The sequence below is a fragment of the Aegilops tauschii genome, chromosome 3, assembly GCF_002575655.3.
Source record: "Aegilops tauschii subsp. strangulata cultivar AL8/78 chromosome 3, Aet v6.0, whole genome shotgun sequence".
Taxonomy (NCBI): Eukaryota; Viridiplantae; Streptophyta; class Magnoliopsida; order Poales; family Poaceae; genus Aegilops; species Aegilops tauschii.
Genome location: NC_053037.3, coordinates 516259079 through 516331167, shown reverse-complemented (window position 1 = coordinate 516331167; position 72089 = coordinate 516259079). Strand labels below are relative to the sequence as shown.

The following is a 72089-nucleotide window of genomic DNA, read 5'->3' as shown; positions in this document are numbered from 1 at the left end:
CGATGACGATCGGTATTATGAGTTTATGTGTTTTGATGTACCGAAGGTAGTTCGGAGTCCCGGATATGATCACAGGCATGACGAGGAGTCTCGAAATGGTCGAGACATGAAGATCGATATATTGGACGACTATATTTGGACATCGGAATGGTTCCGGGTGAGATCGGGAATATACCGGAGCACCGGGAGGTTACCGGAACCCCCCGGGAGGTATATGGGCCTTATTGGGCCTTAGTGGAAAAGAGGGAAAAGGAGCAAAGGAGGGCCCCCCCAGCCCAATCTGAATTGGGAAGGGGGTCGGGCCCCCCTTTCCTTTCTCCCTCCTTCCCTAGGGTGCGCCATAGAGAGGGCCGGCCTCCCCCTCCTCCACTCCTTTATATACAGGGGAGGGGGGCACCCCATAGACACACAAGTTGATCATTGATCTCTCTTAGCCGTGTGCGGTCCCCCCCTCCACCATAATCCACCTCGGTCATATCATAGCGGTGCTTAGGCAAAGCCCTGCGTCGGTAAACTTCATCATCACTGTCATCATGTCGTCGTGCTGACGAAGCTCTCCCTCGAAGCTCTACTGGATCGTGAGTTCGTGGGACATCGCCGAGCTGAACGTGTGCAGTCCGTGGAGGTGCCGTAACTTCGGTGCTGGGATCGGTCGATCGTGAAGACGTAAGACTACATCAACCGCGTTGTCATAACGCTTCCGCTTACGGTCTACGAGGGTACGTAGACGACACTCTCCCCTCTTGTTGCTATGCATCACCATGATCTTGCGTGTGCGTAGGGAATTTTTTGAAATTACTACATTCCCCAACAGTTGGATCTTATGATGTTTCTCCCCCTCTACCTTCTTGTAATGGATTGAGTTTTCCCTTTGAAGTTATCTTGTCGGATTGAGTCTTTAAGGATTTGAGAACACTTGATGTATGTGTTGCATGTGCTTATCTGTGGTGACATTGGGATATTTACGTGATCTACTTGATGTATGTTTTGGTGATCAACTTGCGGGTTCTGTGACCTTGTGAACTTATGCATAGGGGTTGGCACACATTTTCGTCTTGACTCTCCGATAGAAACTTTGGGGCACTCTTTGAAGTTCTTTGTGTTGGTTTGAATAGATGAATCTGAGATTGTGTGATGCATATTGTATAATCAAACCCGCGGATACTTGTGGTGACATTGGAGTATCTAGGTGACATTAGGGTTTTGGTTGATGTGTGTCTTAAGGTGTTATTTTAGTACGAACTCTAGGGATGTTTGTGACACTTATAGGAATAGCCCAATAGATAGATCAGAAAGAATAACTTTGCGGTGGTTTCGTAACCTACAATAATCTCTTCGTTTGTTCTCCGCTACTAGTGACTTTGGAGTGACTCTTTGTTGCACGTTGAGGGATTGTCATATGATCTAATTATGTTATCATTGTTGAGAGAACTTGCACTAGTGAAAGTATGAACCCTAGGCCTTGTTTCGAAGCATTGCAATACCGTTTGCGCTCACTTTTACCACTTGTTACCTTGATGTTTTTATATTTTCAGATTACAAAAACCTATATCTACCATCCATATTGCACTTGTATCACCATCTCTTCACCGAACTAGTGCACCTATACAATTTACCATTGTATTGGGTGTGTTGGGGACACAAGAGACTCTTTGTTATTTGGTTGCAGGGTTGTTTGAGAGATACCATCTTAATCCTACGCCTCCCACGGATTGATAAACCTTAGGTCATCCACTTGAGGGAGATTTGCTACTGTCCGACAAACCTCTGCACTTGGAGGCCCAACGACATCTACAAGAAGAAGGTTGTGTAGTAGACATCAAGCTCTTTTCTGGCGCCGTTACCGGGGAGGTTAGTGCTTGAAGGTATATCTTTAGATCTTGCAATCAAATCCTTTAGTTTCTTGTTTTATCACTAGTTTAGTTTATAAAAGAAAACTACAAAAAATGGAATTTAGGTTGCCTCATATGCTTCATCTTTTTAATATCTTTTGTGAAAATAAGGATTCCGATAATTGTGCTCAATTGCTAGAGGAAGAATGCAATAAAATATTTGACATACAATCTTTGAATGATGAGCATGATTGCAATGTTGTTAGTATGAATTCTTTGAATATCCATAGTACTAATGATGATTGCACTAGTCATGATAAAAAAATTTCTTATAAGCATGTCAATTTTTGTGGAGTGCATAGAGTTTGCCGTTACATACCAAAAAGGGAAGATAGATTTTGCAAGAGGCATAAGCATTTAGAAACTAAATCGTTGCAAGAGAGGCTAGATGTTTGTGCTGAATAGTTTAATATTTTTAGCCATCCTTGTGAACTTTGCAATGAACGTGGTCATTTAAATCTCCAATGCAAATTGTTTCATGATCGAATCGTGTCCAAAAATTGTGATGACTTGATTTCCCTTGCGCATCATAATGAACTTAGTTTGCTTCTGGGATATGAAGAAATGGAATGTATGACTGAGGGTATTCCAGAATATAACCTTGAGAAATTTCTTGATTTTGATCTAGAGGAAATTTATATGTATTGGTAAATTGCATTGAGAATCCTTATATTGCCAATTACTTAAAGACAAGAAAACAAATAGAAGATGAAGAGAATACTAATGAATGGGAAAAGGTTTCCCAATATCCTCCTATTTTCTCTTATGATGAATCGGGTAACAAGAAGGCGCTTTTTATTCAACCAATCTCATTAATAAGGAGCTCCAAAAGGTTGATAAACCCCACACATGACGTGAGGAAGAAAAATAAAAGACGGAGAAGCAAAGGTAAAAAGGTATCCCGCCCAAATGATGTTGCTCCTATTATTGTTATGCCCATTGCTCATTATGATGATTATGATTGGGAAAGTAATGATACTTGTTATAATCTTGAAAATCTTTTTGGCACCAACTTAGAAAGTTGTGATAATAATTGCTATACTATTGGTGCTATCCATATTATTAATGATGAGAATGATTATGCTTGTGATATGCAAAGGCCCAAGCTTGGGGATGCTATGTTTGATGAAAATGACATGTTTGAGAATTTATTTGCTGCAATTAATGTTTGTCCCAAGCTTGGGGATGTTATGTTTAATGAAGATGATATTTTTAGTCCTCCAAGTTTTGATGAGCAAATTTATTATGATGATAGCATGCCTCCTATTTACGATGATTGCAATATTTATGAAAGTGGGTTTGGAAGAGTGTCAACTTTAGGAACTAGTGATCCCACTATTTTGGAGGGTGTTGAATCTTATTTTAATGATAAAAGTGGATTTGGAGAGGTCTTGACTTTATTTAGTAATGATTCCACTATCTTGGAAGTGGTTTCAATCAATTATGATGAGAACAAAGTTGCTACTTATGATGATTATTGTGATGTCACTTATGTTATAAAAAGTAGTGATGATTATATTTATAAAGCTTGTCATAATTATTATTATTACCCTTTTTCTGAACATTATTCTTTTAATATGGAAACAATTTATAGTATTCGAGTTTCGTATGATACTCCCACTATTCATGAGAACAAATTTTCTTATGTGGAGAGTAATAAAATTTCGATGCTTGTGGATCATGAAAATAATGCTTTATGTGATGGTTATAGTGTTGAATTCATTCATGATGCTACTGAAAATTATTATGAGGGAGGAATATATGCTTGTAGGAGTCGCAATAATATCAAGTTTCCTCTCTATGTGTTGAAAATCTTGAGTTGCACTTGTTTTACCTTCATATGCTAGTTGATTCTTGTTCCCATAAGTTATTTGCTCACAAAATCCCTATGCATATGCAGTGGGTTAGGCTTAAATGTGCTTGTCATATGTTTCATGATGCTCTCTTTATGTTTCAATTCTTATCTTTTATGTGAGCATCATTGAAATCATCATGCCTAGCTAGAAAGGCATTAAAGAAAAGCGCTTGTTGGGAGACAAACCAATATTTACCCCTACTGTTTTTGTGTGTTCACATGATTAAGCTCTGTAGTAATCATGTTTTATAGCTTTTATTTCAATAAAGTGCCAAGTAAGACCTTTGGGATGGCTTATGGTGATAGTTGATTTGATCTTGCTGAAAAACAGAAACTTTTGCGCTCACGAAAACAATTCTCATTTCTAGCTGAAGAGTGATTTTTAGTTGATTATTTTTGAAGAATATTAATAGAAAAATTGCTTAGGACTTCCTAATTTCTCAGGATTTTTGGAGTTACAGAAGTATTCAAAATATCCAGATTTCTACAGACTGTTATGTTTTTGACAGATTCTGTTTTTCGCGTGTTGTTTGCTTATTTTGATACATCTATGAGTAGGATCGGAGGGTATGAACCATAGAAAAGTTGGAATACAGTAGATATTACACCAATATAAATAAAGAATGAGTTCACAACAGTACCAAAAGTGGTGATTTATTTTCTTATACTAACGGAGCTTATGAGATTTTCTGTTGAGTTTTGTGTTGTGAAGTTTTCATGTTTTGGGTGAAGTTTCGATGGACTACGGAATAAGGAGTGGCAAGAGCCTAATCTTGGGGATGCCCAAGGCACCCCAAGGTAATATTCAAGGAATACCCAAGCAAGAAAGCTTGGGGATGCCCCAGATGGCATCCCCTCTTTCGTCTTCGTTTATCGGTAACCTTACTTGGAGCTATATTTTTATTCACCACATGAGATGTGTTTTGCTTGGAGGGTCATTTTATTTTTATTTTTTTTGCTTGATGTTTGAATAATATCCCAGGATCTGATATTCTTTAATGTTAGAGAGTCTTCACATAGTTACATAATTATTTAACTACTCATTGATCTTCACTTATATCTTTTGGAGTAGTTTGTCATTTACTCTAGTGCTTCACTTGTATCTTTTTAGAGCACAACGGTAGTTTTATTTCGAAGAAATTGTTGAACTCTCATGCTTCACTTATATCATTTTGAGAGTCTCTAAACAGCATGGTAATTTGCTTTGGTTATGAATTTAGTCCTAATATGATAGGCATCCAAGAGGGATATAATAAAAACTTTCATATAAAGTGCATTGAATACTATGAGAAGTTTGATTCCTTATGATTGTTTTGAGATATGAAGATGGTGATAGTAGAGTCATGCTAGTGAGTAGTTGTGAATTTGAGAAATACTTGTGTTGAGCTTTGTGAGTCCAGTAGCATGCACGTGTGGTGAACCGTTTTAACGAAGTTGGAGCATGAGATATTTTTTATTGTCTTCCTTATGAGTGGCGGTCGGGGACGAGCGATGGTCTTTTCCTACCAATCTATCCCCTAGGAGCATGCGTGTAGTACTTTGTTTTGATGACTAATAGATTTTTGCAATAAGTATGTGAGTTCTTTATGACTAATGTTGAGTCCATGGATTATACGCACGCTCACCCTTCCACCATTGCTAGCCTCTCTTGTGCCGCGCAACTTTCGCCGGTACCATACACCCCCCATATACCTTCCTCAAAACAGCCACCATACCTACCTATTATGGCATTTCCATAGCCATTCCGAGATATATTGCCATGCAACTTTTCATCATTCCGTTTTATTATGACACGCATCATCATTGTCATATTGCTTTTCATGATCATGTAGTTGACATCGTATTTCTGGCAAAGCCACCGTTCATAATTCTTTCATACATGTCACTCTTGATTCATTGCACATCCCGGTACACCGCTGGAGGCATTCATATAGAGTCATAATTTTGTTCTAAGTATCGAGTTGTAGTTCTTGAGTTGTAAGTAAATAAAAGTGTGATGATCATCATTATTAGAGCATTGTCCCGGTGAGGAAAAGATGATGGAGGCTATGATTCCCGACAAGTCGGGATGAGACTCCGGACCAAAAAAAATAGGCCAAAGAAAAAAACAGAAGGCCAAAAAAACCCAAAAAAACAAAAATATGAGAGAGAAAGAGAGAAGGGGCAATGCTACTATCCTTTTACCACACTTGTGCTTCAAAGTAGCACCATGATCTTCATGATAGAGAGTCCCCTATGTTGTCACTTTCATATACTAGTGGGAATTTTTCATTATAGAACTTGGCTTGTATATTCCAATGATGGGCTTCCTCAAATTGCCTAGGTCTTCATGAGCAAGCAGGTTGGATGCACACCCACTTAGTTTTCTTTTAGAGCTTTCATAAACTTATAGCTCTAGTGCATCCGTTGCATGGCAATCCCTACTCACTCACATCGATATCTACTGATGGGCATCTCCATAGCCCATTGGTACGCCTAGTTGATGTGAGACTATCTCCTTCTTTTTGTCTTCTCCACAACCACCGTCTATTCCACCTATAGTGCTATGTCCATGGCTCACACTCATGTATTGCGTGGAAGTTGAAAAGGTTTGAGAACATCAAAAGTACGAAACAATTGCTTGGCTTGTCATTAGGGTTGTGCATGATTTAAATATTTTGTGTGATGAAGATGGAGCATAGCCAGACTATATGATTTTGTAGGGATAAGCTTTCTTTGGCCATGTTATTTTGAGAAGACATAATTATTTTGTTAGTAAGCTTGAAGTATTATATTTTTATGTCAATATTAAACTTTTGTTTTGAATCTTATGGATCTGAACATTCATTCCACAATAAAGAAATTACATGGATAAGTATGATAGGTAGCATTCCACGTCAAAAATTCTGTTTTTATCATTTACCTAATCGAGGACGAGCAGGAATTAAGCTTGGGGATGCTTGATACATCTCCAACGTATCTATAATTTTTTTATTGCTCCATGCTATTATATTATCCATCTTGGATGTTTTATATGCTATTTTATATGATTTTTGGGACTAACCTATTAACCTAGAGCCCAGTGCCAGTTTCTGTTTTTTCCTTGTTTTTGAGTTTCGCAGGAAAGGAATATCAAACGAAGTCCAATTGACCTGAAAGTTTCCGACGATTGTTTTTGGACCAAAAGAAGCCCACGGAGTACCGGAGATGCACCAAAAGGAGTCCCAAGGCCTCCACAAGGGTGGAGGGCGCCCCCACGCCCCTAGGGCGCGCCCTCCGACCTTATGGGCCCCTCGTGGACTCCCCTGACTTGTTCTCGATGCCAACACCTCTTATATATCCCAAAACCTCCAGAACAGAACCTAGATCGGGAGTTCCGCCGCCATAAGCCTCTGTAGCCATGAAAAACTAATCGGGACCCTGTTCCGGCACCCTGCCAGAGGGGGAAACCATCACCGGTGGCCATCTTCATCATCCCGATGCTCTCCATGATGAGGAGGGAGTAGTTCACCCTTGAGGCTGAGGGTATGTACCAGTAGCTATGTGTTTGATTCGCTCTCTTGTGTTCTTGATTTGGCACGATCTTGATGTACCGCGAGCTTTGCTATTATAGTTGGATCTTATGATGTTTCTCCCCCTCTACCTTCTTGTAATGGATTCAGTTTTCCCTTTGAAGTTATCTTATCGGATTGAGTATTTAAGGATTTGAGAACACTTGATGTATGTCTTGCATGTGCTTATCTGTGGTGACAATGGGATATTCACGTGATCTACTTGATGTATGTTTTGGTGATCAACTTGCATGTTCTGTGACCTTGTGAACATATGCATAGGGGTTGTCACACGTTTTCGTCTTGACTCTTCGGTAGAAACTTTGGGGCACTCTTTGAAGTACTTTGTGTTGGTTTGAATAGATGAATCTGAGATTGTGTGATGCATATCGTATAATCAAACCCGCGGATACTTGTGGTGACATTGGAGTATCTAGGTGACATTACGGTTTTGGTTGATGTGTGTCTTAAGGTGTTATTTTAGTACGAACTCTAGGGCTGTTTGTGACACTTATAGGAATAGGCCAATAGATCGATCAAAAAGAATAACTTTGAGGTGGTTTCGTACCCTACAATAATCTCTTTGTTTGTTCTCCGCTATTAGTGACTTTGGAGTGACTCTTTGTTGCACGCTGAGGGATTGTCATATGATCTAATTATGTTATCATTGTTGAGAGAACCTGCACTAGTGAAAGTATGAACCCTAGGCCTTGTTTCGAAGCATTGCAATACCGTTTTCGCTCACTTTTACCACTTGTTACCTTACTATTTTTATATTTTCAGATTACAAAACCTATATCTACCATCCATATTGCACTTGTATCACCATCTCTTTGCCGAACTAGTGCACCTATACAATTTACCATTGTATTGGGTGTGTTGGGGACACAAGAGACTCTTTGTTATTTGGTTGCAGGGTTGTTTGAGAGAGACCATCTTCATCCTACGCCTCCCATGGATTGATAAACCTTAGGTCATCCACTTGAGGGAAATTTGCTACTGTCCTACAAACCTTTGCACTTGGAGGCCCAACAACGTCTACAAGAAGAAGGTTGTGTAGTGGACATCACGTCTCTGCACACGACCTTCTCTTTTGAGGCAACAATCTTCCTAATTAACCATTAGTTTGATTGGGGCCTGCTCGCTACGTGCAAATCGAACCATTATTGTCTATTGTTGTGGAAGATTAGAAGGTTTATTGCCCATTCTTGGTTGGTAGCATTAATCCAGGGAGAAACATGCTCTGACAAGCCAATTGTTGTCCATGACTAATTTGCCACGGTACCTATTTGTCTTGAGTGTTTTTATCACATCGTGTTATTGTTTATGTTTTGCAAGCAAAGACACGAGTACATACATAATTGCATGTTGCAAAATGGCTCAAGAAGATAGGAGGTATAGGGAAAATGGAATACAACGGCAACCAGTGCATTTCAGCCATTTCTTGTCACAAGCTGCATCTTTATCATGAGCGCCAGAACAATCAATCTGTTTTAACCATCAAAGCTCGAGCAACAATGTTAAGCATGATACTGGCCGTATAGTATTGTGCTAATTAATTGTGTTACTAGATCAGTTCATCATTCAACAATTCTGCATTTGAACATGAGTCTTTTAACCACTAATTTAATCGCAAGGTTAATAACATCTCTATGGTTTCATATTGTTCTTCAGCTCAAACACTGACCAAATTCACAACTAAAATATATATGAGAGCAAATCATAAACTGCAAAATCATGAGACAACCATAGCTGGGCGCCGCAGTCCTCATCTACTGTCCCCTCTGCTTCAACTCGCAGGTGGGTATTTGTCGATGCCATCCAGCTTCTCGCATTCTCTATGAAAAGAGAGTGCCACAAAAGCTAAAAGGCAAGTTCTACAGGATGGTAGTTCGACCCGCAATGTTGTATGGCGCTGAGTGTTGGCCGACTAAAAGGTGACATGTTCAGCAGTTAGGTGTGGCGGAGATGCGTATGTTGAGATGGATGTGTAGCCACACGAGGAAGGATCGGGTCCAGAATGATGATATACGAGATAGAGTTGGGGTAGCACCGATTGAAGAGAAACTTGTCCAACATCGTCTCAAATGGTTTGGCATATTCAGCACAGGCCTCCAGAAGCTCCAGTGCATAGCAGACGGCTAAAGCGTGCAGAGAATGTCAAGAGAGGTCAGGGTATTGAATTCATGCTCCAGCCAATTCATCCAAAAGTCCGAACTGATGGAGGGAGGTGGGTAATATATTTCAACACTCCCCCTCACGTCTAGGCTATTTTAGTCCTTAGACATGGGATCGATGTAGGCCGCAGAATCGTTTTATTTAATACTGCATGGCAGGGTCTTGAACTCAAGACCTATTGGCTCTGATACCGTATTGAATTCATGCTCCAGCCAACTCATCCAAAAGTATGAACTGATGGAGGGAGGTGGGCAATATATTTCAACACGGGGTAGACCGAATTTGACATGGGAGGAGTCTGTTAAGAGAGACCTGAAGGATTGGAGTATCACCAAAGAACTAGCTATGGACAGGCATGCGTGGAAGCTTGCTATCCATGTGCCAGAGCTATGAGTTGGTCGCGGGATCTTATGGGTTTCACCTCTAGCCTATCCCAACTTGTTTGGGACTAAAGGCTTTGTTGTTGTTGTTGTTGTTGCTGTTGTTATTGTTGTTGTTGTTGTTGTTGTTGTTGCTGCTGCTGCTGTTGCTGCTGCTGTTGATGTTGTTATTGTTGTTGATGTTGCTGATGTTGTTGCTGCTGTTGTTGTTGTTGTTGTTGTTGTTGTTGTGTTGTTGTTGCTGTTGTTGTTGATGTTGTTGCTGATGTTGTTGTTGTTGTTGTTGTTGTTGTTTTTGTTGTTGTTGTTGTTGTTGTTGTTGCTGCTGCTATTGTATCTGTTGGTGATTGTCTTGCAGTGGTGGTTTGTGATTTCTTCTGAGAAGAAACATAACAGGTGGCTAACTGAATTCTTGGATATCCTTGCTCTTAAGTGCACATAGTTTTACACCGACGAAATATTAGTATCATAGTTGCAGTCTATGCTTGCTTGTGACAAACCAAATCCACAGCTCTAACATTTACATCAGTACTGAGGCACCAGACTAAAGCTCATTGTTGCAAGCACCGGAGGCAACCACAACAATCTCTCTAATTCAAAATTCCCTTAAAAATCACTTATTTACAGGAAACACAATGGTTCCTCAAACTGGTGAGAACATTCATAGGTTATAGCTGAGAAGTTATTATCAAGATTCAGCAAGGATCAGACCTGTACCTTGAAGACTGGCTTGTTGCCCTCCTCCCTTCCCGGATTCTTGTCCTCCTCATCCTCTGACTTCTTGCCCTCCTCCACAGATTCTTGTCCTCCTCCTCTGCTGACTTGTGTGAAATGATATTTCGTATATGGTAAGTAAAATGATATATGAGGAAAATAGTTAGATCGACGCATACCTGCCTTTGCTAGGGCATTTTCTTGATTGTTTGCTATTGCACTCATTTCACCACTGAATTCATAGTACATATTTAGTAACTTGTTCATGGAAAGGTGCAAAATATGTTACCAGACAATGAACTTCCATATAATTGTTTGGGAACAGTATGTTATCGTTGATCAGAGATTATATTGGATTGAGAGAAAGAAACTGCAACCCTTTGATCCTCCTCGAAAAACTAAAGTAGTCTGCAGTTAAAATCATATAATAACTACCCAGAATAAATCTTTCTTGCATACAGATTATTGTTTGACTGAAAGAAGCTGCAACTCTTGGGCTCTCACTAAAAAAGGAAACTAACATTGCAATTGAAATCCTCAAATAACTACCCTGTATGAATCTTTTCTGCATCCAGCCTATAGTTTGAACAACATGAATGCAACATCCAAACTACGGTGCCAATATGTGAATTACCAGCACAGTGGTACAAACACTTGTTTCCTTTTTGAATAGTACAGAAAGCACTTGCAGAGTTGAGGAGAATTGATTTAGAAGGGTTGCGGTGGCGTGTTTTTGATGCAAAGGGCCAGGTCAGAATTCTTCTGTTTGTATCAGTTGTCATTATTTGCCCAGGTCAAAAAATATTTGGTTATGCAATGATTTGCTTTGTCTATGTGATAGGTACTTGGATGGTTGGCATCCCAAATAGTTGTTGTGCTTCAAGGCAACCTATGCACCTCATGTGGAAGCTGGAGAGGTGTGTTGTTCTTAATGCAAAAGATATCTGTGTTATAGGAAGAAAAATGACTGGCAAAATTTACTACTCGCATATTAGGTTTGTAATTCTAGCAAATACTTTTGTATACCTTATTTGGTATTATTATTAATTTCTCTTGTCATGTGCATTTTGCCATTTTTTCCAATAGGTATATTGGCCACCTCAAGGAAAGAAAGCTCAAGGACCATATGGCAAAAGACCCAACTGAAGTGATCCGTAAAGTTGTCATGTGCATGCTTCCTCGCAACAAATTGCGTGATGCAAGTGAAATTTCACGGAAGAAAAGAACAAAATCCAATAACATACCATAAGATCCCCATCCATCTTTTTTTCTCTGTAGTTCCAAGTGTTGATATTCCATGTATACTGAATTACTGATGGGTCATAGTCCATTCTGCCCCCTTCTCGAATTACCATTTAACATGTAGTGCTAGTTTTATGATGGTATTCTCATTAAAATCCCCTACTTTCTCCTCTAGGATAGGGATCGCAAGCTGAGGATCTTTGCTGAAGGTGAGCATACATTTCACGACCGACCTCTCGAACCTTTCGTCATGCCACCACGCAAAGTACGTGAGATGTGCCCCCGGGCAAGATGTGCGATGATAAGGGCACAAAAGAAAGATCAGGACATGGAAGCTAAGAAAGCCGAGGGAGAAGCAGCCAAGAATGGCAAAGCTACGGTCGCTGCATAAGTCACCTTCAAATGTGTGTGGACTATGGAGGCTGATGATTTGCGTCACAGCGAATCTACCCGATGCATTTTCTGAATGATGATCTGTGTATCTTTTTTCTCTTTGACATGTAGTCTATCGTGCTGAATTGAATAGACATGATGCACTGCAATCTTATCAAGCATTGTTAAGGTAGCCATATTGCTGAGAGGCATGTTGAGTTGAGTTGAGGGGGCACTAGAACCTAGAAAAGCTCATACTCATTCTGAATTTTCTTTTCTTAAACCTGTAACTGGGATCTTGTATTGCAAATCAAATTCATCGTATTATGCAGAATATCCATCTTGAATGGAGCAGATAATTCATTAGGCCGAGCTATAACTCACCTTTTTTGTCAAAAAGAAAGGTAATATTTTGTAGAATAAAAAATCGCTCCGATTTTGAATTAAAACCACGGCACTTATTATGGATTGGAGGGAGTACTATTCTGTGAACGAAAATGTTTTTTAAGAAAAGAAAAAACAACACCATTTTCCAGGGTTAACCATTTTCTAAAAGAAAATTTTGAGATTCAACTTTTTTTGAGATTATCTTCAGAATCAACTTTTTTTTACAGGGCATCTTGAAATTCAACTTTTTTTAGAAACATCTTGAAATTCAACTTTTTTTGAGGATTAAGCCAGTTTTATTACTCAAAATCCACAGAAAGTGGGATACAAGCTATGTCATGGGGTTGGCCAAGCCACAGGTGGCGCCCCGGGCCCCTTCTAAGAGAGAATCTGGCTAAACTATGTGCTTCATAATTCACAGCACGACACTCAAAAGAAAAAATACATTGAAAATGAGTAGCTCGAAGATTGATCTCGGTCACAATTGCACCATATTGCCCTCTGCTGCCAGTTATGATATCCGAGACGACTTGCTTGCAATCCGAGGCAACTATAAAATTGTTGATGAGAAGATCCTCTGCCAAACACATTGCCTCCCTGTAGGCTGATCCGTCTCCATCGTATCTACTTTTCCAAACACTTTTGCCCTTGTTTTGGACTCTAACTTGCATGATTTGAATGGAACTAACCCGGACTGACGCTGTTTTTAGCAGACTTTCCATGGTGTTATTTATGTGCAGAAACAAAAGTTCTCGGAATGACCTGAAACTCCATGGAACGTCTATTTGGAAATAATAAAAAATCCTTGCAAAAGATGAAGACCAGGGGGCCCACACCCTAGCCACGAGGGTGGGGGGCGCCCCCCTAGGGCGCGCCCCCTACCTCGTGGGCCCCCTGGAGCTCCTCCGACCTCAACTCCAACTCTATATATTTGCTTTCGAGGAGAAAAAACCAGAGAGAAGGATTCATCGCGTTTTACGATACGGAGCCGTCGCCAAGCCCTAAAACCTCTCGAGAGGGCTGATCTGGAGTCCGTTCGGGGCTCCGGAGAGGGGGATTCGTCGCCGTCGTCATTATCAACCATCCTCCATCACCAATTTCATGATGCTCACCGCCATGCGTGAGTAATTCTATCGTAGGCTTGCTGGACGGTGATGGGTTGGATGAGATCTATCATGTAATCGAGTTAGTTTTGTTAGGATTTGATCCCTAGTATCCACTATGTTCTGAGATTGATGTTGCTATGACTTTGCTATGCTTGATGCTTGTCACTAGGGCCCGAGTGCCATGATTTCAGATCTGAACCTATTATGTTTTCATGAATATATGTGAGTTCTTGATCCTATCTTGCAAGTCTATAGTCACCTACTATGTGTTATGATCCGGCAACCCCGAAGTGACAATAATCGGAACCACTCCGGTGATGACCGTAGTTTGAGGAGTTCATGTATTCACTATGTGCTAATGCTTTCTTCTGGTACTCTATTAAAAGGAGGCCTTAATATCCCTTAGTTTCCATTAGGAACCCGCTGCCACGGGAGGGTAGGACAAAAGATGTCATGCAAGTTCTTTTCCATAAGCACGTATGACTATATTCGGAATACATGCCTACATTTTTTTTGAAGGTTAGACAGTAGGAAAAGCTCCTACTGCAAAATTATATTAATCAAAGGAAACAAGTTTAGATGTTACATGGGGGGAGGAGCGGGGGGACTATACAAGAACATAAGAATTTACAAAACGTGACTCAAAGGGAGACTATGCTATGGAGTCTAGGAAGTCAGCAATCAGATGTTTCTTATGGGCAGGCAGTCTGTGAGCAATGTTGGAGAAATCAGCTATAAATCTGGCCCTCCAAGAAGAGAAGGAGGGTGTCATTTGCCGGAAGAAGTTATTGTTCCTTTCTTTCCAGAGACTCCAGGCGGCCACAAGGAAAACATCCATGAGTATCTTTTGATGATATCTGGCTCTCAAGTGGGTCATCATATCTAAGCGGTTTCCAACAGTCGTCCAGGTTATGTTGAGGTTGCACCAGCATCGTTTACTGAACGTGCAATGGAAGAAAAGGTGCTCAACAGTTTCCTCAATATGTTCCCCACATAGTAAGCAGTCCAGGTTAGTCCCGATGTTATAATGCCTACGCTTCAGCATGTTACGAGTGTTAAGGCGATCAACCAGGAGGAACCACCCAAAAACCTTGATCTTAGGAGTACTTTTGGCTTGCCATAGCCATCCAAAGGCTGCGTGTGCATTTACCCCGCGAAAGAAGAACTTATAATAGTCTGTGGTTTTAAAGAGTTGTGCTCCCCACGTGCAAATCCAAACATCCTTGCCCTCAGAGAGGGTTACGGAGCTGACATCTTGTTGGAGGGCTCGGAGTTCTTCATGAGCTTGAACAGAGAGGGGTAGGTGAAACGCCTCCCGTAAGTTTGAGATCGAGAGCATTTTTTGGACCGAGGCATCTTCTCTGGTGGTGTAGGAAAACGCTCGAGGAAAAGTTTCCTCGAGGACACGTTGGTTCCAATCATCTTTCCAGAACAGGGTTGACCTACCATCATTGATCAAGACTTTCGTTACCCCACGGTAAGTTGGCATGAGTTTCACAAGCTCTCGCCACCAGAAGGAGCCGCATGGGGCCGTTGCGTGCGGGATTGCATCCGAGTAGTATGTGTCCCAGATGAGCTTCACCCAAGGCGTGATGTTTTGGTTGTAGAACTTGTGGAGCATCTTGAGCAGCATTGCATCATTTTGGACTTTAAGATTGAGCACTCCGAGACCTCCATTCTTTTTTGGACGGCACACCATGTCCCAAGCTGCCAGAGAATTACTACATTACATTGATGAATTGGAGCTAGTTCTGTGTCACCCTATGTTATGACTGTTACATGATGAACCGCATCCGGCATAATTCTCCATCACCGATCCAATGCCTACGAGCTTTTCACATATTGTTCTTCGCTTATTTACTTTTCCGTTGCTACTGTTACAATCACTACAAAACACCAAAAATATCACTTTTCTACCGTTACTTTTATTACCGTTACCACTACTATCATATTACTTTGCTACTAAATACCTTGCTGCAGATACTAAGTTATCCAGGTGTGGTTGAATTGACAACTCAACTGCTAATACTTAAGAATATTCTTTGGCTCCCCTTGTGTCGAATCAATAAATTTGGGTTGAATACTCTACCCTCGAAAACTGTTGCGATCCCCTATACTTGTGGGTTATCAAGACTATTTTCTGGCGCCGTTGCCGGGGAGCATAGCTCTATTCTTTGAGTCACTTGGGATTTATATCTGCTGGTCACTATGAAGAACTTGAAAGACACCAAGACAACAATTTATCCCTCAACTACGAGGGGAGGTAAGGAACTGCCATCTAGCTCTGCACTTGATTCACCTTCTGTTTTGAGTAAGCTTGCGACACCTAAACCTGCTTCTGCTATTCGTTCTGATATGTCACATGTTATTGATGATGCCACTTCTGCTATGCATGATACTTATGATGAAACTACTTCTATGCTTGATACTACTATGCCCCTTAGTGAATTTCTTGATGAACAAATTGCTAGGGCTAGAGAGAAAGAAAATATTGAAACTGATTATATTGATGAAAGTGATGATGAAGACTTGCCTGTTATTCGTGAGTGTTATGTTTTTGATAAAGAAGCTTCTTTAGCTATTTTAGCTTGCAAAGATAGATATGAGCTCAAGAGATTATTAGCTAAATGGAAGCAGCAATCTCTTAATGATAGAATGAAATCTGACCCTGCTTTTGCAACTTCACCTATCTGTGTTACCGATAAGAATTATGAATTCTCTATTGATCCTGATATAATTACTTTGGTTGAATCTGATCCTTTTCATGGCTATGAATCTGAAACTGTTGTGGCACATCTTACTAAATTAAATGATATAGCCACCCTGTTCACTAATGATGAGAGATCTCGCTACTTTTATATCCTTAAAATATTTTCGTTCTCATTAAAGGGTGATGCTAAGATATGGTTTAATTCTCTTGATCCTGGTTGTGTGCGTAGTCCCCAGGATATGATTTATTACTTCTCTGCTAAATATTTCCCTGCTCATAAGAAACAAGCTGCTTTGAGGGAAATATACAACTTTGTGCAAATTGAAGGAGAGTCTCCCACAAGCTTGGGGGAGGCTTCTCAAGTTACTTAATGCTTTGCCTGATCATCCTCTCAAGAAAAATGAAATACTTGATATCTTTTATAATGGACTAACCGATGCTTCCAGAGATTACCTGGATAGTTGTGCTGGTTCTGTTTTCAGGGAAAGAACACCGGATGAAGCTGAAATTCTATTGAATAATATGTTGACAAATCAAAATAATTGGACACTTCCTGAGCCAGCTCCTGAGCCAATTCCTAAACCAACTCCGAAGAAGAGAGGTGTTCTATTTCTCAGTCCTGAAGATATGCAAGAGGCAAAGAAATTTATGAAAGAAAAAGGTATAAAAGCTGAAGATGTTAAGAATTTACCTCCTATTGAAGAAATACATGGTCTTAATTTACCGCCTGTTGAAGAAACATATGATCTTAATCCATTACCTATTGAAGAAACTCATGGTCTTGATAACCCGACACAGGTAGTAAAGGTAAATTCTCTCTATAGATATGATAAAGCTGAAATCCCTCCTACTAAAATTGCTAGCCAATGCTTGGATGAGTTTGATAACTTTATGGTTAAGCAAGAAGATTTCAATGCTTATTTTGGTAGACAATTAAAACAAAATGCTTATATGATTGAGCACTTGGGTGATTATATGGCTAATGTTAAAGGTGAACTTAAACTCATTAGTAAACATGCTTCTATGGTTACCACTCAAGTAGAACAAGTACTTAAAGCTCAAAATGATTTGCTCAATGAAATGAATAGTAAGAAAAATGATTATGCTGTTAGAGTGGCTACTAGAACTGGTAGAATGACTCAGGAACCTTTGTATCCTGAAGGCCACCCTAAGAGAATTGAGCAAGATTCTCAGAGAAATAATATTGATGCACCTAGTCCTTCTAAAAAGAAGAAAAAGAAAAATGATAGGACTTTGCATGCTTCTAGTGAACCTATTGCTGAACCACCTAAGAATCCAAATGATATCTCTATTTCTGATGCTGAAACACAATCTGGTAATGAACATGAACCTAGTGAAAATGTTAATGATGATGTTCATGATGATGCTCAACCTAGTAATGATAATGATGTAGAAATTGAACCTGCTGTTGATCTTGATAACCCACAATCAAAGAATCAACGTTATGATAAGAGAGACTTTGTTGCTAGGAAACATGGTAAAGAAAGGGAACCTTGGGTTCAGAAACCCATGCCTTTCCCTCCCAAACCATCCAAGAAAAAGGATGATGAAGATTTTGAGCGCTTTGCTGAAATGATTAGACCTATCTTTTTACGTATGCGATTAACTGATATGCTCAAAATGAATCCTTATGCTAAGTATATGAAAGATATTGTTACAAACAAAAGAAAGATACTGGAAGCTGAGATTTCCACCATGCTTGCTAATTACACTTTTAAGGGTGGAATACCAAAGAAACTTGGAGATCCAGGAGTACCTACTATACCATGCTCCATTAAAAGAAACTGTGTTAAAACTGCTTTATGTGATCTTGGAGCCGGTGTTAGTGTTATGCCTCTCTCTTTATACCGTAGACTTGATTTGAATAAGTTGACACCTACTGAAATATCTTTGCAAATGGCTGATAAATCAACTGCTATACCTGTCGGTATTTGTGAGGATGTGCCTGTTGTGGTTGCAAATGTTACTATTTTAACGGACTTTGTTATTCTTGATATTCCCGAGGACGATAGTATGTCTATTATTCTTGGAAGACCCTTTTTGAATACTGCAGGGGCTGTTATTGATTGCAACAAAGGCAATGTCACTTTTCATGTTAATGGTAATGAGCATACGGTACACTTTCCGAGGAAACAACCTCAAGTTCATAGTATAAATTCTATTGGAAAAATTCCATCGATTATTTTTGGAGGTTTTGAATTTCCTCTTCCTACTGTCAAGAAGAAATATGATATTCTTATTATTGGGGATGTGCATATCCCCGTTGAGGTAACATAGTGTTATTCAAAAAAAATTCGGTTCCATGTTATTCGGAATGAGTTTGTTAACAAGACTTGATCAACCTTGTTAGTGGATTCCTTTCGATGAGCATGAGACGGATGAAACTAGAAGGCACAACCTTCTGTACCCTCTTTCTACTTTCTGTTACTTAGTTGAAATAAAGTAAAATAGTATTTTTCTGTCTATTTCCTGATTTATCCATGCAATATAAAAATACCCTGAAAATAAAAGTTCTCCAAATGCCCCGAAATTGTAACATGATTTTTTCTGGAATATTTGAGAATATCTGGCACTGAGAACACAGCAGGGGAGCAAGCACCTGGCCACGAGGGTCCAGGGCGCGCCCACCCCTACAGGGCGCGCCCCCTGCCTCATGGGCCCATGGTGGCTCCCCTCCACTTATTCCTGCACCCACACACTTCTTCTTCCTCCCAAAAAAATCACTATCCAGCTCAAGCACGAGTTCTAGCTCATTTTGCTGCGATTTTCGATCTCCTTGCTCAAAGCACCTCTCACAAAACTGCTTGGGGAGATTGTTCCTTGGTATGTGACTCCTCCATTGGTCCAATTAGTTTTTGTTCTAGTGTTCTATTCATTGCAAATTTGTGCTGCCTAGGTGACCATGTTCTTGAGCTTGCATGTCAAATTTATATGGTTCCAAGTAGTTCTAATGCATGATATAGTCTCTAGGCACTTGTAGGAGTAGTTGCTATCAATTTTATTGAGCTTGGTTCACTTTTGTTTGAAGTTACTAAAAATTTCAGAAATTTTTTAGAGGAAGAAATATGCTTAGGAAAATGTTCCAAGGTGGTTCTTCAAGGAAGCAAGGACCCAGGCTTGCAATGCGTGATGCTGATGATGAGCCACCAAGGGACGCTCTAGTGTGGCCTTGTGAGTGGCCTTCAGAAAATTTTATGGATCGAGCGGGAATCAAGGAAGAATTTAAGGCATATTTGCGTAACGCTGACCTTGTGAGCTTCGAGGCAGACAAATGCCACCAGTACCACTATCTCACTAGTTCCTTTGTGAGGAGGTTTGAATTTTCATCTTCACGTAATTCTCCAACTGTCCTGTTTGATCTTTATGAAAAATCTTTTACCATGGACTTAGAGGATTTTACTTCTGCTTGCAAATTACCACAATGGGGTTGTATTAGTGAACCCCGTAAATCTGAATTTAGAAACTTTCTTGCTGGTATAACCGTGGGGGAATCTAGAGATATAGCACAAGCTACCATAGGGAGCATTCACTTCCCTGCTATACATTATTTTGCTCTCTTCATAGGTAGGTGCATAAATGGTAAAGATGAAGCATGTCATATGTGTGTTCCTGACCTTAGTATTCTTAGGAGTGCTGTGTTAGGAGACAAATCTTATAATTTGGGAGCCATTGTTGCACGTAGGTTGCATCATAATAGATTTAATGGAGATTTCTTTGGAGGAATTTATGCAACCCGCTTAGCTGATTTTCTTGGTGTGGACGTTCGTGAGGATGATATTGAGTTGCCTCCTACTTATTTAGACTATAATTCTATGGTCTACCACCTGTTTGTCGAGAGGAATGAATCACCTCTCCGATATCGCTTAATCTTTGACAGACGGCATGTTGTCCGTATTACTCTCCATGCTCCTGCCTTCTTTGATTATCATGCAAAAGGAAGACATTTTATTACCAGAGAGGAGGCAGATGAGTATGAGAGGAGGGCGGAGGCAGCTCGCCGCCACGCTGCAGCTCAGGAGGCAATAACCGCTGCATCTCAGTACGACCCCGGCTACAAGTACGGATATCCACCAGGCCATCCTTGGCAATGAACCAACTTAGGCCAAAAGCCTAAGCTTGGGGGAGTACATATTTCCCACCGACATTACATTTATGTTCACACACTCATTGCTAGATGTCGGTGCTCATACTTTTTCACTGTAATATCCATGCTAGTTTATTTTCTTTTTCCTGCTTTCTTCTTGTGTGTTTAATAAACCTTGAGAAAAACAAAAAAAACTTAGTGTAACTTTTAGTTAGTTTACTTTTCTTGCTATAGTAGTAATAATTAAAAAGAAAACCCAAAAATATTTCCCGTTCTTCTTTTGCTTGTTGGGAGCTTTCCCGTGTAAATAGTTTTATTTCTTTTCTTTTCTTTGGGGGTCGATAGGTGAAGACCATGATTAAATTGTCGAAGTGGCTCTTATATGCATTATTGTTAATTTAACCAAGAGCCCATATTGCCTTGTCTTCTCCTGTTTATTGAATGCTCGCAGATTCCAGCTTAGTCCAATGCACGTGCACTCTTATTATTATTCACATCGTTCAGTCGTGCAAGTGAAAGGCAATTATGATGATATATGATGGACTGACTGAGATGAGAAAAGCTGGTATGAACTCGACCTCTCTTGTTTTTGTAAATATGATGAGTTCATCGTTCCTGATTTAGCTTATTATGAATAAACATGTTTGCAATGACAATTAGAGATCATAGTTGCTCGTGCCATGCTTGATTAGCTATGAGTTATAATGGTTTACCTTGCGTGCCAACATGCTATTAAAATGGTTGTGATGTGGTATAGTGGGGTGGTATCCTCCTTTGAATGATTTAAGTGACTTGACTTGGCACATGTTCACACATGTACTTGAAACAAATCAACATAGCCTTCACGATATTTATGTTCATAGTGTATTATATCCTACTCATGCTTGCATCCAGTGTTTATTAATTTTAATGCATGTTCATGACTGTTGTCGCTCTCTAGTTGGTCGCTTCCCAGTCTTTTGCTAGCCTTCACTTGTACTAAGCGGGAATACTGCTTGTGCATCCAATCCCTTAAACCCCAAAGTTATTCCATATGAGTCCACTATACCTTCCTATATGTGGTATCTACCTGCCGTTCCAAGTAAATTTGTATGTGCCAAACTCCAAACCTTCAAATAAACATTCTGTTTTGTATGCTCGAATAGCTCATGTATCAACTAGGGTTGCCCTTATCTTCCATGTTAGGCGGGTTATTCTCAAGAGGAGTGGACTCCACTCCTCACTCACGAGAAAATGGCTGGTCATCGGGATGCTCAGTCCCATGCTTTATACAAACTAAATCAAAATAATTGCAAACAAAACTCCCCCTGGGACTGTTGCTAGTTGGAGACACTCGTTGTTTCGAGCAAGTCATGGATTGATGCTTGTTGGTGGAGGGGGAGTATAAACTTTTCCATTCTATTTGGGAACCGCCTATAATGTGTGTAGCATGGAAGATATCGCCATCTCTTGGTTGTTATGTTGACAATGAAAGTATGCCGCTCAAAATATTATTCATCTCTATTTCAAAACCGAGCTCTAGCACCTCTACAAATCCCTGCTTCCCTCTGCGAAGGGCCTATCTATTTATCTTTATGTTGAGTCATCACCCTCTTATTAAAAAAGCACTGCGCATCTGTCATTTGCATCCATTACTATTAATTTATATTGGGTATGACTATGATTGGATCTCTTTTACCATGAATTACAATGTCTAGTCAATCCTTGATCTTTAAAGGTGCTCTGCATTTATGTTTTGCGGTCTCAGAAAGGGCTAGCGAGATACCATCTTGTTATATCATATTATGATTGTTTTGAGAAAGTGTTGTCATCCGAGATTTATTATTATGGCTCGCTAGTTGATTATGCCATTGATATGAGTAAACATGAGACCTAAGAGTTATTGTGAATGTGGTTAGTCATAATCTTTGCTGAAAACATGAATGTTGGCTTTACATATTTACAACAACAAGAGCGAACAGAGTTTGTAAAAGTTTTTCTTTATCACTTTCAGTTTATCAACTGAATTGCTTGAGGACAAGCAAAGGTTTAAGCTTGGGGGAGTTGATACGTCTCCGTCGTATCTACTTTTCCAAACACTTTTGCCCTTGTTTTGGACTCTAACTTGCATGGTTTGAATGGAACTAACCCGGACTGACGCTGTTTTCAGCAGACTTTCCATGGTGTTATTTATGTGCAGAAACAAAAGTTCTCGGAATGACCTGAAACTCCACGGAACGTCTATTTGGAAATAATAAAAAATCCTTGCAAAAGATGAAGACCAGGGGGCCCACACCCTAGCCACGAGGGTGCCCCCCTAGGGCGCGCCCCCTACCTTGTGGGCCCCCTGGAGCTCCTCCGACCTCAACTCCAACTCTATATATTTGCTTTTGGGGAGAAAAAACCAGAGAGAAGGATTCATCACGTTTTACGATACGGAGCCGCCGCCAAGCCCTAAAACCTCTCGAGAGGGCTGATCTGGAGTCCGTTCGGGGCTCCGGAGAGGGGGATTCGTCGCCGTCGTCATCATCAACCATCCTCCATCACCAATTTCATGATGCTCACCGCCGTGCGTGAGTAATTCCATCGTAGGCTTGCTGGACGGTGATGGGTTGGATGAGATCTATCATGTAATCGAGTTAGTTTTGTTAGGATTGATCCCTAGTATCCACTATGTTCTGAGATTGATGTTGCTATGACTTTGCTATGCTTGATGCTTGTCACTAGGGCCCGAGTGCCATGATTTCAGATCTGAACCTATTATGTTTTCATGAATATATGTGAGTTCTTGATCCTATCTTGCAAGTCTATAGTCACCTACTATGTGTTATGATCCGGCAACCCCGAAGTGACAATAATCGGAAGCACTCCCGGTGATGACCGTAGTTTGAGGAGTTCATGTATTCACTATGTGCTAATGCTTTGTTCCGGTACTCTATTAAAAGGAGGCCTTAATATCCCTTAGTTTCCATTAGGAACCCGCTGCCACGGGAGGGTAGGACAAAAGATGTCATGCAAGTTCTTTTCCATAAGCACGTATGACTATATTCGGAATACATGCCTACATTACATTGATGAATTGGAGCTAGTTCTGTGTCACCCTATGTTATGACTGTTACATGATGAACCGCATCCGGCATAATTCTTCATCACGGATCCAATGCCTACGAGCTTTTCACATATTGTTCTTCGCTTATTTACTTTTCCGTTGCTACTGTTACAATCACTACAAAACACCAAAAATATTACTTTTCTACCGTTACTTTTATTACCGTTACCACTACTATCATATTACTTTGCTACTAAATACCTTGCTGCAGATACTAAGTTATCCAGGTGTGATTGAATTGACAACTCAACTGCTAATATTTAAGAATATTCTTTGGCTCCCCTTGTGTCGAATCAATAAATTTGGGTTGAATACTCTACCCTCGAAAACTGTTGCGATCCCCTATACTTGTGGGTTATCACAAGCCATCGCTTTCAAAGATGCTGGATCATCCACGCCTTCAACCACTAAAGTTGAGCTCCCCAGATAATTGCCGCTTGAGTCACGACATACCGCTGCGGCAGAACCACCCCTCCCTGGCCGGACTGCTGCGTCAACATGTATCTTCGCATAGCCCATCAGAGGTGCCTTAGGTCGCTGCGGCACTACCGGACGAGTAGATGCGACTGCACACACCACATTTGGCCGGATCATGTTAAGATCATCACTGTATCTTCTGATGAAATTCTGAACTACCTAAGGACTCTAAAAAATTCCCTCGTGGATCGCCTTGCGCCTCGCGTACCATATCGACCACAGAGTTATTGATAGGAGGGCAAACTGGTCCTGCGTGAGGGACTCAATTAGTGAAAACAACCATTGCTTTGCTTTTGGTTCTTTAGATGCCAACATTTTATGTGCGAGATCCTCGTCCACCGGCGCCCATACACATCTGAACATTGTGCACTACAAAAGGGAGTGTTTCCACGAGTCCGGCATTCCACATAAGCCGCAGCTGCTGGAAGTCGACATATGGCGGCGGCCCCGCACATCCTCGGTGGGTGTGTTTCGATAGTCTCCACAGAAATATTCGAACTTTGCCAGGTACCTCGGTGTTCCAAAGTTTCTTCCACATCCCTTCCTCTACATTTAAAGTTGACTTTCCTGGTACCCCCTCAAGCTATGCCTCACGACGTTGCTTGGTTTCGACTAGCATTCTGTACACGGACTTTACTAAGAAAGTGCCCTTGTTCTCAAAATTCCAGCACCAAAAGTCATCTATATTGCGTGTGCAAAGAGGAATGCCCAATATAATCTTTGCATCCATTGGCATAAACACCTCGTTCACCCTTTGCTTATTCCAGCTAGCCGAGGTTGAGTCTATCAATTCTAAGATAAGCTGTGGTGGATTTGCACATATGCACCCATAAGGCCGAAGCATTTCCTTCCTTGGGAGCCAATTATCCGTCCATATATTGGTGGTTGCACCGTTTCCAACACGCCTGATCAAACCCTGCTTGAGAACATTGCGGCCTTCGATTATGGATCTCCAAATCTGACTCGGGTGCCCTCCAACTGTGGCGTGCAGAATGTCACTCGTTGGGTAATACATGCTCTTTAGTATTCGGGCACTGAGAGAGTTGGGATCCTGCAATAGGCGCCACGCTTGCTTTGCCAACATGGCCAAGTTGAAAAGATCAAAATCTTTGAAACCAAGACCACACATACCCTTGGGCTGTGTCATGGTCTCCCAAGAGACCCAATGGGGTTTGCTTTTACCTTCCTTTGAGCCCCACCAAAACTTCCGAATTAACATGTTGAGGTGCTCACATAATCCTCTTCGCAATTTGAAACGTGACATGGAAAAAACAGGGACAGATTGGGCAACTGCTTTAACTAGAACCTCCTTGCCCGCCGTAGACATGGAACTTTTGATCCACCCTTGCACCTTGCTCCAGAGTCGATCTTTCAGATACTTAAAAGCCCCATTCTTTGAACTACCAATGTTAGATGGCATACCAAGGTATTTTTCATTCAAAGTCTCGTTTGGCACATTTAGCAACGTCTTTATCTCCAAACGTGTGCTCTCTGGGACACCTTTGCTAAAAAAGATTGAGGATTTATTATAGTTGATTCGCTGACCTGAAGCCTGACAGTAAACATCTAGGACTTGGTTCACCTCGGTAGAACCCACACCGTTTGCCTTGAAAAACAGTAGGCTGTCATCAGCGAATAGAAGATGGTTTACCGGTGGCGCCGACGGTGCTACCTGTAGCCCATGCATGTTGGATGACTCATCTTTGGATTTTAAGAGGCACGAAGGCCCTCTGCTGCTGTCAAGAACAAGTATGGAGATATAGGGTCCCCTTTTCTAATTCCTCGCGATGGCTTAAATTCCTGTAACCTTTTGCCATTCAACATGACTGAAAAAGAGACTGTGCTGACCAGGCCCATGACAATCTCTACCCAGTTATCAGAAAACCCAAGTTTGAGCATAATGGCCCGAAGATATGCCCATTCGACTCTGTCGTAAGCTTTCATCATATCAAGTTTCAGCGCACATGACTGATGCTTCTTGGCCCTGTTTCTCTTCATGAGGTGTAAGCACTCATACGCAGCTATGATATTATCAGTAATCAACCTTCCAGGGACAAAAGCAGACTGCTCCTCAGAAATAATATCAGGTAATACTAACTTCAGACGGTTAGAGATTACCTTTGATGCTATCTGATGGTAGCTAGAACTACGTCGGTATTTCCCCGGAGAGGGAGGGATGATGTAGCACAGCGACGGTAGAGCATTTCCCTTAGTTATGAAACCAAGGTATCGAACCAGTAGGAGAACCAAGCAACACAACATAAACAACACCTGCACACAAATAACAACACCTCGCAACCCGACGTGTTAAAGGGGTTGTCAATCCCTTTCGGGTAACGGCACCAAAAATTGGCAAGTTGACGGGAGAAAGTTGTAATAGATTGAAATAATAGATCGCAAATAAATAAAGTGCAGCAAGGTATTTTTGTATTTTTTGGTTTAATAGATCTGAATAAAACTGCAAAGGAAAGGTAGATCACAAGGCAAATATATGAGAAAGAAGACCCGGGGGCCGTAGGTTTCACTAGTGGCTTCTCTCGAGAAAAATAGCAAATGGTGGGTAAACAAATTACTGTTGGGAAATTGATAGAACTTCAAATAATTATGACAATATCCAAGAAATGATCATTACATAGGCATCACGTCCAAGATTAGTAGACCGACTCCTGCCTGCATCTACTACTATTACTCCACACATCGACCGCTATCCAGCATGCATCTAGTGTATTAAGTTCATGGAAAACAGAGTAATGCAATAAGAATGATGACATGATGTAGACAATATCCGTTTATCTATATGGCGGTAGATATAGATCTCGTCTTTTTATCCTTAGTAGCAACGATACGTACGTGTCGTTTCCCCTTCTGTCACTGGGATCGAGCACCGTAAGATCAAACCCACTACCAGGCACCTCTTCCCATTACAAGATAAATAGATCAAATTGGCCAAACAAAACCCAAATATCGGAGAAGAAATACGAGGCTGTAAGAGATCATGCATATAAGAGATCAAAGAAACTCAAATAACTTCCATGGATATAAAAAGATATGACTGATCATAAACTCAAAGTTCATCAGATCCCAACAAACACACCGCAAAAGAGTTACATCATATGGATCTCCAAAAGACCATTGTATTGAGAATCCAACGAGAGAGAGAGGAAGCCATCTAGCTACTAACTACGGACCCGAAGGTCTACAAAGGACTACTCACGCATCATCGGAGAGGCACCAATGGAAGTGGTGAACCCCTCCGTGATGGTGTCTAGATTGGATCTGGTGGTTATGGACTCTGCGGCGGCTGGATGAATATTTCGACACTTGTTCTAGGGTTTCTGGAATATTGTGGTATTTATAGAGTAAAGAGGCGGTCCGGGGGGCACCCGAGGTGGGCACAACCCACCAGAGTGCGCCTGGGCCTCCTAGCACGCCCTGGTGGGTTGTCCCCTCCTCGGGACTCCCCCCAGGTGCTACCAGGGCCCAACTTCTTCCTTCTGGTCCATAAAAAATCTCCCTAAAGTTTTGTGGCATTTGGACTCCGTTTGATAAGGATTTTCTGCGATGTAAAAAACATGGAAAAAACAGCAACTGGCACTTGGCACTATGTCAATAGGTTAGTACCAAAAAAATGATATAAAATGATTATAAAACATCCAAGATTGATAATAAAACAGCATGGAACAATCAAACATTATAGATATGTTGGAGACGTATCACTATCTTATATAAGACATTGCATAGACTTATAGGGCGAAACTGTGACAAAAGTGTCGGGGTTTTTACCTTTGGAATAAGGACCAGAACAGTTTCATTTATGCTCTCAGCTGATTCAGTCCCCTCCACAATTTTTATAACCACCTTTGTCACGTGTTACCGCACATGTCCCAATGACGCTGAAAAAAGTGGGCCGGAAAACCGTCGGGGCCAGGTGCCTTGACTGGGAACATCTGCAAAAGAGCTCTTTTGACCTCATCAGCATTATACGAAGCGTTAAGGGAATCATTCATTGCTTGCGTCACTTTGGTGGGAACCGTGTCGAGAACTTGCTCCATGTTTAGCACGCCCTCTAATGTGTAGAGGTCTTTATAAAAAGAAGTGGTCAATTCCTCCATCTCAGCTGTGTTATCTGTCATCTGGATGTCCGGTCTCTGTAGCTGTTTTATCTGATTTTTCCTCCTCCTTCTACTAGCTCTCAGGTGGAAAAAATACATGTTTTTGTCCCCATGCATTAGCCACTCCAGTCTAGCCCTTTGTCGCCAGAGAATTTCTTCTTGATGGTACAGTTCAACCAGGCGGTCACAAACCTTGATTTCAGCATGCGTAGGGCTGGCTCTGCTAGGGACCTGGCGGAACTCCCGTAGCAGCTTTTTGAGGCAGGCTATTTCTTGTCGTATGTTGCCAAAGTGCGTCCTTTCCCAGGTGCTCAAATCTCCCGCCACTGTTTGGAGCTTATCATGCAATGATTGCACCGAGCCTGCATTGCCCTTTTCCCAACCTGCTGACAAGACCGTCGCCAGCGATTCCTCTCTCTCCCAAGCTAGCTCATATTTTAATGAGCGTGAAACCTTCCTGCATGCATGACATCGCGAAGTGTGAGCAGGATCGATACGTGATCAGATGATGCAGCTAGCTTGTATTCTAGTATTGCTGATGGGAAAGCGATAATCCAGGCTGGGTTTGCCACTGCCCGGTCCAGACGAACTCTGGTGAATGTGCCGCCAGTCACCTTTTTCTCAAAAGTCCATTCGGTACCTGTGTAACCAATGTCCGACAAGCCACACGTATCAAGGGCATCCTGGAATCCATCCATCTGAGCCTGGCTCCTCATCCCGACTCCGTCGTGTTCATGTCCATGGAGCACTTCGTTAAAATCACCCAGTACCACCCAAGGAAGATTGGTAGATCCAACAATGCCTCATAGTGTGTCCCATGTTTTGTAGCGTTCGCTAACTTGAGCTTCACTGTACACGAAAGTAAATCTAGTTTGTATATCAAAGAGCTCGCCAACCAAGACATCAATATGATACTTCGAATAAACTAAAATTTCAAGCTTTATTTCTTCATTCCAAAATATTCCAAGACCTCCACTCCTCCCGGAGCTACTAACAGCAAAACTTTTATTATATCCTAAAGCTACAACCGTATTCTCCACCCTGGAGCCCTCGATTTGAGTTTCAACAATACATAGGATCGAGGGGGCAAGTTGCCTCGCTAGATCACGAAGCTCTCGGACTATCGTGGGTTTGCCAGCCCCACGGCAGTTCCAACATAAGTAACTCATTGTGCTCGGCGCGACTCCTCTAGGGAGCCCGCCAAACGCGCATCAGAAGAGTTGTTGCTGGCTGTAGACTTCAGATTTCCCTGTTCAAACATCATCACCGTGGCCTTGGTTCTCTTTGGTTCTTGCTTGGAAGTAGGGCTCGGAGGTACCACCGGTGGTGGTAAAGCTAGAAGCTGTTGTCCCTTGTTGTTTGTTGTTGGATTGTCCGGTAAAACAGGTGCTCCCATGTTAACTTGTGCCGCTCCATGTTTCCTGTTACCCTCAACATCTCTCATTAATGCATCATCTACTTTAGGGTTGGGTTCATCCTGCTCCATCCACTCTGGGCCACCTCACTGGCTCTTCCCACATGGGGCTCCTCGGCCAGATCGGCCTCTTCCTCCACCTGACGAACTTCCAGCTCCAGGGCCACGACCGGGGCCTTTGAACCAGTCAGCTTGAAGATTTTTGAACACTAGCGCCGATGGGGAGTGGATCCCATTGACGCACTCTTTGTACAGATGCCCTAGCATGCCACAGACGGCACACCACTCGGGCAACCTCTCATACTTCACCCTGAAAATCTCCCTCTTCCTCTTTACCACCAAAGAAACAACATTCTTAAGAGGTTTTGTAACATCCACTCTGATTCTAACCCTGAAAAAATTACCCTCAAAATCCTGAGACTTGGGTTCAGCAAAGATGAACTCTCCAACAGTAGCAGTCAGGGACTTGATCAGGCTAAAGAAGAATTCTGGGAGATCGTGAATTTAGATCCACATCTCAGTTTTGTTCAAGTCTATCGACGAAGGTCTGGTGATTCCATCATACGGCTCTATGACGACGGCCTTGCCCTTGAAAGTCCAAGGTCCATCTTCCATTACTCTTTCCCAGTCACCGAGGCAAGAGAATTGCAAGGTGTAAAGGTTTTCCTCTAGCGGTCGAAATTTTACCTCTTTCGCTAGATCCCAGGCGACACGCATATTGTGATAGAACCAGTACTGTCTATACTATTTGTCAGTGTTTACGCGAGCTATGGCCATCCAGCAGGCAGCTTCCTCTGGGATGTCGCCGTCTTCTACCACAACATCAACCAGATCATCCTCCTTCAATCCCAATTCCTTCATCATTGCTTCCATCTCGCACATCGTCGCATCAGACGCAGACGTCGAGCACTCCATCAGATCTCTTGCCCGAGAAAACACAGATTCCGCGGGCGGGAGGTTCCCTAAGTCGACCTCCCTTCGACCACACGCTAGCCAGCCGTCCCAAGGACGCCGGCGATCGGTGGTGGAGAGGCGGAGGGGATCGCAATCTCCACGTCAATGCCAAAGCGCCGTCGGGAGGAGGAAAAACCCTAACTAGAGGGGATCACGAGTTTCTTATATTAAGTATCTTGAAATTCAACTACTTAGCACAAATAAGTTTGATGGGCATCATGGCCATCGATACTATGAGTGGCCCAACAATAGCCCATTAAGGCCTTAAAGGCCATCAATAGTACGTGTGGCCCAACAATAGCCCATTAAGGCTTTAAACCCTAATGCGAAACCTTTCACTGCCTCTCGTGCTCCGCGTCTCCACCACACAAGAGAACCACCACAGCACCTCGCCGCCGCCGCCGCCGACGAGGACGACGACGACGATGTGGCGCTCACGAGCTCGCGCTCTCCTCCTGCTCCGCTCGTCCGTCCCCAGGTCCCCACCGCCGCAGCAAAATCCACTTCGGAGCTTGATCCGAGCCCCACCCCCGCCACCGCGCCGTCTCTCCCGCTTCCTCTCCTCCTCCTCCCCGGAGGCCCTGCCGGACGCCCCTTCCTCCGCTGCGGAGGCCCTCCCGGATGATCCCTTCGCCTTCGCGCCCGGCGGTGTATCCGGATCGGCTGATCCCACCGAGGCCGACGAGGACAACCTGGCCGCGCTCTGGGAGGAGGATGCGGGAGACGCCGACGACATCTTCGTCTCCGCCGCCTCCTCCGACACCGCCGATCCCGAAGCCAGGGACGAGGAGGTCGCCCGCGTCCGCGCCGTCGTGGAGTCCACCCCGGAGGACCAGATCCCCACCGCCATCGCCGACATGGTCGTTGACTTCACCGAGCCGCTCCTAGCCGCTATCCTCCTCTCCGCCGAGAACTGCTCTGGTAAAAAGCTACTCCTCTTGTTCAAGTCTGCCGGGAAGAACAACCCTGATGTCAAGAGCCTTGCCAATCTTGACATCGTCGCGAGCAAGGTTGCTGAATCCGCCGAGATTGACAAGATGGACGCGTACATGCTCTGGGATTTGGTGAAGGAAATGGGCAGTGTGCCAGGATCATTGAGCACCCCACTGCTGAACAAAGTGCTAGCAATGTTCTGGAAGCTTGAGAAATCGAAGGCGGCGCTAGAGGTGCTTGACAAGTTCAGTGAGTTTTACTGTACTCCGGACGGCGACAGTTATTATCTGGCGATTCAAGCGGCTGGAAAGAAGTCCATGGTTGGTGCTGCATGGGGAGTTTGCGAGAAGATGATTAGCTCTGGGTGCTTCCCTGATGGGGAGAAGGCCGGTGAGATTGTGACCTTCTTTTGCAAGGGGAAGAAGGTGACGGAGGCACATTCAGTATACCTAGCAGCGAAGGAGAAGAAGGTTCAGATTCCTACGTCATCCTTGGATTTCCTTGTTGGTGCTTTGGCGAAGAATGACGAGACCGTCTGTATGGCTCTGGAGCTGCTGGAGGAATACAAAGGAGAGTCTCTTAAGCATGCAGGCAAGTCCTTTGCTGCCGTTATACGTAGTTTGTGCAGGATGAAGAATGTGGATGATGCAAAGAAGCTGTTGATGAGGATGGTGAATCTTGGCCCAGCTCCTGGTAGTGCAGTGTTCAACTTTGTCATCACAGGATTGTCTAAAGAGGGAGAAATGGAGGACGCAAAGGATATGATTAGGGTGATGGAGAGCCGAGGGCTGCGCCCTGATGTTTATACATACAGCGTGATCATGAGTGGCTACGCAAAGGGAGGCATGATTGATGAAGCCCATTCTCTACTTCGCGAAGCTAAGAAGATCTATCGAAAACTAAGCACGGTTTCTTATCACATACTGATCCGTGGTTACTGCAAGATGGAGGAGTTTGAGAAGGCCCTGGAGTGCCTAAAGGAGATGAAGAAGGACGGGGTGCAGCCAAATGTGGATGAGTATAACAAACTCATCCAGTCGTTGTGTCTGAAGTCTATGGACTGGAGAACAGCTGAGAAGCTCCTGGAGGAAATGGAGGGCAGTGGACTATACCTTAAGGGCATTACCCGCAGCCTCATAGTAGCAGTCAAGGAATTGGAAATGGAAGAGGTGGCAAAAGACAGCCAAGAAGCATAGTTTCTCTAGGATACGCTTGAAGTGACACATCCGCTAATCAGTTTTGGGGAATTTGCCCTCTTTTGCCTCTCCGCATCTCTGGTGAGGTTATGAAAAACACCATCTTTTGTACTTGTCTGCTTGTTGTTAGATGCTAAAATAATATTGCATTTGTAGTATAAATGCTGGACCGGCAGGGATGCATATTTAATTTTGGTCTAGAGTTTCTGCTTCTGCAGAAGTAGAACCATGAGAATTTTCACGCAAATTTTGATCCAATCTTATGACTTGCCAAAAGAGGATACATGTTTGCCTATTCCCAAAGCAAGAGTCCTTGCAAACCAAAAAAACGGATTTCTTTTTTTGGGATGTGCCTAAAAAATCAAAAGGGAAGTGGTAAAAGGAAAAACATGTTGATGCAGCAGCAGGTACCTGTAGGTGCTTTGGTGCGTGACGTACAAGAACATGCCTATATGCTGTTATTGTGTAAAACATCAGAATGACAATGCTATATTTTCAATATGCAATTCATAGATTTGTTGACACTGGTAACCGACTCTGCGAAGACACTTTAACTGATATGATTTTTAAGGAGATGTATTGCCAATTAGTCTGCTGCTATATAATGGAGTAATTTTCTGGGAATGCACTTGATGGTTTATTACTAATGTGTATTCACTGATAACACTCTCCCGCGCAGTAATCTGCTGGGTCTTTTGTGCAATATTTGGAGCATGATTTGACGAGTTTAGTGTGTGTCTGACTATTCAGCTTTTCATTTGGTTTGGATTTTATATATCGAAACACAAAACAGTGCCTGCCCAGTTTTGTGTAATCACCGCACTAGCTACGGTTACTGCGATCACAGCACACTTTTTTTGCACATAGAGCAAGCTTAATTCCCAGCGGCTAGTGGTAGGTGGTACATGAAATCTCAGCTGAATCGAATATTGAATAGTCATCTGGTGGGTCGGGCCTAATCAGGAGTAGATGGATGCCTTGCAGTTGAAAACAAGGCAGTTTCTGAAAGTTTTTGTGTGTGCAGTTGCTCCTATGCTAGACCTGTGAATAGCAATAGCAATAGAGCTTCGTGATTGCGTCAAGATTTTGATTCTGCGTTGTGCACGTGGCTGGTGTGTGTGGCAAAATAGTCCCTTTGATTTAGTTGTCTGCTCCGCTGGGTTAAAATATCGCTGCTGTGTTGTGGTGGTAAGTGTGATTCCTGGCGCTGACGCTGCCATTAGTTGTTCTGTCAACTGATGGTGGACGCAACCACACATCACAAGCTGCGCAAGCATGGGTGCTACCTAGTAGTACATGTTATGGCGATGATGATATGTCCGATCACACTAGTAATTGATCAATTACTAATGTGTATTCACAGATAACACTCTCCTGTGGGTCTTTTGTGCACTATTCGGAGCATAATTTGATAGCACGACTAGAAAATACGGTGTATTTGATGAGTTTATAGTTTCGTGCCTGATGATTCAGCTTTTCATTTGGTTTCAATTTTATATATCTGCGATTCTGCTGAAATCACGGAACGGTGCCTGCCCAGTTTTTTTGTGTAGTCACCGCATTGGCTTAGGTTAGTTACTTGCACACTTTTTTTCTGCACATAGAGCAAGCTGAATTCCCAGCAGCTAGCGGTAAGCGGTGCTTGAAATCTCAGCCAAATACTCCCTCTGTAAAGAAATATAAGATTGTTTAGATCACTAGTTAGAATTTTTTTTTCCGAGAAAAAAGAGAGATACGAAGGTGTTACATGTCTTGTCAGTGCTGTTGTGCCTGACAGAGATGGCTAATGAGAAAAGCCGGGAGAGGTAAAAAAAAAAGTGCTGGCTGCAGGCAGAGGCAGCAGCTGCTTCCATCTCAAACCACAATATAGCACTAGTAGCATATTAGCAATAGGCTTTGTGATTGCGTCGGGATTCTGGTTGCTTCTGCATTGTGTTGAGATACTATTGCTGTTGGGGTGAGATACTATTGCTCTTGTGTCGTGGTCAGCTGTCAGTAGTCACCCATTCTTCTTCTTTGTGCACTGGTAGTAGTGTGGTAGGAGCAGTATAATTCCTGGCTGGAATGCGTTGGTTGCGCTGTCAAGTGATGCCTGATGGTGAACGCGATCACACCCGGCAAGCTTGGGCGCAGAGCCACGTGCCATATGTTGTGGCGCGATGATGTGATCATATCCGTGTGCGTCACAAGAGAACCAGTGTTAGGCTGTGCACATACTTGGTCTCGGTCGTCCATCCATGGCGACAATCACACACAAAAAAAAGGACAGAAAGAAACAGTGGCCGTCCATCCATGGCGACAATCAGAATCTGATCCGACCCTTATCATACATTTTTTGCATTCTCCATGCGCTTGGGAAGATAAGCTAGACTACTGGCATTGTTTAGGGTTTGAGCAACTGAAGCTCTGCCGGCCACTCGCATCCTCTATCGGGATGCGGCCAGGGCCAGACAAACGGACGGCGGGAGATTGTCCTCTGCGTGTTTTTATATTTGATTGATTGAAGTGCTGTTCGAATTTCGAAATGGTCGGTCCGACGCAGGCTGCAAACCAGCTGTGCTGCTTTCTACCGAGCTTCAGAGGAGACGAGTGCACACAAGAGCATCTCCGCTTTATATGCTATAGTTTTCACCAACTAAAAGAAGAAATAAATGCTTTAATCGATGCAACGAAAACAAAAGCAAGAGGGTATATATGTTTCCTTGAAGCATCTCCAGTAGCTTCCTAAAAAACTTCTAGTCACGAGAGTGAGATAATATTTGCGTCGGATCCTGAAGAAGATTTATTTATGCTAACGGGCCCACAAAGAAGAAAAGAAGGAAAAGATTGACTCGACGCGTGAGAGTGGTGCGAACCAACCTCTGGTTGAATGGTTAGAGGGATGGTGGTATCCCCAGCCCTTCAGGGTTCAAGTCCTGATGCTCGCATTATTTCTGGATTTATTTCAGGATTTTCGGCGATTCAGTGAGAGGAGACGTTCTCATCGACGACGAGGCGCCTACGGTGACTTCGTAAATCTCAAGATGATATGTCGCTTAATCTCTCGAAGATGCTCATAGGGGTTGGGTGTGCATGTGTGCGTCCATATTGATGAGTGTATGCGCGTATGTATGAATATTTGCGTCTCTACCGTGTTAAGAAAAAGACACATGAGGGTGGTTTGGTGGGTTTGAGTGAGTTGGAAACCAGATCCAAAGCGGCAGAGAGCGACTACAGTCTGCGGCCGCTCTCCCGCGGACTCGCCTCGCCGGCCCCGGCCGCACCCTCGCCTATATCTACGCGACGCGACCCGGCTCGACCGGACCCCCTCAGTCTCGCTCGCGGCACCTCCCAAACCTTCGCCCACCCACGCGCCTCACGGTCGCGCCGCGCCGGATCGGGATCAAGTCACGCTTTAGCACCACGCGGCCGCTCTTGCCGTCGCCGGGAATGGGGAGCACGGCGGGCGAGGTCACCCGCGCCGACTTCCCCGAGGGCTTCGTCTTCGGCGTCGCCACCTCCGCCTACCAGGTCCGTCTAGACTGTCACTCAACTCTACCGGTGCTAGCAGCTGCCACGGGTACTGCCTTAGCTAGGTTGGTGGATGGTGGCGGTGGCCGGTGGGTCACCGGGTCGCATCTCGGCCGTGGATTGCTGATCCCTGCTCCGCCCCCGCGCCGCTGTGTGGCGTGACAGCGCGTCGCGCTCGCCCGGTAGCCCACGCCAACGACGCCTGTGTACTTTCACTTGGTTGCGGTTGCGCTGCCTTCATGCTGTTGCCGACTTCTCTTTGAAAAAGTGAAGTAGGACAGTGACCGAGCAACGACCCCTCTCCTTCACCAAAAATAGATGAAGCAAATTTATGCGGTTCATATATCTGATTTTTATGCAGTCGAACCAAACGCCCTCTCCTCTAGTAAATTTATCTCAGGCCAAAAAAAGGGAAGCGGCAAAGTGGAAAGTAATCAACAAATTGTAATTCCTTGACTACAAACATATTTATATGGACAGACTTAATATCTACTCCCTCCGTTCCTAAATATAAGTCTTTGGAGAGATTTCACTATAGACCACATACGGAGCAAAATGAATGAATCTACACTCTAAAATGCATCTATATACATCCGTATGTGATTCATAGTGAAATCTCTACAAAGACTTATATTTAGGAACGGAGGGAGTATCAGGGAAATTTATCTTAGGAATGGAGAATCGGCAAGTAGCTGTGAATGGACATGGTAGTCAGAAGTAGAGCACTATTTGCGAATGGAGGCGGTATGCATTTAGTTGGAGATTGGAGAGGAAGAAATATGCACGGGAAAGGAAGGTTGACAGGAAATGATCTTTTCCTCTACTGGCAGAGAAGCCGTAGTTGAACTGACAAAGTAGAGAAGTGGATAGGGGATTTTCCATCCGTATGTTGTCGTAAATGTTCTCCGCTTTTGTTTTCTCTCGGACACGTGTCAAAACACACGTCATTTCGTATTCGAAGAAACGACAAAAAATGCGTTAAGAGAACAGCCAGCCAAAAGACAGAGCAAAATATAACAAAACTGAGCAAATTTTTTCGAGAAAAAAAAACAGAGCTAAAACGGAGCAAATTAAAAGCAAAAACAAGAACAGAGAAGAACTATACGGGAAAGCTGAGAAACGAGTGTCCTCCACCTTGAGGAGGAGAGAGAGAACCATCATATTGTTAGAATTTTGTGTGGGTCCTTGGATGACAAATTGTAGGTTTCACCAGTTTTATCTCCTTGATTCTAACTAATAAAAGAAACAAAAATGAGGTTTTCTGTGATCTATGAATCTATCCTCCTTCCTTTTGTCTAAAACTAGATGCATCTAGCCGTGAACTAATCTTCTTGGCTTTTCCCTTCTATCCAGATTGAGGGGGCAAGAAATGAAGGTGGCAAAGGCGATAGCATATGGGATGTATTTACAGATAACAAAGGTTTGTCTCATCTGGATTCTATTTAAATTTGTTGAAATATATCAATTTAAGTGATAGTTGACATTGAAATGCTTTTTCAGAACGTGTCCTAGACGGATCCTCTGGAGAAGTTGCAGTCGATCATTACCATCGATACAAGGTGTTATTATTGTCATAGCTATCGCACTACTATTATATTTTGTAAAATAAAGTGTTTCTTTGTCTTGCTTGAGAGAGATTGTCTCCTTGGTGCATATGTGTGCACAATATTACCTTGTTTCCTAGATCCCTAATTACTTGTTTGAACTCTTCGGGTACAGGAAGACATTGAGCTCATGGCCAAGTTGGGTTTTGGCGCTTATAGATTTTCCATATCTTGGTCACGGATATTTCCTGGTACATTTCAATTGGTGGATCATGCTTCACATATTAATACATCTCCAAATTGTGTCGCCACAATTCCAGCTTCCCCCTTGATATGTGCATCTTGTTTATTATTATCATTTATCTTCCATACCTCATCTGAGTTTATAAGTTTGCTGTTTCTGCAGATGGCTTAGGGACAGAGATCAATGAGCAAGGAGTTGCTTTCTATAACAACCTTATAGATTTCATGATTGAGAAAGGTGCCACATGATATACCTAATGCCAAAGTTACTATTCATCTAGTTATTCACCACCCATCTGCCCTGACTTCAGGTATTCAGCCTTATGCAACTCTGTATCACTGGGATCTTCCGCATAATCTTCAGAAGACTATGGGGGGTTGGCTTTCGGACAAGATTGTGTAAGTCAATGCAGGCATCTTATCTTTAAACTCTGAATTTGTAAATATAGTTAAATGCCAACACAAAATACTACATGGCATGTTTACCTAAGAAGTAAGAACATTGCTTTATTTCAAAGTGTTCTATCTTTTTTTTTCCGGGATGGGGGGAAAGACCCCTGTCAAAGTGTTCTCGTTTAACTTGGTGTTTCTATATCTGATCGTATTGGTTGTCAAAAAATTTCAGGGAGTACTTCGCATTATATGCAGAAGCTTGCTTTGCAAATTTTGGAGATAGAGTTAAGCATTGGATAACAATCAATGAACCTATTCAAACATGCATTAATGCTTATGCGGTTGGAATATTTGCTCCTGGATTATGTAAAGGTGTAGCTGCTGAACCTTTCTTGGCTGGCCATCACCAGATCTTAGCTCATGCTGCTGCTGTTGATGTCTACAGAAGAAAATTCAAGGCCTGTTAAGTTTCCATTGAAGTATCATCATTGTCAGTTTGTTCGTAGTACCATTGTTTTGCTGATATTTTACATATTATAGGCTAAGCAAGGTGGCCAAGTAGGGTTTGTTATTGATTGTGAATGGGCGGAGCCAATGTCGGACAAAATGGAAGACCAGGCTGCTGCAGCACGGCGCATTGACTTTCAACTTGGATGGTAAAAATTATGCTCACCTATTCAGGGAATACTTAAAAGTCTCATAAATTTGTTACCATTTTCCATAGAACCTATATTTTTTTGTCTCCGCTCAGTGTAACTTCCTGTATTTTAGTATAATGCTGGCGCATCTTCAGATTCATCAAGCTATATGATTTTATGCATGTATCCTGATTATAATTGCTTTTCTTGAAGGTTCCTGGACCCAATATACTTTGGTGATTACCCAGAAAGCATGCGCCAGAGAGTGGGCGAATATCTTCCAAAATTCTCGGAGAAAGACCGTGAATTGATGAGGAACAAAATTGATTTTATTGGATTAAATCACTATACAACAAGAATCATTGGCAATCGGCCTAACCCACAACCACAAGAGATCCATTTTTATCAGGTTGAACAAATAGAGAGATCAGGTACCATGATTCATCTATCAAAGACTTGTCTTTTTTGTTTGGAAAAACAAGCACAGCATCAGCTGAAAGATGCAGGGTTATCTATAAAAACTGCAGTATGTAGACAGCAGGCATGGCAGAAGTATTTCACCTTGCTGATTAGGAAAAACAGCCCTTCTCCACTGCCCATAGAGTCTATTTACCTCTTCCTTACTCTTGGAGAATTGTAAATCAATATACGCATGCAAGACAGAACTACTTTTCTTGCTGAAGTTCGGTCTGAATATTCTGCGCCCACTATATATATGTAAACTTGTCCCTTGCAAGCTATCCTATCCCCAGATTAATATCGTAATGCTGACACTTTATTTCCCTTTGGCAGAAAAATGGAGTAGCGGTGAAGCAATTGGTGAAAGAGTAAAGACTCGACCTCTGTCCATTCATGTAGCTCCAACGATCTCACCTAACATTTCATCTCAATATTTGTGCAGGCTGCGTCTGAGTGGCTTTTAATAGTTCCTTGGGGTATTCGGAAAACAATCAATTATATAGTAAAGAAATACGAAAATCCAATAATATATGTAACAGAGAATGGTAAGGCTTCCACGCTTCTAACATTTTTTCTGGTGCATTTTTTATATTTGAAGTTTCTAATGTTACTTTATTTGAAGTTGTCACATTTCCTCCATATGTTGGTTGAGTGATTAAATCAAATAGCAATTACTTCACATAATGTAGATTATATGGATTAAGTTTGCTTTATTTCCAGTTTATTTTTTTTATCTAGAACTGTTATACTCTGCCTTAGTTGCAGAGATCTTTTGTATTGACCAAACAACCCCGCAGCAGGTTATTTATTCCACCTGTGTGTGCTAGTCTAATTATGGAATATGCATAGGGCCCTTCTTTATCTTCTCTTGGTTACATATTTTTGTACAGAATTTCAAATTCCCGAATTTGTACTGCCACAGAATATTGACAAAATAGATTGGAAAGATAAACACACGACAAATTAAATAGAGTACGACATTGAAGTTTAAAGAACCGACAGGTATACATGTAAATTTGATACAGTGACTTTTTAATATGAAAATAAGAATTTGCTATTCCATTACTTGGTATCCAGCTACCATACTTTTTGTTTGTGTAATGTAATATTTGCTAAACTAAATTAGTAAGTAACCAACCTTGTATATGGATGATGCTCTCATGTAGTTTATTTTCTGTAGGCATGGATGACGAAGACGATCCATCAGCACCAGTTGATCAGTTCTTAAATGACACAAAGAGGGTTAATTTCTTCAAAGGATATGTTGGTGCTGTCGCACAAGCAATAAAGTAAGTTTGTTTCTGCTTGCCGCATAACTAGCACCGTGTAACTAAAACAACCAAAGCAAGTGATGCCACTACCTTTGTTAACTGTTGGCATTACAGGGATGGTGCCGATGTTCGTGGATACTTTGCATGGTCATTCGTGGATAACTTTGAGTGGGCGATGGGATTCACCAAGAGGTTTGGGATTGTCTATGTTGATTACAAGAACGGGCTCTCACGACACCCTAAAGCATCGGCCATGTGGTTCTCGCGGTTCTTGAACGGCGAGGCCGCTGACAGCAAACCTGACACAAACTAAGCTTGCATTCACCAAGGTGCTTAAATTGTACTGGAGCCCTTTCTATCAATGCTATATCAGTCGTATTCGCAGTATCTTTGTAGCAGCTATATCTATCCACAAACCTGACACCGTACATAACATTAATTGATCCTACATTTGTTCCAATGAATGCTTAAAGAGTCAGCATCCCTATCCGCTGCTAATAACTCGCACAATCTAATCTGAACGCATGCTATCTCTGTTGCTACATTCTTGTTGATGTTGGTGTAGTAACTCCGTGAGTTGTGATTCATACACCCCAGTAAGCAATGACCAATGGGGAAGTTTGTTTCTGTTTCTGATGCAACAAACATTTTGCTGCAGGGATGGCACTGACGTTCGCGGATAGTCTGGATGGCCATTCCCGGACAACTTTGAGTCTGCCACATACAGTATACACCAAGAGAGGTTTGGTGCAAGGATGTGCATTGGGGACATTCCGAAGCATCAGTCCTGTACGTGGCTCTCACACCCGTCGAAGACCCAAGACGGCGCGAGCTGAGCCATCTCACAGCAAGTAAATGAACCATTATACAATAGTTGTTTCCCCTGTTGTTGTTGTATCGTACTGCGACTGCCATCTACTCAAAATAATAATCGTAGCCCATCTCAGATACACTTCTGTACGGGCCGCGATTAGTCCATTGGATTGTTGAAATGGATGTTTAAGGGGCCACAGTTCCCTGCTAATAAATTATATGAGTTCATGTCAGCCAACCCTGTTAGACAACGCTGCCTATGTATGTTTGCTACTCTGCTGCTGCTGTATTAGTCCTGTAATGTTTGGCCTTCATAGCCCCTCCTAGGAAGCAATTGCCAGCCGCCAGAAAGTGTGTTTCTCTTCTACTGGAGTTCTTCATTTGAGGAACTCGCTTCTGACAGGCTAGACCCAGCCAAAACCACTTTTTTTTTAACTTTGGTTGATTGGTTGAAGGGCAACGTGGCATGTCACATACAGTAAAATAAAGAGGTGGTTAAAGCATGGATGGGACGGAGGCTATTGGGCCGCTTTCTTCCCTGTTCTGGGGCCGGCCGGCCTTTTCTTTCTTGTGGTATGATGTTTTGCATCCAATGCATTGCAATGCAATGATGGTGCCCTGTCGTGGCCGCGATGATCGCTCTCCGGGGCGCAATGCAATGCCGTTGGTTGCATCGCATTCATTCCCTCACGGCTTTGGGGTGAGAATCAAGCCGTTGGGAGGGGCTCATCACAGCAGCATCCCGTGATTGTGATGCTGGTCCTGATGATTGCTAGATACTGCTCTCTTCTTCTTCATCATATTCTTTCCTTTGCCTTTGTGCGCCCCCTTCTTTTCCTCGTCTTTCACCCATCGCCGGCGAGCCGAAGGTGGTGGCAACCGAGGGAGAAGGTGAGGTTTGCCGGGGACGGAGATGAAGAAGAGTGGCGAGGCGATGGCCGTGACGGCGGCGATAGGTTCTCCATAGGGGTGATAAACTAACAAGGGCAGGTTGATACAAAAACATGTGCCATCACTGTTGCTGTCCTCTCCTTAAACGCCCACAGGCAGGCTGAAGCCAGATGTGTTCCCCAAATCCCCGTACGTCTCCTGCCTGCGCTCTGAAAGCAGCATTGACACGATTTATTCCTCTCATCAGAACTCAGAAGATGCATCGAGCCGTTGAGAGGGCAGCACGTACCTACAGCACCTGCCTGCCTTTAAGGGTGGCTTAGACATGGGATACTCGTACTACTCTGCAACTTTGCCACGACTCAACGTTAAACAAATCATAGGCAAAAGCTTTACATGATTCGCGGCCTCGTGGTGGCCTCTGGCGCCTCACGTGAAACAGCACATTTCTTTCGCATACAATGTGCGTGCTCTGCTCTGCTCAAGCCCGGTGCTCCTTCCTTGAGATGGATGCTCGGTGCCATGACCGGGGAATTTTCCGTGCTCCGAACCAGGGCGCGCTAATGCTCGCGCTCCTACATCGTTGCCACTCCTTCACTGGTCAGCAACGCCTTGATTTCTAGTGCTTGTCTGACAAGGAAGTAGGTAGCTAGGTTCGGCATGGAGGGTGTGCCTCTGTCTGTGTGCTTGAGCTAAAATGGCAACATCGGTCGCCTGACAAAACCTTCATTCTTGGTCAAGCGTCTTCTGGTACCCATATACAGTATTTAGGTTGAATAACCCGTTGATTTTGTGGAACGAGCTGCATGTAGTAGCACATCATTGCGCTCACTGGTTAACTGAGGAGTTCACTGCAAAAGCATCAACCAAAGAACCTGAACCTGAACCTGAACCTGAAAAGAGCTGTGACCAGCAGCCAACAGCGCATTCATAGGATGGATGCATCACTGACAGAGCAGCACGAGTCATCCGCATGTGCGGCGCCTCATGAGCATATGATTGGGCTACATGGAACAACACTGACGGGGCGGCATTGCGAGATTTGGGCAGTGCCGGCCACCCTTTTACTTGGTCTTGGATAGATAGAATCTTGGTGCCCCAGGCCAGAAGCGTGCCATGGATGGGTCCTCCCCTACCTTCCATCTCCAGCCACTAGCCCAGTCCCCAGATCTCCAATAGTATGAGTGTCATCTTCACCCTCTTCCTCCCCTCTCCCTGACTGGCCCGTGCTTCTTAAATGTTTGCCAATCATGGCCTCCTCTTGACCTATGCTACAAACCTGTTCAGCCAAGCCAAATCAGTCAGCCCAAGCCCATGTGTGTGCCTCTAGGCCAAAGCAAAGGCATCATTCATTCTACTGGCAATCGGGTGCCAATAATTCGGTGCCACTAGAGGAGCAAAGCATCCATGCCATGCCATGCATGGGCGCCTAGTGTAGTGTGGGAGACAAAAGGGGGGCCATGTGGGTGAAAAACGGCAAGAAAGGAGGTTGGTACCAAAGGCGGTGAAACGAGCCAATGAGCCCACGCATGGCAATGGCAATGGCAATGGCATGCTCACAATCACAATGCATCCAGCGCAACGCCCACATGCGGATGGGGACCCGGCGATAGCGGCCACCCGAACCACCACCCCACCCCACCCCCACCTTGGTCTTTCCCTCACCATGCTACTACATAGGAGCATTGTACATGCCATGGAAACCATAGTTTTAGCCAAGCACATGGCCATGAAACGCAACAAAATGCCCAGCTTGCTGCTGAACAGCATGGCTCAGGTCCGTGCCAGATGCTCGAACAGGAAGTTTCTTGCACCTCTTGGCCCATAATGAGTGAACTCACTGTAATGAACCGCTCAGCTTCTTTTTGCAGTAGATAAAGTTCTTCCGAAGTTTACAGCACTTCTGCTCTGCCCTGCAGTAGATAACAACATTCTTCTACTGCAGATAAAAGTATGTATGTCAGGATATGCCCTGGTAAAAAGTCTCTGGCTGCATCTTAGTAGTGGTGCTGGTGGGTACAGCAGCTAGTGCATGGTCGTAGTACTCCTATGGACCATTTGTGCAGGCAGGAAATGTGATGCCAAAACACCATCATGAGTGCTCTGCTCTCTGTTTCTTGGCACCACCACCAGACCGGAGTCTCACTCTCATGCTCTTGTTTTGTTTTCTTTCTCAGCTCCATCCGAGTTCAGCAGCTACCATACCCATACACAGCTGTGCAGATTCAGCAAAGTTTTGAAATATTTACAGCATTTTCACTACTAAACATGCATTTTGAAATTTGTTTACAGCATTGCTCGGGGCGACGAATAATTCGACATCTGATTTACCCACCGCTCCATGTTAATGTGCAGAATTTGAGACCACATACATACATACATACATGAACTGCTTAATTATTTTTCCTCCTCTGATGTCTGACCTAAAGCCTTTTGTCCCTTCTTATATATCGGAATAAATATTTGCAAAAAACTTGTACATTCTATATTCTACAGGTACAAAAAGTCAGGAAAGAAAGGGATGAACAGGACCGCCGCCATCGGTGTTCGTGCGTGCGGGTGTCGAGCGTCGGGCACAGTGTTAGGGGGTGCTCAGCTACCTCCAACTCACCTGAGCTTTACCGCGCCATTGCCATATGGCATGTTGGATAGATGCCGGTGCTAGTTTGTTGAAGTTCCGGTGCCAGGGGTGTTCAGGCCCAGGCTGCCACCCTGTTGAGTTGTCCTTGTGTAGTTCCCGCTCTCTGGCGGTTTCCTCATTGATGGTCCATGAAAAATTCTATTGGGAGATTACTGGTGGTCAGGGCGACGACGCGACCGAGCTCTCGTCGTCGGAGATTCCAGCTCTCAACGCGTGAATCCTCGGGAACAACTGCGGCATCATCGGGTTGACGGGCACCGGGAAATGGCGCACGGAGCTGGCGATCGTGCGGTCATTGATCCTGCCGACCTCTCTGCACACCTGAGTGAGCACCGAGAGGAAATCCCTGACCACCATGAAGATCCTGAAAGGATGAGCCTCCTCTTTCGCGGAGTCGCCATGGAAGTACTCGGTGATCTCCTTCACGAGCGACAGCGCGACGCTCTCCTGAGCTTGAACCCTGAGGATCTCGTCGTCGGCCTTCTTCAGGAACTTCTGCATCGTGTCATGGAACCTCCATGCGTCGTCCCTCGTGTTCAGCTCTTCATTCAACCGCAACACCTCGGTGATCTTCTCTATTCCTCCTGCGAGTTTCGCGACATAGCTGCTTAGCACGTCGGAGTCCATTGCCGCCGCCTTCTTGACGCTGCTGAGCTCGTTCCCGAGGCCAGCCACCACTTGGAGGCCGAGCTTTTTGCACTCAAGCTCGTCTCGGAGAGGGTTCGCAAGAGTTCTTGGCGTTGATTGGTTGCTGGCAGAGAGACGGGAACCCTCTGTCCGGATGATCTCCTGCACGACGAAATGCAGAAGGGTTGTCTTGCCATCGGTGCCTTTGACATCAGCCAATTTGAGCAGAGTGTCAAGCTTGAATGCATGCGCATCGCCGCGATTTGTGCCAACATTCATCCTGTTGCCAGTCTTGAGAATGGCCTCCAGTAGCTTCAGAAATAGTCTGCTGTTCCTAAGCTCATCGCAAGCAGCCTGTCAAACGAAGAATGATCATTTAACTAATAAAACAGAGCAGCGGTGGCGAGTAAAAGTGGAGGTGCTAGGAAAATAATGATGCTCACCTCAAGGATCTCAAAGTTGTTCTTCAAGTACTTGACCTCTGATTCAAAGTTAGCAATATAAAGCATTGCGTCTACTCTTTTGAAAGCAAAAGGCACATCAAGAACCGCCTTAAGGAACTTTTCGGAAGGGCCAAGCTTAATAGGAGATGTCTCTTCTTTGAATTCTCTCAGCTTGATCTCCTCTTCCTTGGTAGGAGCCATCTTTAGCAAGGTCTCCAGTAAATCTGCTCCGAAGTTCTGCGTGTTACCTGTAGAGAAGGCACATAGCAAATTGGTAAGCATATTAGTGGAGGCTGGATGATGCAAACATCTCAAATTCTCAACACAATGCAGTATAGAGCTCATCAGGAAATGATGCAAACATCTCAAATTTAAGGAATTTAGTCTTGTTCACCTTCGCAGAGGGCCTCGCAGACCTCCTCCTTGGTTACATTCAGAGCGCGCAGCAAGATGGCGATGTTCTGTGCCTTCTTTGGATCCAGCAGCACCTTGTTCTCCGCCTTGGGCGTCGGCAGAGCTGGCCTCTTTGTCGCCTCCTTGGGTGCCGCATTCGCCGGATTGCAGATGAACAGCGTCTCGATCATCTCCTCATTCACCCTGCAATAATTCAGCTAAATAGATCAGCAAACCAATGAAGAACAAACTTTGGTCTGAGAAAAGATGGAAATTTGGCAGAGCACTCACTGGAATGAGCTGGATTTGAGCTGATCCCACACCATGGCTCGGTCGGAGCTGGCCCGGACCTTGTCCCAGTGCAGGGGCTTCAGCTTCGGCCGCGGCGTGGTCTCCTCGGACTTGTCGACGTGGTCCGCATTGTCCTGCAGCCGTCCGGGGAAAGCGTCGGTGGGTGGAACGCTCCTGGAATTGGCGGCTTGGGGTGGCGGAGACAGCGCTGGCGACATGGCCTCTTTCGACATGCCGGGCTTGCGAACGCGGCTCTCCCAGTAGCCCAACGGCGGCGGAGGAGGCGGCGGAGGCGGAGGAGGTTGTCCGCGCGTGCTTGTCGGTGGGGCTGGTGGCTGGGTGAATGGGTTTTTTGGCATGGTGTCGGTGGCGGATCTGAGAGCTGGCGGCGTGCTCACGAGTGGAGAGGACGGTGGCGATGGGGACGGTGGTTTCCGGCGAGGAGGCGGCGGCGGTGGCAGTGTCGGCGCGAAAGGAGGGGGTGGGGGTGGAGGCGTCGGTGGCATGCCAAAGACGTCGCGCGCGCTCTCGGATCTTGCCTTGGCGGAGCGGCGGCACGACTGGCCGGGGCTGGACAGGAGAGGCGGGGAGGAAGGTGCAGGGGACATCGTCGCCCCGGGCGAAGACGGGTACGACGGCGTACTGACGGCCGATCCCGGCGAGGGGGTCCTGGAGCGGTCGCGCGCGGCCACGGCGGCCTGGACCGCCGCGGCGAGCGTCCGTTGCGAGCCCGACGCCTTGGACGATCCTCGCGGCGAGTAGAATTCCTCGTCCCCGGACGACGGGGAGGACCCGCCGATGCCAGGGCTTCTCGACCCGGCCGGCCCGCATTGCCGCCCCACCAGCGGCGGCAGAGGGCGGAGCTCCGGCGACCCGCCGGAGCTCCGAGACACCTCGTCCCCGGACGAGGTGGTGTCGCTGCTCTTGCCGTCCTCCCTGCCGGCCAAGGTGCCCACGTAGAGGAACTCGGCCGACGGGGCCGTGGACGCCGCCGTGGTCGCCGGCGCGCCCCTGCCGCTCCCGCCGAACTCGTCGCGCGCGAAGAGGCTGGCCCGCTCCGGGTGCAGGAACTTGCTCTCCCCGCCGCCGACGCACCCGCCCCCGACCCCGCGGCCGGCATTGGTGCGCCGGCGCTTGAAGAAGAAGGCGATGGAGAGGCCGAGCACGGCGACGGTGAGCAGCGGCAGCAGGATGGCCGGGACGAGCTTGGAGCTCTTGGACGACTTGTTGCCTCCCGAGCCCGCGCGGGCGCCGTCGGAGGGCGCGGCCGTGGCGCTCCCCGCGGGGGTGCTGGGGTTGGGGAGCACGAGCGCGGGGTACGTGGGCTGCTCCGGCGCGGTCGGCGTGCCCGGCGGCGGGGGCGGCGCCTGCAGCGTGGGGAAGAAGGGCGGCGCCGGGCCCGGCGGCGCCTGCGACGGCGGCGCGGCGGACGACGGGTCCGGCACGAAGGGCTGGTGCAGCTGCCTCCTCGCGGTGGCCGCCGGAGCGCGGCCGTCGACGGCGCGAGAGGAGGAGGTGAGCAGGATCGGCAGCAGTATGAGCAGCGGCAGCAGCCCCCGGCGGCGGGGACGCCGTAAGGATGGCATCCTCACGGGAGAAGCAAGCTGAATTCCGCGTCCGCGACAGATCTTGAGAGGTAGAGAGAGAAAGAGGGTAGAGAGAGAGGGAGAGTGAGGGGAGAGGAGGTGGGAGAGGAGTGTGCGTGGTGGCGACGGTGGTGAGGAATACAGCTAGCTTTACGTGGAGGGTGGAGGAGTATTTTGGATGGATCTCTCTTTCTCCTCTACGCGCACTCTCCCGGTCTCCCCCACTGCGCCTCGATCGCTCTTCCTCTTGGCACCGTGGAATGGAGGTTGGGAATTTTTTTCTTCCCTTTCCGGTTTTTCCCTACCGAGCTAAGCATTCCCGGGCGGGGGGTTGGTCATCGCCACCGGCGCCGGTTTTAATTTAGAGAGGCGGCGTGGGTGGTGGTGGTGGTGGTTGCTGCTGAGCTCGGCATGCGTTAATTTGTTCTCATTCCTTGGCCGTTTCCGGCTAGTTTAGCAGGGCATAACCCTTGTTTATTACCACCATTAATAACTACGTATTGGATGCTCTAAAAAAATAACTACGTACTGGAGGGAGAGTTGTTGGAGAGGAAAGGCAAAGTGCAATGTGGTGTGTAATGTGCAGTGTAGTGTGGAACAGCAACAGGCACGAGCGGGCTCAAGTTTTATATGCGTCGTGTGCCTTTGTTGCTGATCACCAAACCAGTGACCAGCGCCAGCTGGTGTAGCGCTGGTGTTGTTGTTGTTTTTCCTTTCTGGTTGGTTAGAAGTGTGCTTGGAGTTCGAGTTAGCGTGCGGTTGGATTGTTGAACTATATATTGGAGGAGAGAGTTGCAATGGTTTCCTACATTGGAATTGCTTAATTAGGGCCGTCTAGGGAATTGCTTAACTATTGTGCCGTTTTTGCCACCTATATCCTTTATTTTCTTTTTTATTCATTTATTTATATGGTTTTAAGTGTATCAATTGTATAATTATATTTCTTGAAACAAAAATGTATACTTGTTGCAATTGTAGCAATTTGGTGGGGGCATTAGAACTGACTGGAACTTTTTTCGAATTTTTAGTCACATGTGCTATATATTCGCCCCGTTGTTGTTCCTATTAATTAATTAGGCCAATGATGCTCCGGGGAGCAGTTAATATGAAGCGAAGGCCTTTCCGGGGATGTCGTGCGTACGACCATCTATGGGATCATGGCGACCCCTTTGCGGTTCGACTGGAGGGATCGACAGGCACAAAAAGCAGGGGTGGCAGAGAGCGCACGGTGTTTACCCAGGTTGGGGCCGCTATGAAGCGTAAAAAATTGCTCCTGCTTTGTGTCTCGATTGTGTATATGAGTCCAGCTACAAGGAGCGCACGTTCGGCAAGGTGCTCGGGAAATGCAGCTACGCGCGTAGCTGTTGATCCCCAAACCAGTGACTGACCCATGCCAGCTAGCGTCGCTATTTTTCTTTTGTCGTTGGTTATAAGTGTGATTGGAGTTCGAGTTAGCGTGCGATTGAATTGTTGAACTATATATTGGAGGAGGGAGTTGCAATGGTTTTCTACATTGGAATTGCTTAATTGTAGCCATCTAGGTTTTGTAAGTTTTCAACACTTTTCTTCTTCTTCTTCGAGAATAATGTGTCAATCACTACTGTGTCGTTTTTGTCACCTATATTCTTTATTTTCTTTTTATTTGTTTATTTATCTGGTTTTAAGTGTGTCAATTGTATAATTATATTTGTTGACAAAAATGAATACTTGTTGCAATTGTAGCAATTTCGTGGGGGGCATTAGAACTGACTATTTTTTCGAATTTTTAGTCACATGTGCTATGTATTGGCCCCGTTGTTGTTCCTATTAATTAATTAGGCCAATGATGCTCCGGGGAGCAGTTAATATGAAGCGAAGGCCTTTCCGGGGATGTCGTGTGTACGGCCATCTATGGGATCATGGCGACCCCTTTGCGGTTCGACTGGAGGGATCGACAGGCACAAAGAGCAGGGGCGGCAAAGAACACATGGTGTTTACCCAGGTTGGGGCCGCTATGAAGCATAAAACATTACTCCTGCTTTGTGTATCCATTGTGTATATGAGTCCGGCTACAAGGAGAGCATGTCCAGCAAGGTGCCCGGGAAATGCAGCTACGCGCGTAGCTGTTGATCACCAAACCAATGACTAACCCATGCCAGCTGGCGTCGCTGTTTTTCTTTTGTGGTTGGTTAGAAGTGTGCTTGGAGTTCGAGTTAGCGTGCGGTTGGATTGTTGAACTATATATTGGAGGAGGGAGTTGCGATGGTTTTCTACATTGGAATTGCTTACTTGTAGCCATCTAGGTTTTATAAGTTTTCAACACTTTTCTTCTTCTTCTTCTTCTCCGAGAATAATGTGTCAATCACTACTGTGTCATTTTTTTCACCTATATTCTTTATTTTAGTATTTTATTTGTTTATTTATCCAGTTTTAAGTGTATCAATTGTATAATTATATTTGTTGAATAAAATGTATACTTGTTGCAATTGTAGCAATTTCGTAGGGGGCATTAGAACTGACTGATTTTTTTCGAATTTTTAGTCACATGTGCTATATATTGGCCCCGTTGTTGTTCCTATTAATTAATTAGGCCAATGATGCTCCGGGGAGCAGTTAATATGAAGCGAAGGCCTTTCTGGGGATGTCGTGTGTACGACCATCTATAGGATCACGACGACCCCTTTGCGGTTCGACTGGACGGATCGACAGGCACAAAGAGCAGGGGCGGCAGAGAACGCACGGTATTTACCTAGGTTGGGGCCGCTATGAAGCGTAAAACATTAATCCTGCTTTGTGCATTGATTGTGTATATGAGTCCGGCTACAAGGAGTGCACGTCCGGCTACAAGGAGTGCACGTCCGGCAAGGTGCCCGGGAAATGCAGCTACGCGCGTAGCTGTTGATCACCAAACCAGTGACTGACCCATGCCAGCTGGCGTCACTGTTTTTCTTTTGTGGTTGGTTAGAAGTGTGCTTGGAGTTCGAGTTAGCGTGCGGTTGGATTGTTGAACTATATACTGGAGGAGGGAGTTGGAATGGTTTTCTACATTGGAATTGCTTAATTGTAGCCATCTAGGTTTTGTAAGTTTTCAACACTTTTCTTCTTCTTCTTCTTCTTCTTCTTCAAAAATAATGTGTCAATCACTACTGTGTCGTTTTTGTCACCTATATTCTTTATTTTCTTTTTTATTTGTTTATTTATCTGGTTTTAAGTGTATCAATTGTATAATTATATTTGTTGACAAAAATGAATACTTGTTGCAATTGTAGAATTTTCATGGGGGGCATTAGAACTGACTATTTTTTCGAATTTTTAGTCACATATGCTATGTATTGGCCCCGTTATTGTTCCTATTAATTAATTAGGCCAATGATGCTCCGGGGAGCAGTTAATATGAAGCGAAGGCCTTTCCGGGGATGTCGTGTGTACAACCATCTATGGGATCACGGCGACCCATTTGCGGTTCGACTGGAGGGATCGACAGGCACAAAGAGCAGGGGCGGCAGAGAACGCACGGTGTTTACCCAGGTTGGGGCCGCTATGAAGCATAAAACATTACTCCTGCTTTGTGTATCCATTGTGTATATGAGTCCAGCTACAAGGAGCGCACGTCCAGCAAGGTGCCCGGGAAATGCAGCTACGCGCGTAGCTGTTGATCACCAAACCAATGACTGGCCCATGCCAGCTGGCGTCGCTGTGTTTCTTTTGTGGTTGGTTAGAAGTGTGCTTGGAGTTCGAGTTAGCATGCGGTTGGATTGTTGAACTATATATTGGAGGAGGGAGTTGCAATGGTTTTCTACATTGGAATTGCTTACTTGTAGCCATCTAGGTTCAAGTTTTCAACACTTTTCTTCTTCTTCTTCTTCTTCTTCGAGAATAATGTGTCAATCACTACTGTGTCATTTTTGTCACCTATATTCTTTATTTTAGTATTTTATTTGTTTATTTATCTGGTTTTAAGTGTATCAATTGTATAATTATATTTGTTGAATAAAATGTATACTTGTTGCAATTGTAGCAATTTCGTGGGGGGCATTAGAACTGACTGATTTTTTTCGAATTTTTAGTCATATGTGCTATATATTGGCCCCGTTGTTGTTCCTATAAATTAATTAGGCCAATGATGCTCCGGGGAGCAGTTAATATGAAGCGAAGGCCTTTCCGGGGATGTCGTGCGTACGACCATCTATAGGATCACGACGACCCCTTTGCGGTTCGACTGGAGGGATCGACAGGCACAAAGAGCAGGGGCGGCAGAGAACGCACGGTATTTACCTAGGTTGGGGCCGCTATGAAGCGTAAAACATTAATCCTGCTTTGTGCATTGATTGTGTATATGAGTCTGGCTACAAGGAGTGCACGTCCGGCAAGGTGCCCGGGAAATGCAGCTACGCGCGTAGCTGTTGATCACCAAACCAGTGACTGACCCATGCCAGCTGGCGTCGCTGTTTTTCTTTTGTGGTTGGTTAGAAGTGTGCTTGGAGTTCGAGTTAGCGTGCGGTTGGATTGTTGAACTATATATTGGAGGAGGGAGTTGGAATGGTTTTCTACATTGGAATTGCTTAATTGTAGCCATCTAGGTTTTGTAAGTTTTCAACACTTTTCTTCTTCTTCTTCGAAAATAATGTGTCAATCACTACTGTGTCGTTTTTGTCACCTATATTCTTTATTTTATTTTTTATTTGTTTATTTATCTGGTTTTAAGTGTATCAATTGTATAATTATATTTGTTGACAAAAATGAATACTTGTTGCAATTGTAGAATTTTCATGGGGGGCATTAGAACTGACTATTTTTTCGAATTTTTAGTCACATATGCTATGTATTGGCCCCGTTATTGTTCCTATTAATTAATTAGGCCAATGATGCTCCGGGGAGCAGTTAATATGAAGCGAAAGCCTTTCCGGGGATGTCGTGTGTACGACCATCTATGGGATCACGGTGACCCATTTGCGGTTCGACTGGAGGGATCGACAGGCACAAAGAGCAGGGGCGGCAGAGAACGCACGGTGTTTACCCAGGTTGGGGCCGCTATGAAGCATAAAACATTACTCCTGCTTTGTGTATCCATTGTGTATATGAGTCCAGCTACAAGGAGCGCACGTCCAGCAAGGTGCCCGGGAAATGCAGCTACGCGCGTAGCTGTTGATAACCAAACCAATGACTGACCGATGCCAGCTAGCGTCACTGTTTTTCTTTTGTGGTTGGTTAGAAGTGTGCTTGGAGTTCGAGTTAGCGTGCGGTTGGATTGTTGAACTATATATTGGAGGAGGGAGTTGCGATGGTTTTCTACATTGGAATTGCTTAATTGTAGCCATCTAGGTTTTGTAAGTTTTCAACACTTTTCTTCTTCTTCTTCTTCGAGAATAATGTGTCAATCACTACTGTGTCGTTTTTGTCACCTATATTCTTAATTTTAGTATTTTATTTGTTTATTTATCTAGTTTTAAGTGTATCAATTGTATCATTATATTTTTTGACAAAAATGTATATTTGTTGCAATTGTAGCAATTTCGTGGGGGGCATTAGAACTGACTGATTTGTTTCGAATTTTTAGTCACATGTGCTATATATTGGCCCCGTTGTTGTTCCTATTAATTAATTAGGCCAATGATGCTCTGGGAAGCAGTTAATATGAAGAGAAGGTCTTCCCGGGGTTGTCGTCCGTACGACCATCTATGGGATCACGACGACCCCTTTGCGGTGCGACTGGAGGGATCGACAGACACAAAGAGCAGGGGCGGCAGGGAACGCACGGTGTTTACCCAGGTTGGGGCCGCTATGAAGCGTAAAACATTACTCACGCTTTGTGTATTGATTGTGTATATGAGTCCGGCTACAAGGAGCGCATATCCGGCAAGGTGCCCGAGAAATGTAGCTACGCGCGTAGCTGTTGATCACTAAACCAGTGACTGACCCATGCCAGTTAGGGTCGCTGTTTTTCTTTTGTGGTTGGTTAGAAGTGTGCTTGGAGTTCGAGTTAGCATGCGGTTGGATTGTTGAACTATATATTGGAGGAGGGAGTTGCAATGGTTTTCTACATTGGAATTGCTTAATTGTAGCCATCTAGGTTTTGCAAGTTTTTAACGCTTTTCTTCTTCTTCTTCTTCAAGAATAATGTGTCAATCACTACTGTGTCAGTTTTGTCACCTATATTCTTTATTTCGTTTTTTATTCGTTTATTATCTGGTTTTAAGAGTATCTATTGTATAATTATATTTGTTGCCAAAAATGTATACTTGTTGCAATTGTAGCAATTTCGTGGGGGCATTAGAACTGACTGATTTTTTTTGATTTTTTAGTCACATGTGCTATGTATTGGCCCCGTTGTTGTTCCTATTAATTAATTAGGCCAATGATGCTCTGGGAAGCAGTTAATATGAAGAGAAGGCCTTCCCGGGGTTGTCGTCCGTACGACCATCTATGGGATCACGACGACCCCTTTGCGGTGCGACTGGAGGGATCGGCAGACACAAAGAGCAGGGGCGGCAGGGAACGCACGGTGTTTACCCAGGTTGGGGCCGCTATGAAGCGTAAAACATTACTCATGCTTTGTGTATTGATTGTGTATATGAGTCCGGCTACAAGGAGCGCATATCCGGCAAGGTGCCCGAGAAATGTAGCTACGCGCGTAGCTGTTGATCACTAAACCAGTGACTGACCCATGCCAGTTGGGGTCGCTGTTTTTCTTTTGTGGTTGGTTAGAAGTGTGCTTGGAGTTCGAGTTAGCATGCGGTTGGATTGTTGAACTATATATTGGAGGAGGGAGTTGCAATGGTTATCTACATTGGAATTGCTTAATTGTAGGCAGCTAGGTTTTGTAAGTTTTCAACACTTTTCTTCTTCTTCTTCTTCTTCTTCTTCTTCTTGAATAATGTGTCAATCACTACTGTGTCGTTTTTCTCACCTGTATTCTTTATTTTCTTGTTTTATTCGTTTATTTATCTGGTTTTAAGTGTATCAATTGTATAATTATATTTGTTGACAAAAATGTATACTTGTTGCAATTGTAGCAATTTCGTGGGGGCATTAGAACTGACTCATTTTTTTCGAATTTTTAGTCACATGTGCTATGTATTGTCCCCGTTGTTGTTCCTATTAATTAATTAGGCCAATGATGCTCCGGGGAGCAGTTAATTTGAAGCGAAGGCTTTTCCGGGGATGTCGTGCATACGACCATCTATGGGACCACGGCGACCCCTTTGCGGTTCGACTGGAGGGATCGACAGGCACAAAGAGGAGGGGCGGCAGAGAATGCACAGTTTTTACCCAGGTTCAGGCCGCTACGAAGCGTAAAACATTACTCCTGCTTTGTGTATTGATTGTGTATATGAGTCCGGCTACATGGAGCGCACGTCCGGCAAGGTGCTCGGGAAATGCAGCTACGCGCGTAGCTGTTGATCACCAAACCAGTGACTGACCCATGCCAGCTGGTGATACGTCTCCAATGTATCTATAATTTTTGATTGATCCATGCTATTATATTATCTGTTTTGGATCTTTTATATGCATTAATATGCTATTTAATATATTTTTTATCGACTAACCTATTAACCTAAAGCCTAGTGCCAGTTTCTGTTTTTTTCCTTGTTTTGAGCTTCGCAGAAAAGGAATACTAAACAGAGTCCAAACGGAATAAAACTTCACGATGATTTTTCTTGGACCAGAAGACACCCAGGAGACTTGGAGTCCATGTCAGAAGAGCCACGAGGCGGCGACAAGGGTGGAGGGCGCGCCCCTACCTTCTGGGCCCCTCGGTGACCCCCTGACCTAGATCTTCCTCCTATATATTTGCAAATATTCCCAAACCACCAGAAGCATCCACAAAAACACTTTTCCACCGCCGCAACCTTCTGTTCCCGTGAGATCCCATCTAGGGACCTTTTCCGGCACCCTGCCAGAGGGGGATTCGATCACGGAGGGCATCTACATCAACTCTATTGCCCCTCCGATGAAGCGTGAGTAGTCCACCACAGATCTACGGGTCCATAGCTAGTAGCTAGATGGCTTCTTCTCACTCTTTGATTCTCAATACCATGTTCTCCTCGATGTTCTTGGAGATCTATCCGTTGTAATCTTCTTTTGCGGTGTGTTTGTCGAAATCCGATGAAATGTGGATTTATGATCAGCTTATCTATGAATATTATTTGAATCTCCTCTGAATTCTTATATGCATGATTTGGTATCTTTGTATTTCTCTTTGAATTGTTGGTTTGGTTTGGCCAACTAGATTGGTTTTTCTTGCAACGAGAGAGGTGCTTAGCTTTGCGTTGAATCTTGCGATGTCCTCACCCAGCGACAAAGTAGGGGTAGTGAGGCACGTATAGCATTGTTGCCATCGAGGATAAATAGATTGGGGTTTCATCATATTGCTTGAGTTAATTCCTCTACATCATGTCATCTTACTTAATGCGTTACTCTGTTCTTTATGAACTTAATACTCTAGATGCTGGCAGGAGTCGGTCGATGTGTGGAGTAATAGTAATATATGCAGAATCGTTTTGGTCTACTTGACACGGACGTGATGCCTATATTGCATAATCATTGCCTTGGATATCGTAATAACTTTGCGCTTTTCTATCAATTGCTCGACAGTAATTTGTTCACCCACCATATTATTTGCCTTCAAGAGAGAAGCCTCTAGTGAAACCTATGGCCCCGGGTCTATTTTCCATCATATTAGTTTCCGATCTTCTATTTTCCATCATATTAGTTTCCGATCTACTATTTTGCAATTTTTACTTTCAGATCTATAAATCAGAAAACCCAAAAATATTTTATCTTTTGTTTATCTATCTCTATCAGATCTCACTTTTGCAAGTGGCCGTGAAGGGATTGACAACCCCTTTATCACATCGGGTGCAAGTGCTTGATTGTTAGTGTAGGTATTGGTGATTTCTGCGTTCTTCTCCTACTGGATTGATAACTTGGTTCTCAAACTGAGGGAAATACTTATCTCTACTTTGCTGCATCACCCTTTCCTCTTTAAGGGAAAAACCAACGCAAGCTCGAGAAGTAGCAGGAAGAATTTCTGGCTCCGTTGCCGGGGAGATCTACGCCAAGTCAAGACATACCAAGTACCCATCATAAAACTCTCATCTCTTGCATTACATTCTTTGTCATTCGCCTCTCGTTTTCCTCTCCCCCACTTCTAAAATGATTTTCGAAAAGATTCGCCCTTTTCTTCGCCCTTCTTCCGTTTGTCTTTTCGTTTGCTTTTTGTTTGCCCATTTGCTAGATTGGTTTGTTGTCACTATGTCTGAATCTGGGGAGGTTATTGTCGAAAATCTTGAGGAAAAACTTGGATCTTGTTCTTTGGATCATGAAACTGAAACTCCTCCTAATTACAAAACAAAAACTTTTTGCGTGGGGGGTGGTAATATTATTGGAAAAATTGTTATTCAAGAATTCTTTGATTGTACGGGATCTATGCATATTAGTAAAAGATCTATTCTTCTCGATACAAATTGCTATGCGGATGCCATTGTTATGCTCGTTGAGAAATTAGAAAGAAAATTTGTGCACATTCACCCTGCTTTGGAAAAGGTGTTGTACGAGCTTCCCAATATTTGACATTGTTATTCACCGTCATCTTTATGCAAGAATTTGATTTTATAATACAAGAAGCTAGGGATATTTTTGCTTTCTATAATAAAGATGTTGCACACCCTCCGATTGAAGATATCCTCCATGATAAAGAAACTATGAGTAGTTTGGAATCTAGGGATTATCAATCTTATAGCGAGAATCTTAGGAGGAGAGTTCCCTATTTAGAAATCTCTCAAGCTTTGTACCTTGAGACCAACGAGGAATTTGATTGGATTACAAGGGGAATTTATGTAGTATTTAATAAGGATTGGTTGAATAAGATGATGAAAGAACTCGTTAAAAACGAGATACGTGTTCCGTATGATGATATATATGGTGATGATCCTGATTATAGGTTTATGAATGTCAAAATCACTAGTCAAAGTCCTTTTCATGATTTTAGTTCGTCTACTAGAAAGGAAATAGAGGAAAGCATAGATTTGTTACGACGAGTTTTGGAGGATTTGATGAGAAAAGAATTACATACCAAAGATGACAATACCTAGATCTATGTTTTATGCCTAGCTAAGGGCGTTAAACAATAGCACTTGTTGGGAGGCAACCCAATTTTATTTTTATTTTTGCTTTTTTTTTCTGTTTTTATTAAATAATTCATCTAGCCTCTGGTTAGATGTGTTTTTTTAATTAGTGTTTGTGCCAAGTAAGACCTTTGGGATGGCTTACGGTGATGTTGATTTGATCTTGCTGAAAAACAGAAACTTTTGCGCCCAGAAAAATAATTTTCATAATTCACAGAAGCGTGCTTTTGAACTGAATTTTTTACACAAGATTGATATATAAATTTCCCATGTTGTTATAATTTTTCAGAATTTTTGGAGTTACAAAAGTATTCGAAGTATTCAGATTGCTACAGACTGTTCTGTTTTGACAGATTCTGTTTTTCTTGTGTTGTTTGCTTATTTTGATGAATCTATGGGTAGTATCGGGGGGTATGAACCATGGAGAAGTTGAAATACAGTAGATATTACACCAATATAAATAAAGAATGAGTTCACAACAGTATCAAAAGTGGTGATTTATTTTCTTATACTAACGGATCTCATAATATTTTCTGTTGAGTTTTGTGTTGTGAAGTTTTCAAGTTTTGGGTAAGGATTTGATGGACTATGGAATAAGGAGAGGCAAGAACCTAAGCTTGGGGATGCCCAAGGCACCCCAAGATAATATTCAAGGACAACCAAGAGCCTAAGCTCGGGGATGCCCCGGAAGGCATCCCCTCTTTCGTCTTCGTCTATCGGTAACTTTACTTGAGGCTATATTTGTATTCACCACATGATATGTGTTTTGCTTTGAGCGCCTTGTATGATTTGAGTCTTTGCTTTTTAGTTTACCATAATCATCCTTGCTGTACACACCTTTTGAGAGGGACACACATGAATCGTGATTTATTAGAATACTCTATGTGCTTCACTTATATCTTTTGAGCTAGGCAATTTTGCTCTAGTGCTTCACTTATATCTTTCTAGAGCACGGCAGTGGTTTTATTTTATAGAAATTGTTGAACTCTCATGCTTCACTTATATTATTTTGAGAGTCTTTCTAAACAGCATGGTAATTTTCTTAGGTTATGAATTTAGTCCTAATATGATGGGCTTCCTCAAATGCCACAAGTCTTCATGAGCAAGCAAGTTGGATGCACACCCACTTAGTTTCTTTTTGAGCTTTCATAGACTTATAGCTCTAGTGCATCTGTTGCATGGCAATCCCTACTCCCTCATATTGATATATATTGATGGGCATCTCCATAGCCCGTTGATACACCAAGTTGATTTGAGACTATCTCCTTCTTTTTATCTTCTCCACAACCACCATATTTTATTCCACCTATAGTGCTATGTCCATGGCTCACGCTCATGTATTGCGTGAAAGTTGAAAAAGTTTGAGAACATCAAAAGTATGAAACAATTGCTTGGCTTGTCATCGGGGTAGTGCATGATTTGAATATTTTGTGTGATGAAGATGGAGCATAGCTAGACTATATGATTTTGTAGGGATAACTTTCTTTGGCCATGTTATTTTGAGAAGACATAATTGCTTTATTAGTATGCTTGAAGTATTATCATTCCATGCTATTATGTTGTCTTTTTCGGACGTTTTATATGCATTAATATGCTATTTTATATTATTTTTGGGACTAACCTATTAACCTAGAGCCCAGTGCCAGTTTCTGTTTTTTCCTTGTTTTGAGCTTCGCGAAAAGGAATACTAAACGGAGTCCAAATGGAATAAAACTTCACGATGATTTTTCTTGGACCAGAAGACACCCAGGAGACTTGGAGTCCATGTCAGAAGAGCCACGAGGCGGCGACAAGGGGGAAGGGCGCGCCCCCTACCTTGTGGGCCCCTCGGTGACCCCCTGACCTAGATCTTCCTCCTATATATTTGCAAATATTCCCAAACCACCAGAAGCATCCATGAGAACACTTTTCCACCGCCGCAACCTTCTGTTCCCGTGAGATCCCATCTAGGGACCTTTTCCGGCACCCTGCCGGAGGGGGATTCGATCACGGAGGGCATCTACATCAACTCTATTGCCCCTCCGATGAAGCGTGAGTAGTCGACCACAGACCTACGGGTCTATAGCTAGTAGCTAGATGGCTTCTTCTCTCTCTTTAATTCTCAATACCATGTTCCCCTCGATGTTCTTAGAGATCTATCCTATGTAATCTTCTTTTGCGGTGTGTTTGTCGAGATCTAATGAATTGTGGATTTATGATCAGCTTATCTATGAATATTATTTGAAACTCCTCTAAATTATTATATGGATGATTTGGTATCTTTGTATTTCTCTTCGAATTATCAGTTTGGTTTGGCCAACTAGATTGGTTTTTTGTTGCAATGGGAGAGGTGCTTAGCTTCGGGTTCAATCTTGCGGTGTCCTCACCCAGTGACAAAGTAGACGTAGCAAGGCCCGTATAGCATTGTTGCCATCGAGGATAAAAAGATGGGGTTTTCATCATATTGCTGAATTAATTCCTCTACATCATGTCATCTTACTTAATGAGTTACTCTATTCTTTATGAACTTAATACTATAGCTGCAGGCAAGAGTCGGTCGATGTGTGGAGTAATAGTAGTAGATGCAGAATCGTTTCGGTCTACTTGATTCGGACGTGATGCCTATATTCATGATCATGCCTAGATATTCTCATAACTATGTTATTTTCTATCAATTGCTCGGCAGTAATTTGTTCACCCATCGTAATATATGCTATCTTGAGAGAAGCCACTAGTGAAACCAATGGCCCCTGGGTCTCTTTCTTATTATATTGCATCTATTTTATTTAAATCACATCTCGTTTTACTATTTTGCAATCTTTACTTTCCAATCTATACATCAAAAATACCAAAAATATTTATCTTATTATCTTTATTAGATCTCACTTTTGCGAGTGACCGTGAAGGGATTGACAATCCCTTTATCGCGTTGGTTGCAAGGTTCTTGATTGTTTGTGTACGTACTAGGTGACTTGCGTGTTATCTCCTACTGGATTGATTCCTTGGTTCTCAAAAACTGAGGGAAATACTTACGCTACTTTGCTGCATCACCCTTTCCTCTTCAAGGGAAAATCAACGCATGCTCAAGAGGTAGAAAGAAGGATTTCTGGCGCCGTTGCCGGGGAGATTTGCGCCAAGTCAAGTCAAGACTTGATCTCCTGTCAACTAGCCATTTCTGGCGCCATTGCCGGGGAGATCTACGCTCAATTCAAGACATACCAAGTACCCATCACAAACTCTTCTCCCTCGCATTACATTATTTGCCAATCACCTCTCGTTTTCCTCTCCCCCACTTCTAAAATGATTTTCAAAAACCTTTGCCTTTTCTTCGCCTCTTTTCCGTTCGCCTCTTGTGTGCCTGTTTGCCCTGATAGCCTTGCCTAAAAGCGTTGATCCTCACCTTAGGACGTTGGAAGAAATTGAAAACAACGTTAGAAGCTTTATGTCTTTGCAATTTGAGCATAATAATTTCTTCAGAAACGAGCTTAAAGAACAGAAAGGTTTTATGGAGTACATGAATAAAGAGCTTGATGATATGTCTAAGGAATTTTATGTTTTGAAATCTCAGTTTGCCCATCTTGAAAATTTAGTAGGCCAAATTTCGGATAAGCAAGCCACCTTAGTTAATAAGATGGCCGCTAAACCGGAAGATCTAGAGGATAATAAAGATGAAGATCTAAAAGTGATTGATCTGACTCCTATTAAATCTTTGTTTTCCAATATGAATCTTGATAAATATGGGACTGGAGATGAGTCAACTTTACTTAAAAGGCATCCCAATGATTCAGAGTTTTTAGATCTTGATGCTAAAATTAATAAAAGTGGGATTGAAGAGGTCAAAACTTTACATAGCAATGAACCCACTATTTTGGATTTCAAGCAATTTAATTATGATAATTGCTCTTTGATAGATTGTATTTCCTTGTTGCAATCCGTGTTAAATTCTCCTCATGCTTATAGTCAAAATAAAGCTTTTACTAAACATATCATTGATGCTTTAATGCAATCTTATGAAGAAAAGCTTGAACTAGAAGTTTCTATCCCTAAAAAACTTTATGATGAGTGGGATCCTACTATTAAAATTAAGATTAAATATTATGAATGCTATGCTTTGTGTGATTTGGGTGCGAGTGTTTCCGCGATTCCAAAAACTTTGTGTGATGTGTTAGGTTTCCGTGAATTTGATGGTTGTTCTTTAAATTTGCTCCTTGCGGATTCCACCATTAAGAAACCTATGGGAAGGATTAATGATGTTCTTATTGTCGCAAATAGGAATTACGTGCCCGTAGATTTCATTGTTCTTGATATAGATTGCAATCCTACATGCTCTATTATTCTTGGTAGACCTTTCCTTAGAACGATTGGTGCAATTATTGACATGAAAGAAGGAAATATTAGATTCCAATTTCCGTTAAGGAAAGGCATGGAACACTTTCCTAAATAAAATTAAATTACCTTATGAATCTATTATGAGAGCCACATATGGTTTGCATACCAAAGATGATAATACCTAGATCTATTCTTGCTTTATGCCTAGCTAGGGGCGTTAAACGATAGCGCTTGTTGGGAGGCAACCCAAATTTTTTTTTTGTTCCTGTTTAGTAATGAATAATTTATCTAGCCTCTGTTTAGATGTGGTTTTATGTTTTAATTAGTGTTTGTGCCAAGTAGAGCCTTTGGGAAGACATGGGTGAAGTCTTTTGCAATCTTGCTATAAAAAAAGCAGAAACTTTTGTGCTCACGAGATTAGATGCCATTTTTTACTGGAGGGTGATTTTAGGTTGATTATTTTTGAAGATGATTAACAGAAAAATTACACACGTCGACCAATTTATTTTAGAATTTTCGGAGTTCCAGAAGTATGCGTATGAATCAGATTGCTACAGACTGTTCTGTTTTGACAGATTCTGTTTTTCGTGTGTTGTTTGCTTATTTTAATGAATCCATGGGTAGTATCGGGGGGTATGAGCCATAGAGAAGTTGGAATACAGTAGGTTTAACACCAATATAAATAAAGAATGAGTTCATTACAGTACCTTAAAGTGGTGGTTTGTTTTCTTATACTAACGGAGCTCATGAGATTTTCTGTTAAGTTTTGTGTTGTGAAGTTTTCAAGTTTTTGGGCAAAGATTTGATGGATTTTGGAATAAGGAGTAGCAAGAGCCTAAGCTTGGGGATTCCCAAGGCACCCCAAGGTAAAATTCAAGGACAACCAAAATCCTAAGCTTGGGGATGCCCCGGAAGGCATCCCCTCTTTCGTCTTCGTCTATCGGTAACATTACTTGAGGCTATATTTTTATTCACCACATGATATGTGTTTTGCTTGGAGCATCTTGTATGATTTGAGTCTTTGCTTTTTAGTTTACCACAATCATCCTTGCTATAAACACCTTTTGGGAGAGACACAGATGAATCTGAATTTATTAGAATACCCTATGTGCTTCACTTATATCTTTTGAGCTAGATAATTTTGCTCTAGTGCTTAACTTTTATGTTTTTTAGAGCACGGTGGTGGTTTTATTTTATAGAAATTACTGATCTCTCATGCTTCACTTATATTATTTTGAGAGTCTTTTAGAACATCATGGTAATTTGCTTTGGTTATAAAATTAGTCCTAATATGATGGGCATTCAAGATGGGTATAATAAAAACTTTCATATAGAGTGCATTGAATACTATGAGAAGTTTGATACTTGATGATTGTTTTGAGATATTAAGATGGTGATATTAGAGTCATGTTAGTTGAGTAATTGTGAATTTGAGAAATACTTGTGTTGAGGTTTGCAAGTCCCGTAGCATGCACGTATGGTAACCGTTGTGTAACAAATTTGAAGCATGAGGTGTTTCTTTGATTGTCCTCCTTATGAGTGGCGGTCGGGGACGAGTGATGGTCTTTTCCTACCAATCTATCCCCCTAGGAGCATGCGCGTAGTGCTTGGTTTTGATGACTTATAGATTTTTGCAGTAAGTATGTGAGTTCTTTATGACTAATGTTGAGTCCATGGATTATACACACTCTCATCCTTCCACCATTGCTAGCCTCTCTAGTACCGCGCAACTTTTGCGGTACCATAAACCACCATATACCTTCCTCAAAACAGCCACCATACCTACCTATTATGGCATTTCCATAGCCATTCCGAGATATATTGCCACGCAACTTTCCACCGTTCCGTTTATTATGACACGCTTCATCATTGTCATATTGCCTTGCATGATCATGTAGTTGACATCGTATTTGTGGCAAGGTCACCATTCATAATTTTTCATACATGTCACTCTTGATTCATTGCCCATCCTGGTACACCGCCGAAGGCACTCATATAGAGTCATATTTTGTTCTAGTATCGAGTTGTAATCCTTGAGTTGTAAATAAATAGAAGTGAGATGATCATCATTATTAGAGCATTGTCCCGTGTGAGGAACCAAAAAAATAATAAAGAGAAAGGCCAAATAAAAAAGAGAAGGCCCAAAAAAGAGAGAAGGGGCAATGTTACTATCCTTTTTCCACACTTGTGCTTCAAAGTAGCACCATGATCTTCATGATAGAGAGTCTCTTATTTTGTCACTTTCATATACTAGTGGGACTTTTCGTTATAGAACTTGGCTTGTATATTCCAACAATGGGCTTCCTCAAATGCCCTAGGTCTTCGTGAGCAAGCAAGTTGGATGCACACCCACTTAATTTCTTTTGTTGAGCTTTCATACATTTATAGCTCTAGTGCATCCGTTGCATGGAAATCCCTACTCACTCACATTGATATCTATTGATGGGCATCTCCATAGCCCATTAATACGCCTAGTTGATGTCATACCATCTTCCCCTTTTTTGTCTTCTCCACAACCACCATTCTATTCCACCTATAGTGCTATGTCCATGGCTCGCGCTCATGTATTGCGTGAAAGTTGAAAATTTTGAGAATACTAAAGTATGAAACAATTGCTTGGCTTGTCATCGGGGTTGTGCATGATTGGAGCATTTTGTGTGACGGAGATGGAGCATGGCCAAACTATATGATTTTGTAGGGATGAGCTTTCTTTGGCTATGTTATTTTGAGAAGACATAATTGCTTGGTTAGTATGCTTGAAGTATTATTATTTTTATGTCAATATTAAACTTTTGTCTTGAATCTTTTGGATCTGAACATTCTTGCCACAATAAATAAAATTACATTGAAAATTAAGTTAGGTAGCATTCCACATCAAAAATTCTGTTTTTGTCATTTACCTACTTGAGGACGAGCAGGAATTAAGCTTGGGGATGCTTGATATGTCTCCAACGTATCTATAATTTTTAATTGTTCCATGCTATTATATTATCTATTTTGCATGTTTAATGGGCTTTAATATGATCTTTTATATTATTTTTGGGACTAACCTATTAACCGAAGGCCCAGTGCCAGTTTATGTTTTTTTGCCTATTTCAGTGTTTTGCAAAAAAGGAATACCAAACGGAATCCAAACGGAATGAAACCTTCGCGATGATCTTTCTTGGAACAAATACAATTCAGAAGACTTGGAGTTGAAGTCTGGAACTCCGCGAGGCGGCCACGAGGCAGAAGGGCGCGCCCAGGGGGGTAGGCGTGCCCCCACCCTCGTGGGCCCCACGGAGCTCCACCAACGTACTTCTTTCGCCTATATATACTCTTATACCCTAAAAACATCAAGGAGAGCCACGAAACCACTTCTCCACCGCCGCAACCTTCTGTACCCGTGAGATCCCATCTTGGGGCCTTTTCCGACGATCTGCCGGAGGGGGAATCGATCACGGAGGGCTTCTACATCAACACCATAGCCTCTCCGATGATGTGTGAGTAGTTTACCACAGACCTTCGGGTCCATAGTTATTAGCCAGATGACTTCTTCTCTCTCTTTGGTTCTCAATACAAAGTTCTCCTCGATGTTCTTGGAGATCTATTCGATGTAATACTCTTTTGCGGTGTGTTTGCCGAGATCTGATGAATTGTGGATTTATGATCAAGATTATCTATGAATAATATTTGATTCTTCTCTGAATTCTTATATGCATGATTTGATATGTTTGCACGTCTCTTCGAAATATCGGTTTAGTTTGGCCTACTAGATTCATCTTTCTTGCAATGGGAGAAGTGCTTAGCTTTGGGTTCAATCTTGCGGTGTCCTTTCCCAGTGACAGTAGGGGCAGCAAGGCACATATTGTATTGTTGCCATCGAGGATAAAAAGATGGGGTTTATATCATATTGCTTGAGTTTATCCCTCTACATCATATCATCTTGCTTAATGCGTTACTCTGTTCTTATGAACTTAATACTCTAGATGCTTGCTGGATAGCGGTCGATGTGTGGAGTAATAGTAGTAGATGCAGAATCGTTTCGGTCTACTTGACACGGACGTGATGCCTATATTAATGATCATGCCTAGATATTCTCATAACTATGCGCTTTTCTATCAATTGCTCGGCAGTAATTTGTTCACCCACCGTAATATATGCTATCTTGAGAGAAGCCACTAGTGAAACCTATGGCCCCTAGGTCTCTTTCTTATTATATTGCATCTATTTTATTTACATCACATCTCGTTTTACTATTTTGCAATCTTTACTTTCCAATCTATACAACAAAAATACCAAAAATATTTATCTTATTATCTTTATTAGATCTCACTTTTGCGAGTGACCATGAAGGGATTGGCAACCCCTTTATCGCGTTGGTTGCAAGGTTCTTGATTGTTTGTGCAGGTACTAGGTGACTTGCGTGTTATCTCCTACTCGATTGATACCTTGGTTCTCAAAAACTGAGGGAGATACTTACGCTACTTTGCTGCATCACCCTTTCCTCTTCAAGGGAAAACCAACACATGCTCAAGAGGTAGCAACTCGTCGTCTCGTGCACGAACGACGCCGCTCGCCTGGCTTTGGTTGCCAGAGCGTCGTGGATGTTCGCGGGCCGCGCCTCTGCCTCCATCCGCGGCTGCCCATCGCCCGCCCGCACTGGTACGGGCGGTTCGGCTCCAAATGAACCGATCGTTGTGATCGCCTTCTTCTTGGGAGCCATGGCGATGAAGTAACTGCTACACTAACTACCAGACCAGGTTTTCACAACCTCAGCGCCCCCTACCTGGCGCGCCAAAGATGTCGGGGGAATGACACCTATGGGACCACGAGGATCCCTTCTACGGTTGGCGGGGCGAGAGCTACGCAAAGAGCAGGTCTAGTGATCAGCGCGAGGGGATTTTACCCAGGTTCGGGCCGCAGAGACGCGTAATACCCTAGTCATGCTTTGGTGTATATTTAGTGTTCTTGAGCTCTTGAACTAGCTGCGGTGCATGCCCAGTCCAAAAAGTCCGAATCCTTCCTCGGTACACCTCGGGCCTCCTTTTATATGTCAAAGGGGTCGCCACAGTGGCACACAGGAGGTGGAAAGCATCTACAGTGTACAAGCTTATCGCTTGACATCACAGGACAAACGCATTTAATGCGCTGCCTATGTGTCCTCTCTCTTTATTGGGGACGACAACAGAGCTTGTCCCGTCCGTCGCCGCCTCCCCTTGCTTCGACGCACGTCCAGGCCAACGAGGCACACAGCGCCATGCAGGCTGGCAGGTTGCTGTGCTGGTGCGGTGGCAGGGTCTTCACGAAGATCTGCATGCCACCACGCAGGTGCTTGACTAGTTGGCCTAGAAGCTGCATGCTGCCACGCAGGCACTTGCCTAGTTAGTGGGCTGGCCATTGTGCTGGGGCGGCCAAGCCTTGTCGCGATCTTGCTGATGTCCCCGGCAAGGGCCTTGCCGGGGCCCTGCGGGCGCCCTCGGTAAGGATCTTGCCGGGGCTTCGTGTGTGTCCTCGGCAGGGATCTTGCCGGGGCCTCATGGGCGTCCTGGGCAAGGATCTTCCCGGCGTCTCATCTTCTGGTTCTTATCTGGATTTGCAGGCATTTGGTCTCCACAAAGATCTGCATGCCACCACGTAGGCGCTCCCGAGCCTTGGTCTTGCCGTCGTCGATGGTGTCAGAACTCTCAGGCTCAAGGGTAGCGGCCCTGCTGGCGTTTGGCAAGTTGCCCCGGCAAGGCTCTTGCCGGGGCTACGTAGGCCGTCCCGGCAAGCGCCTTGCCGGGGGAAGTCCATCTTGCCCCTTTGCTCTTTTATGCCTTTGGCTTGACTGTTGTCTTGGCAATCTCGTTCCTTTCCTTCCTCTGCCCTGCCAAGCACGGCCGCAGGTGTGGCTACGACTGCCCGTGCACAAGTAAAGGGGTACAGAAGGGTCCCTACTTTTGTACACTGACACTTTGCCAAGAAAATATTTTTGTTATACAGAAAGCTTGTTTCCTCTAAACCAAAATTTAGTTTCCAGAGCTCTTACAATATAGACTGCATTAAATGCTTGTGTTGAGCAATATGTTCTTACCGTACCATACAGTAAAAGTTCATGCTTTGTCGGTATATCGAATAACTTTGTGCCCGTGTATATTCTTGTTTTGCTTCCTTTTTAGTTTGTGAAATGTAAAAATTTCCATCAAACGCAGGTATTGTTTCTGCTACACCAAAATGAATTACCAAATCATCGAAATGCTACCGTAGCATAGACAAAATGCTTCCGTCAATACAAAAAATTTATTTCTATTATACAATCAAAAATATGTTTCCATGGCACCATAATAGAATGCTTCTATCGATATAAAGTAGGGTTTTTTATATCTGTTCCCCTGGTTCCTTAGCTCTACTCATCCATCCCCACGCTCTTAACTTTTGCTCAGTTTTCCCCACTCCCTTGCCCGAAACCCTCAGAAGAGGTCACAACGGACGTCGCCGTCCGGTCAGTGCTTTGATCGTTAACTCTGACGAGTGGGGCCGCGTTGGGAGTGTAGCTGTTCGACCGTTGGGCCGTGGTTTCGTTGGGCCGTCCCTTGCATTAAACGCCTGCGTGCGCCGCCACGACAGAAGCCTGCTATGCATGCACCCAACAAGCCTGCCTACATGCGCCGACCGAGCCTGCATGCGATGATGCGTGCCGCCACTATGCAAACCGAGCCGCTTTCGTGCACGCCAGCCGCCACGGATGCAGCAACGGCCACTGCCGCTGGTTCCTCTCTTCTCGCACATTTATCTCCTCAATTTAGAGCATCATTTTTTACGATTAGTTGCAGCCTTTTTGATCCACTCGCATCTGCACCCGTTTTGCTACGACAAATAAATTGAACAAATATGTTGTGGCTGCATGCACTAGCTAGGTAGCTACATATGTGGCTTGTGTAAGAAAAGAAGGGTTCGTTGTGGCTGCATGCACTAGGTGGTTACTAACAAATCGAGATCTCTAAGAAAACAATCAACATACATGTAGATAGGACCAACAAGCCCATAGCACGATCACATAGTTGAAACTAGGAAGAACTTCATAATAGAATAGATAGAAAACTTAATAATAGAACTTGATAAAAGGGCCAACAAGCCCATAGCATCTCTCACATAGTTCAATGGGATTACAACTTAACATAACATAGACTCAAAACAATAAAATAGATAGAGGGTTTAGAACCCTAGACGCCGCCTTCTCCACCTCGCTCCTCCTCCGGGCACCCTTCACTGCTCCTCCGGGGCGTTGTCGATGGGGTACGGAAGAGTGTGCATGCGGGACGCGGTGGGGAAGATGTTGGTGTACTCCGTGAACATGTTGTGGGTGGTGAAAGCGATGAACTCGCAGCCACACCAAAACACCCGACCGAGGAGGTAGAAGGCGTCGAATGTGTTGGTGAAGTGGGCAATGAGAGCAACCACCACCCCGTTTTGGATGACCTCCTCGACACGGAACATCCTCGGAGATCCCCGCGGGAGGTGGTGGTAGCCGGACGCGAGGAAGAACTCGGTGAAGTTCCTTGCGGTCCTTGATACGTCTCCGTCGTATCTATAATTTTTGATTGTTCCATGCCAATATTCTACAACTTTCATATACATTTGGCAACTTTTTATACTATTTTTGGGGACTAACATATTGATCCAGTGCCCAGTGCCAGTTCTTGTTTGTTGCATGTTTTTGTTTCGCAGAATATCCATATCAAACGGAGTCCAAACGGGATAAAAACGGACGGAGCTTATTTTTGGAATATTTGGAAAATTCCGGAAGAAGAATCAACGCGAGACGATGCCCGAGGTAGCCACGAGGCAGGGGGCGCGCCCCTGACCCTCGTGGGCCACCCGTAAGGCGGTTGATGCCCTCCTTCGGCCGCAAGAAAGCTAATTTTTGGTATAAAAAAATCACGGCGAATCAGCCCAATCGGAGTTACGGATCTCCATATATACACGAAACGGTGAAAGGGCAGCCAGACGAGAACGCACAAACAGAGAGAGACAGAGAGACAGAGAGACAGATCCAATCTCGGAGGGGCTTTCGCCCCTCCCACGCCATGGAGGCCAAGGACCAGAGGGGAAACCCTTCTCCCATCTAGGGAGGAGGTCAAGGAAGAAGAAGACGAAGGGGCCCCCTCTCCCCTTCTCTTCCGGTGGCGGAACGCCGCCGTGGCCATCATCATCACCGCAATCTTCACCAACAACTTCACCGCCATCATCACCAACTCTTCCCCCCTCTATGCAGCGGTGTAACCTCTCTCTTACCCGCTGTAATCTCTACTTGAACATGGTGCTCAACGCTATATATTATTTCCCAATGATGTATGGCTATCCTATGATGTTTGAGTAGATCCATTTTGTCCTATGGGTTATTTGATGATCAAGATTGGTTTGAGTTGCATGTTTTATTGTTGGTGCTGTCCTATGGTGCTCTCCGTGTCACTCAAGCGTGAGGGATTCCCGCTGTAGGGTTTGCAATATGTTGATGATTTGCTTATGGTGGGTGGCGTGAGTGACAGAAGCACAGACCCGAGTAAGTAGGTTGTTTGCGTATGGGATAAAGAGGACTTGATGCTTTAATGCTATGGTTGGGTTTTACCTTAATGATCTTTAGTAGTTGCGGATGCTTGCTAGAGTTCCAATCATAAGTGCATATGATCCAAGTAGATAAAGTATGTTAGCTTATGCCTCTCCCTCAAATAAAATTGCAATAATGATTACCGGTCTACTTATCGATTGCCTAGGGACAAATAACTTTCTCGTAACAAAAAGCTCTTTACTAAAACTAATTTAGTTGTGTCTTTATCTAAACAGCCCCTACTTTTTATTTACGCTCTCTTTATTTTCTTGCAAACCTATCCAACAACACCTACAAAGTACTTCTAGTTTCATTCTTGTTCTAGGTAAAGTGAACGTCAAGCGTGCGTAGAGTTGTATCGGTGGTCGATAGAACTTGAGGGAATATTTGTTCTACCTTTAGCTCCTCGTTGGGTTCGACACTCTTACTTATCGAAAGAGGCTACAATTGATCCCCTATACTTCTGGGTTATCAGTCCTTCACCTTGATATTGCCCACACACGTAGTGTGCGCTCAACGTACACGCCAGGAGGGTAGAGCCTCTCCGGCACGGTGGGTGGGAAGTGGTAGGTTGGTCCGGTGTACTGCATGGCTGAGGATGTGCTAGAAGAAGGAGAAGTGGTTGAAGAGCAAGAAGGGCAGATGGCAAAGAGGATGGGAGATGGATGAGGAATGGCAGAGGCAGAGGGTGGCTTAAATAGCCGTAGTGCTACGTGTT

The 72089-nt window shown here is 43.6% G+C and overlaps 3 protein-coding genes and 1 pseudogene across 3 annotated transcripts; 3 read left to right on the top strand and 1 right to left on the bottom strand.

Moving 5' to 3' along the window:
- The first annotated feature begins 10470 nt into the window (after window positions 1-10470).
- Window positions 10471-12182, top strand: LOC109786346 (uncharacterized; annotated as a pseudogene).
- Window positions 12183-30824: 18642 nt separating this feature from the next.
- LOC109786353 (uncharacterized) lies at window positions 30825-32903 on the top strand. Its single transcript, XM_020344925.3, has one exon. The coding sequence runs from the start codon at window positions 30840-30842 to the stop codon at window positions 32643-32645; it is 1806 nt and encodes a 601-aa protein (XP_020200514.2). The 5' UTR covers window positions 30825-30839; the 3' UTR covers window positions 32646-32903.
- Window positions 32904-35840: 2937 nt separating this feature from the next.
- LOC109786352 (beta-glucosidase 4) lies at window positions 35841-41749 on the top strand. The gene is made up of 14 exons (XM_020344924.4): window positions 35841-36155; window positions 37509-37575; window positions 37656-37714; window positions 37875-37950; window positions 38106-38180; window positions 38254-38341; window positions 38568-38793; window positions 38876-38991; window positions 39187-39404; window positions 39766-39800; window positions 39875-39977; window positions 40613-40721; window positions 40818-41032; window positions 41362-41749. Exons 1-13 carry the CDS (start codon window positions 36075-36077, stop codon window positions 41014-41016), a joined length of 1452 nt encoding a protein of 483 aa, XP_020200513.1. The 5' UTR covers window positions 35841-36074; the 3' UTR covers window positions 41017-41032; window positions 41362-41749.
- Window positions 41750-44631: 2882 nt separating this feature from the next.
- LOC109786351 (formin-like protein 1) lies at window positions 44632-48631 on the bottom strand. The gene is made up of 4 exons (XM_020344922.4): window positions 46803-48631; window positions 46513-46715; window positions 46119-46366; window positions 44632-46029 (listed from the first exon to the last, which is right to left on the bottom strand). Exons 1-4 carry the CDS (start codon window positions 48386-48388, stop codon window positions 45208-45210), a joined length of 2859 nt encoding a protein of 952 aa, XP_020200511.1. The 5' UTR covers window positions 48389-48631; the 3' UTR covers window positions 44632-45207.
- Window positions 48632-72089: the final 23458 nt, after the last annotated feature.

Bases quoted from the DNA above. Each gene is read 5' to 3' on its own strand.
- LOC109786353 (XM_020344925.3), top strand. From the start codon at position 30,840: ATGCGAAACCTTTCACTGCCTCTCGTGCTCCGCGTCTCCACCACACAA.
- LOC109786352 (XM_020344924.4), top strand. From the start codon at position 36,075: ATGGGGAGCACGGCGGGCGAGGTCACCCGCGCCGACTTCCCCGAGGGC. The intron at 36,156-37,508 runs GTCCGTCTAGAC...CCTTCTATCCAG, and splicing joins TCGCCACCTCCGCCTACCAG to ATTGAGGGGGCAAGAAATGA. The intron at 38,794-38,875 runs GCCTGTTAAGTT...TACATATTATAG, and splicing joins TCTACAGAAGAAAATTCAAG to GCTAAGCAAGGTGGCCAAGT.
- LOC109786351 (XM_020344922.4), bottom strand. From the start codon at position 48,388: ATGCCATCCTTACGGCGTCCCCGCCGCCGGGGGCTGCTGCCGCTGCTC. The intron at 46,716-46,802 runs GTGAGTGCTCTG...GAATTATTGCAG, and splicing joins CTCAAATCCAGCTCATTCCA to GGTGAATGAGGAGATGATCG. The intron at 46,367-46,512 runs GTGAACAAGACT...CCTTCTCTACAG, and splicing joins CTGCGAGGCCCTCTGCGAAG to GTAACACGCAGAACTTCGGA.